The sequence below is a fragment of the Aotus nancymaae genome, unplaced genomic scaffold (assembly GCF_030222135.1).
Source record: "Aotus nancymaae isolate 86718 unplaced genomic scaffold, 86718_ANA_hifiasm-v0.15.2.pri h1tg000016l, whole genome shotgun sequence".
Lineage (NCBI taxonomy): Eukaryota > Metazoa > Chordata > Mammalia > Primates > Aotidae > Aotus > Aotus nancymaae.
The window spans coordinates 37,942,074-38,012,564 of NW_026988428.1; the positions used below are offsets into that span (position 1 = coordinate 37,942,074).

A 70,491-nucleotide genomic window follows, 5' to 3' on the forward strand; every position below is an offset into this window, starting at 1 on the left:
AGGCTCCTTAGGCAAGCAGACCTGCAGTCAAGCCCCAACTCTGATTAGCTGTGAGACCTTCGGCAAGTTATTTAATTTCTCAACCTGACTTTCCTCATCTGTAAAATGGGGTTAATGATATTCATCTCATAGCATTATTGAGAGAATTACATGAGATCATACACCAATAAAGCATTTACTGGTGCCTTGTCCATAGTAAGTGCTCACTAAATTTTAGTCTTGTTATTACAATTATTTCATAAAATAAATAAAGGGAGGGTTTCACAGCGGGCCCTGAATCTAGAGGCTAAGCGCCCTGAATCCAAGCAGTACAACTGACAGGAAAGTGCTATTGCCAGAGAGGGACGGCAACAGAAGGGGAGGAAGGCAGGAGGTGAAGCCTGGCCCGGGAGGCAGACGGGGTCAGTACGAAGAAGGAGAGCCAGGAATGCAAGAGCAAGGCAGAAGCAGGAAGGAAGAGAAAGATGGGGAACTTACAACGAGAAAGAGAGTAAAGGGGATGGCACAGAGAGGAGGAGAAGGGAGACGTGGGGGTAGGGACAGAGGGGAACCCACTGGGGCAGAAATGGATGGCAGAGAAGGGGAACACACGAGGGAGCCAGGGATGGGGGAAACACGTGTATAAACAAGCAGAGCCTCGGAGCACAAGTCAGGCAAGTGGAAGGGGAAGGCGGGAGTCCGGGTGGCTGCAGGGAGTACTGAGGGGCAAAGGAAACAGGGGCCCTGGCCAGGAGAGAAAAAAGAAGGAAAGAGACCAGAGCACGGGCTGAGAGACAAAGGAGGGAGAGCCCTGTCTGGAAAAACAACGAGCCAGAGCCGGCACAGCTCGTTATGCAAACATGATTCCAGGCGCGCTCCGCTGCCCCCTCCCCAGCTTTCATTTTCAGCTTGGCTTCCCCCGGCCTCCCTCCTGCGCCCCTCCTGCCAGCCTCTACTTTCTCTCCACCGTGCCTGAGGGCACACAAGCCAGCGGGGAGGGTGAGGGCTTGGATTCTGTTCACCAGGGGGTGAGGAGGGGAGGAAGAAACTGTCCCCAAAGCAGAACAGAACCCAGGGGTCCACACCTCCTTCTGGCAGCTCCCCCTTCATCCACATGGAGACAGGACAGTGGCTGAAAGAAGTGCAAGAGTGGAATAATAATAGTAGCAGTGAAAACATTAGCATTTTGCAGGCTGCAAAGTGTTTTATAAGCCCCAGTCTCATCACAACCCTTGTAAGGAGGCAGTATTTACTCTATTATCATCAAACAATTATATGATGCTTACTACCTGCTAAGCATGTCACATGTATTAACTGTCTTAGTCATGACAACAACCCTATTATCCCCGTTTTACAGATGACAAGCTGAGGCCTAGAACGGTAAGTACCTTCCACCCCATGCCCCTCGCTCTGTGCTCCTCTGATCTCTCCTCCTGTCTTCCCTTGTCAAGCTTTCTATTGTCTCATCTTCTCATGTCCTCCCTCAATTCCCCTTCCAATCTTGCTGCCTCACTAAACTTCAAGCTGGCTTTCTGCTCACTCTCAAGGCAACCCCTCCAACCACCAACAGGACCTGGTGTGATTGCACATGATCAGCAGCCCCTTCATTTTGGGGCCAGTTGTTAGCAACTCCCCAAAAAATCATACAGCATCTGAAGTGAAATATGACAATGTCTTTGGAGCTGCTGTTTTCACCCATGTTCTTTCCAAAAAGGTCTGAAATGACCTACCATATAAGACACAGATCACCAGGTGCAGTGGCCCATGCCTGTAATTCCAACATTTTGGGAGGCCAAAGCAAGAGGATGGCTTCAGTTTGGGAGTTCCAGACCAGCCTGGGGAGGTAGTGAGACACCATCTTTACAAAAAATTTAAAAATTAGCCAGGCATGCTGGCACGGGCCTGTAGTCACAGCTACTGGGAGGGCTAAGGTGGGAAGACCCCTTGAACCCAGGAGTTTGAGGCTGCAGTGAGCTATGATCATGCCACTATAGTCTAGCCTGTGCAACAGAGTGAGACACTGTCTCTAAATAAATAAGTAAAATTAAAAAGACACAGATATAACAGAACCATCAAAATACTCATGAAAGAACAAGAACGGATAAAGCAGTGAGGATTTTAAAATGTCCTGGGAAAAGAAACCTAAGAATGGACACTTACTGCAAAGGAGCCCAAAACTTGGCCCTCAGCTTCCTAGATGAAACCAGGTAGTAGCTAAAAAGCCTCCTTACCTACCACCAGAAATAAACAGAGCACCTACTATGTGTCATGCATCAAAGACGTGATCAACAACACTGAGGACCTGGAATTTTCTTTTTCTTTTTTTTTTTTTTTTTGTGGGGAGTATGAAGTCTCGCTTTGTCGCCCAGGCTGAAGTGCAGTGGCGTGATCTCGGCTCACTGCAAACTCCAGTTCCAGGTTCAAGTGATTCTCCTCCCTCAGCCTCTCGTGTAGCTGGGACAACAGGCGTACCCCACTACACCCGGCTAATTTTCGTATCTTTAGTAGATACGGGGTTTCACCACATTAGTCAGGCTGGTCTCGAACTCCTTACCTTAGGTGATCCACTCACCTCAGCCTCCCAAAGTGTTGGGATTACAGGTGTGAGCTACCATTTCCGGCCAGGACCTGGAATTTTTTATTCACTCTACAAGTTTGAGATATTGACCGAAATGTACTGGCACATTTGCCACAGAAAATGTGAAAGGATTCTGGGCTAAAAGAGCTTAAGAGCAGTGAGGAATATAAAAGTTGGGGCCCAGCCCAGCACGGTGGCTCACGCCTATAATCTTAGCCCTTTGGGAGGCCAAGGTGGGCGGATCATGAGGTCAGGAGTTCGAGACCAGCCTGATGAACATGGTAAAACCCCGTCTCTACTAAAAATAAAAAAATTAGCTGGACATGGTGCCACATGCCTGTAATCCCAGCTACTCGGAAGGTTAAGGCAGGAGAATTGCTTGAACCTGGGAGGCGAAGGTTGCGGTGAGCCTGGATCACGCCATTGCACTCCAGCCTGGGTGACAGAGCAAGACTCCATCTCAAAAATGAATAAATAAATAAATAAATAAATAAATAAATAAATGTCAGAGAGCATGGGACCTAGGGAGAAGAAGGGCCCACACAAAGTTGTCCCAATGCTAGACCCCCTCCCAGAACTGAGAAAGTGAGTCTGAGGTGTGATAGCTCTTCCCCCAAGCCCTTTCAGCCCCTTTCCATTCCCAAATTGCTATTTGGGACCAAGTCCCTGCCAGCCAGTTGGTGGCATGTGGTGCTATGAGGGCTGCTCCTGGCTTCTCCTGCTTGTTAGCACATCGGCATGGGGATCATCAGGCACTATAATAAATCAAATGAAAATAATCTCCCACACTCTCGCACAGAAACAAAATCCGCCCTCTCTGTTGGCACAATTTCTGGCCTGCAGGAGGAATGAGTACAAGAGAGTGACCTCAGGCACAGGGGACAGGAGACACACAGGGAGGAAAGAGATGGATCCTGACCAGGGAAAACCCCAAACTGGGAGGAGCAAGCCAGGCTCCTCCCACAAATAATCACAAAATGCTGCCCCTTCCCAGCAGCCAGCAAAAAATAGTCCCCACCCTTACATGCCTGTGTGTGAAATGCATAGGTATTAAACTTAAGTTAGTTCTTAGGAAGGCTGACACCCAGTCTGGCAAGTGCTGGAGGTCTCTAAACAGGAAAAGCCTCGAGGCATCTGGCATTGGCAATAGGCCCTGGGGCCCCCACTCAAGGTCAGGAGACACTGGCATTGGCCGGAGGGTGAGGGGGTTGAGTGGGTGGTGGAAATCAGACTGAAGCACATTCCTGGGCAGGTAGGTCCCAGTGTTTACCAGCATGGACAAGTGATAATGTTACCTGCTCACTCACCATGAAAAATGACCTCCTGACAGGTGCAGTGGCTCACACCTGTAATCTCAACATTTTGGGAGGCTGAGGCCGGCGGATCACAAGGTCAGGAGTTCGAGACCAGCCTGGCCAATATGGTGAAACTCTGTCTCTATTAAAAATACAAAAATTATCCGAATGTGGTGGTGTGCACCTGTAGTCTCAGCTACTCAGGAGGCTGAGGCAGAAGAATCGCTTGAACCTGGGAGGCGGAGGTTGCAGTGAGCCCAGATCGAACCACTGCACTCCAGCCTGAGTGTGACAACAGCGAGACTCCTCAAAAAAAAAAAAAGAAAAAGAAAAAAGAAAAATGACCTCCTTATTTCCCCCTTCCTCTCCCTTGCCTGAGGCATAGTTTGTTATCAGAGGCTTCTAGGCAAAAACAAAACAAAATAAAAACCCTGGAGTTAGAGCAGAAGCTCATAAAATTTTCCACACAACAAAATTACTCTAGCTCTTTCCCAGAGGGAAAACAAAAAACAAACGGAAAAACCTCATTGTAGCTCCCTGGCAACCCAGGGGCCATTCTTTCACTTTCGAAGCCTGACCAAGCCTCCAGTGAATACAGACAGACCACAAGAAGGGTCCCACCCCATAAGCAGGTAAACCAGAAGATGGTAAACCCTTCCCCAGAAGCACCTCTCCCAGATACATGTATCTCCTCATGGAACGCCCAGTCTTGGTGCCCAAATGCATTCAGAACAAACGGCATTCACACTGAAGTACTGATTCCTCAAACTGGCATGCAAAGCCCTCCTTCAGGCAGAACCACACTGAGCTCCTACAGCTTTTCCCTCTCCGTCCCTCCCCCTCTCACCAGCTACTGGTACCTTTATAGTTCAAGGAATATGCCCTGAACCATCCTGCTTCCGGCTCACTTTGCCTGTAATGACCTCTCTGCCACTTTCCAAGGCCCCCATGTGCTCATCAAAGCTCTCTCCATCCTCCTCCAAAGCCAGATTTAATCCCAACTTCTTTTACTCACGCAAGCTGTCTGCCTCCACTAGACAGGCCTCCTGTTCACCTGTGTGCTGGGAGGTGGTCTGGATCATGTTCATGGAATTGAATGAAAACTCCAAATCTGTTCTCTGCCACGAGTTAGCGGATATCTCCAGAGCCTCGCTTCCCCAAGTCAGGGGTGGGACTCTGAGGGAGATGCTGCTGTGAGCGATGCTGCAGGTGCTTCTAGGCTTCCTGAGACCACTGAGCTGGGTACCACTAAGGGGCTTTGAGGGCCTTTAAACTAGTGACCTTGGACCTCCTCTCTTTCTTTGGTTCCTCTCTCCCTATCTCTCAGTCTCCCTCAATCTTCATCATTCTCTTTTTCAGATTTAGGCTGAGGACACCATCTGCCTGACAGACCCCTCCTCTTGGAGTCTTGTTCCTCAAAATGTGACCTAAGAACCAGCAGCATCAGCATCCCTGGAAGCGTGCTGGCAATGTACTCTCCAGCCTCAACTCAGACCTATTCAATCCAACTCTCTGGTTTAACAAGGTCCCCAGGTGATTTTTATACAAATTAAATTTGAAAGCAATAATCTAAAGAACCAAAAATGCCAGACCAAGGGAAACTGAATGCCTAAGACATTCATTCATTCATTTACCCATTCAATAAATACTTAATAAGCACCTACTGGGTGCAAAGAGTTGTGCTAGGCATTGGGGATATAATAGTGAACGACTCAGATTAGGTGCTCAGGCTGCAGAGGATGAGATGAATGTTCCCCACCTGGCCTGTTTCAGCCCAGCTCCCAGGGTGGGAGGGAGGCTTGAGCAGGGGTACATTTGACTGAAGAACCTCTCCAGACCCTGAAGCTGATGAGGGATGCTTGCCCTCCCCAGTCCAAAACAAGAGAATCAGTCAGTGAGAGAGAGAAGGGAAGGAACAGTGAGAACAAGGAAGAATGCTGAACAAAAAGAACAGGGAAGATGGAAATGAGAAAAAGTGAGTCTAAGACAGTCCCTGCAAATACCCACTGGCCATTTCAGAAGCAAATTCAACCATGCTCAGCTCACCAACTCCCTCTAGGCTAGCATACGGCCTCTACCCTAACTCCCGGTCAGATTGCCTCCCATGACATGGGAGCACCCTCCACCCCAGGGTCTGAGAGGGGAGCAGACAGGTCACATGTGGGGGAGATGACCAAAAGGCAGGGAGACTGGTTTAAAGGACATGGGAATAGCAAGAAACACACAGAGCCAGGGTGACAGCACTGAGGGCTTTGGGGGAACATGACTGCTATGTGGAGAATGGACTGTGGGGACATGCAGGGAAGACCACTTAGGGAGCTGTAGTGGTCAGCAGCAGTGGCAAGATAAACAGTGCCTGGCTAGGACTGTACAAGTGGAGAGTGTGAGATGCTGTGTGGTCAGAGTTAGGATATATTTGGATGATAAGGTCAAGATAATTTGCATATGAATCAGGGATGTGGGAGAGAGGAAAAGAGGATACTGACAGGTTTGGGGCCTGAGCTACTTGGTGAATTAGGGCAATAAAAGGTGATCTGTCTATCAGCCTTGGGTCAGGCTTAAAAAAAAAAAGTCATCTGGGGAGGGGTTCTGGAAGAATGAGTCAGGGTAAGGAAAAACCTAGGGCATAGAATGGGAAAGAGAGTCCATGTGGGAAGTCATAAGAAAGGAAAGCAGAGATAGAGGGAAATGATGAGGAAATCATTCAAGGATTCTTAGTTCAAGTGTTTTGAGGGCAAAAGTTGCATCTTCTGTTTCCGCTGGGCACCTTAGAGTCCTCCACTGCTATTCTGCATGCACTGAGTATAATCAGGTACTCAGGAAAATCAGGTACTGGAACATCTGTGGCTTGTTGAGAAGTGATTCAAAAGGCAGGATGGGCTGGTATAAACAGCACTGAGCTGTGTTTAGGAGCCCTGGCCACCTAATGGCAGAGGGACTTAGAGAAGCTCACTGTTGGGCCGGGCACGGTGGCTCATGCCTGTAATCCCAGCACTTTGGGAGGCTAAGCCAGGAGAATCGCTTGAACCCTGGAGAGTGAGGTTGCAGTGAGCCAAGATTGCATCATTGGACTTCAGCCTGGGCAAGAAGAGCAAAACTCCGTCTCAAAAAAAAAAGAGAGAGAGAGAGAAGCTCACTGTTTCCCAGTTTCCCTAGTGGCAAAGCAGTAAAGGTGAACTAAGAGTTTCAGGTCCCATCTAGCCTCAGTTCTCTTTCCCTGGTTCTAGGACCATAATGCTGAGCTTCCAGAGACCCTGCAGGTTCTTAAGTAAGTGTGGCATGAGGTGGTCAGTCCGGCTGCTGTGTGGCGTTTGGAGGGGAATGAAGCAGTGGCCCAGACAGTGGACTGGGACTATCTAGATATGGGCCAATGAGGGCCTGGCCACCAGGGCAGCTGAGAATGAAAAGAATGATCAAGCCAAGAGCCCCCACACCTCTTCCCTAAGTCCTCCTACCTGAGATGTCTCAGCATTTTTTTTTTTTTTGGTACCTCCACAACTTGTTTTTGTTTCTTTTTACTTGTTTTTCTTTTTTTGAGAAAAGGTCTCACTCTGTCACTTAGGCTGGCATGCAGTGGCACAATCATGGCTCACTGCAGCCTCAACCTCCCAGGCACAAGCGGTCCTCCCATCTCGGCCTCCTGAGTAGAGTAGCTGGGACGACAGGTGCAGGCCACCACACCCAGCTAACTTTTTATTTTTTGTAATGACAGGTGTCTCACTATATTGCCCAGGCTGGTCTTGAAGTCCTGGGCTCAAGTGATCCTCCCACTTCAGCCTCCTAAAGTGCTGGGATTATAGGCGGGAGCCACTGCACCTGGCCCCTTTTGTGTCTTAATCCTATGACAGATGAATGTACCTCTACAACTTCTAAATATTGCAGTGCCTGGACTCTGTCACTGGATGCCCTTCACTTTTCTTTTCGCTTTTTGAGACAGAGTGTCACTCTGTCACCCATGCTGGGGTGCAGTGTCGTGATCTTGGCTCACTGCTGCAACCTCTGCCTCCCGGGTTCAAACATTTCTCCCTGCCTCAGCCTCCCAATTAGCTGGGATCACAGGCCCCCGCCACCAGGTCTGGCTAATTTTTGTATTTTTTTAGTAGAGACAGGGTTTTACCAGGTTGGCCAGGATGGTCTTAAACTCCTGACCTCAGGTGATCCACTCACCTTGGCCTCCCAAAGTGCTGGGATTACAGGCGTGAGCCACCGTGCCCAGCCACCTTCACTTTCTATCTGCATTCACTCTTTAGGGGATCTCATCCAGTGTCACTGATTACTCCCAAATTTCTATCTCCAGCCTGGACTTCACCTTTAAACTATAGACTTGTGCTGGGCGCAGTGGCTCATGCCTGTAATCCCAACACTTTGGGAGGCTGAGGCGGGCGGATCACAAGGTCAGGAGATGGAGACCATCTTCCCAACATGGTGAAACCCTGTCTCTACTAAAAATACAAAAATTAGTCGGGTGTGGTGGTGCATGCCTGTAATCCAAGCTACTCGGGAGGCTGAGGCAGGAGAATCACTTGAACTCAGGAGGCAAAGGTTCCAGTGAGCCAAGATCGCACCACTGCACTCCAGCCTGGCAACAGGGTGAGACTCCATCTCAAAAACAAACCCTATAGACTTGTGTATCTATTTACCGACTAGCCCCCTCTACTTGGATGCTTAACAGGCATCTAACATTTCCACAATTAATACTGCTGCCAAAGCCAGCTCCTCCTGTGGTATTCTCCCATATCGGTTAATGGCAAATCCATTGCTCTGGCCACTGGGCCAAAAAGTCCTGGTCTTCTCTACTCCTCTTTCTTTCGTACCCTCTCTCTAACCCATCAGCAAATCCCTTGGCTCTCCCTGCAAAATCTATCCAAACTTTGGCCACTCCTCACCACCTCCGCTGCCATCTCCCTGGTCCAGGCCCTCAACCCCCTCTTACCTGACACTGCAATCAGCTCCTGACTGGTCTCCCTGCTTCTGCCCTTGTTTTCTCCATCTGTTCTCAATACAGCAGCAAGAATTTTCTGTAGAAAGACAGGAGAGATCATGTCACTCCCTTGCTTGAAACCCTGCAGTGACTTCCCACATTACTCGGATTGTGAGCTTTAGTAACTTATTAGTCTCCAGTGATGTGGCTCCCCATCACCTCTTAGATCTCATCACTTATTCTCTTCCCTGATTTCTTCGGCACCAGCCATATCGGCCTCATTGCTGTTCTTCCAACACACCAGACATGCTCACATAAGGGCCTTTGCCCTTGCTGTTCTCTTAGCTGGGAAACTCTTCCCCAGAAATCTGCATGGCATTTAGCATCTGCTACACGGCAGCTCCATATGTTGGGGCGCCTGAGCACGGATAAGAAAGGGAGTGAGCTGAAGAGGAAACAATGCAGTCAGGTCCTGCACAAGAAACAAATTGCCCGCCTTGTTTCCTCTGTCTTCCTCAGGCACCTGGCTTCAGGAGCGCAGGAGGGTCTCCTGCCGGGGGGACTTGCCCCACTCCAGTTCTTAATAAAATGCCCGTCTCCATCCTAACCTCAAAAGAGCCTGAAGCCCTGAAGGAATCACATATCTCTGGTGCTCCTGCAAACCTCCCAAAAAGGAACCCCCGCGCTCCCCACCCTGAATGTAGCGGTCCTCTCTGCTCTGCTCCTAAAGGATGTAGGGAAGAATGGGTCTCTTCCAGTCATCCATTCACCATATATAATTTATTTCTCCTGTCTCCCGCTGGGCCTGGGCCCAGCCAGGGTAAGCCCACCATCCTCTCCCCACACTTCTTCTTCTTCTTTTTTTTTTCTTTTTGAGATGGAGTCTCACTCTTGTTGCCCAGGCTGGAGTGCAATGGCACGATCTCAGCTCACTGCAACCTCCGCCTCCTGGGTTCAAGCAATTCTCCTGCCTCAGTCTCCTGAGTAGCTAGGATTACAGGCTTATGCCACCACCCCTGGCTAATTTTTGTATTTTTAGTAGAGATGGGGTTTCACCATGTTGGCCAGGCTGGTCTCGAACTCCTGACCTCAGGTGATCGGCCTGCCTCGGCCTCCCAAAGTGCTGGGATTACAGGCCTGAGCCACGGGGCTCAGCCTTCCCACTCTTCTTAACCTACGCTTCCCTTTCTTTCCTCCCCGGCCCTTTCTCACTGTTCCCAGTCTGCAGGCCTTCCCTTCAGGCACACAGGTGGAGGGAAGCTGAAGACTGAGCAGGGAGCCTGGTGGGGTGAGGTCTCTGAGTAACGAGTAACGGGGAGAAGGCAAGGCGGCTTGAAGGGAAGGGTTTTGGGGGTAGGATGCAGAAGGCCAGAGACAAGGAGACCGGAGCAGACAGCCAGAAGCTGTGATGACACCGTGATCCAGAGAGAAGTGGAGGCCGCATCCGCCAGAACAAGGGGTCAAAGTCAGAGACGGAAACAGCATCAAGAAAAGCAAAAGCTGACAGATGGCAGGAGCCACAGACAGGCAGCGCAAGGGAGAGGCGGACACCCAGAAAGAGACGCGGGAGCAGCCGGAGAGGGAGGGAGGCCGAGGTGCAGGCACCCCAAGAGATGGAGAGACAGAGACCAGAGCGAGAGACACGCACGCGGACAGACCAGAAGGCTGCAGGGAGGGCGAGGGAGAAAAAAGTGTCGAGGCAGGGAGTGGCGGGAAGCGGCCGGGAGCGGGGCGGGCGCAGCAGAGCGGGCGCGGCGCCGGGAGCGGGCTCGTAAAAGCCGCGTCGAGCGGGGAAATTGCCGCCAGAATCGCTGAGCTCCACAAAACGCCGCCCGCGCGGCCCGCCGCCGAGCCCGCTCCAATCTCCAGCCTCATCGCCGCGCGTGCTGGTTATGCATTTAAATGTTATTTAATTGGATTGCGGAGGAGCTGGGGGCCAGAGCGGCCCCCTGCCCCCGCCCCGCACGCTCCGCACGCCCGGGCTGCTCGCCTCCTCTGCAAATCTGTTTTCCAAGTCACAGATTGCAGCACGCCCCCTCCCAACACGCTCCCCCCACCCAGACGGCTCCCCTTCGAGTCTGGGCTCCTTCTTCTGTTCCCCCGCCCAAACAGAGCCAGAGGACACTCAGAAAGACACCACAAGCCCCCGAAGATGCCCCAAACACAGAGGTTCCACAAAAATACCACACACAAAGACAAGAGCAGCAAAAATGGGTCACACTCAATTACGCAAGTGTCCATCTGGAAGACCGAAAACTGCAGAGACAAAATAGATCCCATGGATCACAGGAGGACACAAATGCATGTAAAACGCTGGACTTCCACTCCAAGGAAACACACTACCCTACTTCTTAAAACGGTACTTGCAAAGCGACACTATCAAACACAGGAACAAACTGGTGCTAACTCAGTGATTCACAGATCTTCCTTAAAGCCAGGTAAGGAGGGAAACACACATCCATACTCATATTTAGAGCAAAGCCATCACACCCCAACCACTCAACCGCGTGGCCTTCCGGGGTTCCAGGTAAGAAGCAAAACACACATTCACACTCACGTTCAGAGCAAAGCCATCACACCCCAACCACTCAACCGCATGGCCTTCCAGGGTTGAAGGCAAACCCCTTCCTTCAAAGACATTTTGTTCTTCTCCCAGGCCACAGAAGAAAGTATCATCACATGAGGTTCTGAGAGGCAACTATCATCAGTCAGCAGGTTTCTAAAAACTGAACAAAGGCCGGGCATGGTGGCTTATGCCTGTAATCCCAGCCCTTTGGGAGGCCGAGGCAGGTGGATCACAAAGTCAGAAGTTCAAGATCAGCCTGGCCAAGATGGCAAAACCCCGTCTCTACTAAAAATACAAAAAATTAGCCGGGCATGGTGGCACCGGCCTGTAATCCCAGCTACTTGGGAGGCTGAGGCAGAGAATTGCTTGAACCCAGGAGGCGGAGGTTGCAGTGAACCCAGATTACACCACTGCACTCCAGCCTGAGTGACAGAGCGAGACTCCGTCTCAGAAAAAAAAAAACCCAGCCAAAATGTCAGCGGGTAGACTGGAGAGTAAACACCAGAAAGGCCTTCTGAAGAAAACAAAGTGTGAGATCCCCAGAGGAGAGGCTGGGCATTTGTGTGAGGTTGGGCTTCTCTCAATCAACTGTAACAGGAAACCCTTTTTTGCTGCCTGAATGAGGTGTTAGGACCATCCAGGTAGATGGAAGGACAGAATGGCCAGCAAGGACACGTCCTCCACACACTCCTAACCAGCAGACAGGAAATTGCTGGTCTAAAATGATCAGGGTCAAGCTGCTTCAATTAACGAAAATGGAAATGGCAACCTGGCTTGGCACAGGCCACCATGGAGGACTGTTCTGGGCTCTCAGCCATCCCTGCTGCAAGCCAGGACCAGAGACAGACATCAGGCTGAGGGTCCTTGAATGAGATGTAGGGGCAGAAGAATGGACAAGAAGATACACAGGAAAATTCCTTTGCAGTTGTTTTGTTCGTTCTGTTTTGTACTTGAGAGAGTGAGGGCCAAAACAAGGAGCGAGAGAAAAAGAGAAAGTTTCCCCAAATACATTATAATTCAACCTTGACTGGTAAGCGTAGGCTCAAGCCAGCCTGGCATTAAGGTCTCTGAAGAAGAAAGCAATTCATCTTCCCCCGAAGTAATTTATTTCTATATCACCTGATGGTCATAGCTGGGAAGTTTATCCATGTGTCTAACCTCAATGTCTTATGCTCTAGTTGAAGTTCTTTACTTCTTTAGGACACTAGGGAAGAAGAGGAAACAGCTGCCCTATATCCTCCTAAATAAGAATATTTAGAGTTGGCCGGGCGCGGTGGCTCACGCCTGTAATCCCAGCACTTTGGGAGGCCGAGGCGGGTGGATCACGAGGTCAAGAGATCAAGACCATCCTGGTCAACATGGTGAAACCCCGTCTCTACTAAAAATACAAAAAATTAGCTGGACATGGTGGCGCGTGCCTGTAATCCCAGCTACTCAGGAGGCTGAGGCAGGAGAATTGCCTGAACCCAGGAGGCGGAGGTTGCGGTGAGCCGAGATCGCGCCATTGCACTCCAGCCTGGGTAACAAGAGCAAAACTCCGTCTCAAAGAAAAAAAAAAGAATATTTAGAGTCAAGACTTAGTCTGATGGCTGGGTGTGGTGGCTCACACCTGTAATCCCAGCACTTTGGGAGGCCGAGGCGGGCAGATCACCTAAGATTGGGAGTTCCAGACCAGCCTGACCAACATGGAGAAACCCCCTCTCTACTAAAAACACAAAATTAGCCGGGTGTGGTGGCACATGCCTGTAATTCCACCCACTCGGGAGGCTGAGGCAGGAGAATTGCTTGAACCTGGGAGGCGGAGGTTGCCGTGAGCCAGGATCGTGCCATTGCACTCCAGCCTGGGCAACAAGAGTGAAACTCCATCTCAAAAAAAAAAAAAAAAGACTTAGTCTGGGCTAGGCTTCAATCTCTATTCCCTTCTTCCATTCCATCACTAGCTTCTCTACCCCAGCTGTGGCCAGGCTGCACTTCCAGTCTTTTTTGACCTGCTACCTGGACATTTCCTGCCACCATCTGCTGCAGTTTTCCATCCCCGAAGTTAACAGATGTGTTCTGAAAGGAAGCTCCATTTCTCATCTTCCATAGGGCCACCCCCAACCCTTGGACCCTTGGCTCTTGCCTAATTCCTGGCCTCTGAGCCCCTCCCCTCATCCTGTTTCCTAGCCCCTTGCAGTTGAGGCTGAGAAATTCTTGGACATATCAGACATAGTGATCCCCTTTTTCAAATATCCACTCCATAGAGATGGTAAGATTTAGCAAGCAATGAGATAAGAAATTTCTAATCACCGCCCTCTCTCACAGGCACACACACCTCCTCCCCAGACTCTGAGGGCTAATCGCTTCCTCTTTCAGTGTGCCCAGAGTGCTGTGTTTATAACTTGTTCACAACATGCTTTCAGCTTGATTTATACTATAATTATATGCCTGTATCTCCCAGCACTAGACAGTGAACAACGTGAGGGCAAAGAATCATCTAATTCACCTCTGTCACTCCCTACAGTGCCTAGCACAAGGAATGACACACACACGGCAGACATCAATAAACGTTTATTGAATTGAAAAAGGAAAGTGAGACCATGCAGTGGCCAAATTCAAGACCCAATCCTCCTTTAAGCCTTCCTGTTTCAGTAAGGAAAGGGAAAAAAAGCAATAAAAGGCCGGGGCCGGGCACGGTGGCTCATGCCTGTAATCTCAGCACTTTGGGAGGCCAAGGTAGGCGGATCACCTGAGGTCGGGAGTTTAAGACCAGCCTGACCAACATGGAGAAACCCCAGCTCTACTAAAAATACAAAATTAACCGGGCATGGTGGCTCATGCCTGTAATCCCAGCACTTTAGGGAGGCTAAGGGGGGAGGATCGATTGAGTCCAGGAGATAGAGTCCAGGAGATAGAAACCAGCCTGGGCAACATGGTGAAACCCTGTCTCTACAAAAAATTAGCCAGGTGTGATGGTGTGTGCCTGTAGTTCCAGCTACTCAGGAGGCTGAGGTGGGAGGATCACCTGAGCCCAGGGAAGTCAAGGCTTCAGTGAGCCATGATCGTGCCACTGCACTCCAGCCTGGGAAACAGAAGACCCTATCTTTTTTTAAAAAAAAAAAGGTGGGGGGTAAGAAAATTCTCTTTCTTCACCAACGCAATCCACCCCTCAGAATCTCTGAGGCATCCTCACCCCAAGCACAGCCTTGGTCTCTACCAAGTTGAGTTCGTGTGTTTTGGAGTGGGACCTCCATCATTACTCTGAATCAGAACTTGGAATCACCGTCACTAGGCAAAAACAACAAACTCTAGAGAAACTAGTATTTCTGGATGGCACACGGGTGGCTCTCCCAGACCAGATTCATGCATTACTTCCATGTCTGCTCTGAATACCTACTTTGTGCCAGGTGTGGGATTACATACTGGGGAAAGAAAAAGGAGACCCTGGCCTTGCCTTCAAGACACTCAGGGCAATCCTGCCTTAACCTTGGCTGCAGGGCTCCATATTGGTAGCATGGAGAGATTCTGCTGAAGACATAGCAGGATGCCCCTCGCACCTCACAAATCAAAATATCTTGAAGTGTAGCTGAGACACTTGTGCTTGTTTAAACCTCCACAGGTTAATTCTGATTCATAGGCAGGGCTGTAAGCCACTGATCTCTAGATCAGTGCTGCCCAACAGAACATTCTGAGATAATGGAAGTATTCAATTTCTGTCATTCAATCGGTAGTCACTAGCCACGTGTGGCTATTGAGCACTTGAAATGTGAAGTGAGGAACTGAATTTTTTTTCCTTAATTTTAATTACTTTGCACTAAAACACCACATATGGCTAGTGGCTACTGCATTGGTCTACAAAACTCTAGAGGACACCAAAGTATTTCAGTTTGGCTTTAGAATAATTCTCACAATGCTGTTTTGTAGCAGCTAAAATCTCCATTCTCTTACACTCAGAAAAAAAAAATCAATGGCCAGGCGCAGCGGCTCACGCCTGTAATCCCAGCATTTTGGGAGGCCAAGGTGGGCAGATCACGAGGTTAGGAGATCGAGACCATCCTGGCCAACATGGTGAAACCCCGTCTCTAATAAAAATACAAAAATTAGCTGGGTGTGGTGGCAAGCACCTGTAATCCCAGCTACTTGGGAGGCTGAAGCAGGAGAATCACTTGAACCTGGGAGTTGGAGGTTGCAGTGAGCCGAGATCATGCCACTACACTACAGCCTAGCAACAGAGCAAGACTCTGTATTTAAAAAAATAATAATAAACTTCCTTTCCCTAAGAACACTCTCATTTGCACTGAAGAAACTGCTCTAGAATGAACTGAGGGGTAAGGGCCAGTCTGGTGAGACTAAGTCTGATCAGCTACTTAAGCCCCTAGACCAGCTTCCAATCCTCCAGACTGGAAAAAACGTACTCCTAAGTACCCTATTTTGATTGCAGTTGACGTCGGTTGGGGATAAAAACAGCAGTGACATGACTTTGTGTGCCTGTTATAGACTGAATTATGCACCCCCCTCCAAATTTGTTGAAGTCCCAGTATGACTAGGGCCTTTAAAGAGGCACTTAAGGTTAAATCAGGTAATCAGAGGCTGGGCGCGGTGGCTCATGACTGTAATCTCAGTACTTTGGGAGGCTGAGGCAGGTGGATCACAAGGTAAGGAGTTCAAGACCAGCCTGGCCAACATAGTAAAACCCTGTCTCTACTAAAAATACAAATAAATTAGTTGGATGTGGTGGCAGGCGCCTATAATCCCAGCTACTTGGGAGGCTGAGGCAAGGAGAATCCCTTGAACCCAGGAGGCTGAGGTTGCAGTAAGCCAAGATTGTGCCACTCTACTCCAGCTCAGGTGACAGTGCAAGACTCCATCTCAAAAAAAAAAAATCCGGTAATAAGGGTGGGGCCCTAATCCAGTATGGCTGGTGTCCTTCTAAGAAGAGAGACACCAGAGAGGTGCATGCTCAGAAAAGGCTATGGGAGGACACAGCAAGAAGGCAGCTATCTGCAAGCTAAGGAGAGGCCTCAGGAAAGATCAAATGGTCTTGATCCTGGACTTATGGGCTCCAGAACTGTAAAAAAAGAAATTTCTGTTGTATTCAGCCACCCAGTCTGTGGTAGTTTTGTTATGGCCGCCCTAGCAGCCTAATATAGTGCCCTCAGGAAGGCCCAGGAGCTTAATCAGTCTCTCTGACAAGATGCACCCCAGGAACTGAGAGCAAAAGCCCCACTAGGACCCAGACTCAGCAGCCACTCTGCCATACGCAGACCTTCAAGTCATCCTGGTCACTACTGTTCAGGTGTCCCTGTGTACTCCCCAATCCTATCCCACTATCTCATCACCTAGAGACCACAACTCTAGGCTTTCACCCAGACCTGCCATGCCCCTAGATGTCCTCCCTATAGACTCATCCACTCTCGTCCCCTCCCTTTCCCCACTGCACCCACGCTGCCTCCTACATGGTTTGCTCCTTCATCTCCTTCTATGGGTTTTCACCTATTGTTGAGTAGTTTCAGTGTGTGTGTTCTGTGCATCTCACTTCCCCCACTACACTTTAAATTCCCTTTTTTCTTTCTTTTTTTTTTTTTCTTTTTAAAGATGGGGTTTCACCATGATGGCCAGGCTGGTCTTGAACTGACCTCAGGTGATCCACCCACCTCAGCCTCCCAAAGTGCTAGGATTACAGGCATGAGCCACTGCGTCCGGCTACACTTTAAATCCTCAAAGATTATTCTAGCATTCAAGGCCCTTCACAAGCTAGGTTCAATCTACCTCTTCATCTTTTTCTCCCACCTGGGCCGAGCTACTTGTGTGTTGGTTAATATTGAGTATCAACTTGATTAAATTAAATGATGCAAAGTTATTATTTCTGGGTGTTTCCAGAAAAGATGAACATTTGAGTCAGTAGACTGGGAGAGAAAGACCCACCTGCAGGAAGACCCACCCACAATGTGGATGGGCACCATCCAATCGGCTGCTAGGGCGGCTAGAAAAGGCAGGCAGAAAAAGGTGGAAGCAGCTGACTTGCTGAGTCTTCCAGCCCTTATCTTTCTCCCGTGCTGGATGCTTCCTGTCCACCACGCTTCAGCTTTTGGACTCTTGGACTTACACCAGTAGTTTGCCAGGGGCTCTCGGGCCTTAGGACACAGAGAGAAGGCTGCACCGTCGGCTTCCCTACTTTTGAGGATTTGGGACTCGGACTAAGCCACTACTGGCTTCCTTGCTCCTCAGCCTGCAGAGGGCCTATCATGGGACTTCACCCTGTGATCATGTGAGTCAATTCTCCTTAGTAAACCCCCTTTCATATATACATGTATCCTATTAGTTCTGTCTCTCTAGACCCTGATACAACTTGTCACTCCTTGAACATAACAATGCTGTTCTCTAAGCTACCCAAAACTCTCCCAGTCTTAAGGCCACCTGAAATGCCACCTCCTCCAGAGAGCTTTCCTTGACTACCTCAGCTAAATATATAATGAAATGATGGCTTCTATCTCTGTGCAGGTATTCTGCAGTGCCTAATCCAGTGCTCTGCAACATGGGGCACTCACTATGCAGCACTGACAGCAAAAGGGGAAGACATCTACGGCCTGTGAAGGTTCAAAACAGTAATGCAATTCTGATGCTAACTACAGGGAGTTAGTGCATACCCCACGGGTTTAAGGCCATAGTCCCTAGCAATACTGCCCTCACTTCAGATGTCAGTTGCAAGCTCAAGGATCCCTAAACCACCTGCACTTCTGACCAGCTGGCTATAAATTCAAGAGTTCCCACAAGCCCCACCCCCCACCGCTAGGCCCCGAGGTTGGAGAATTTGCTAGAATGGCTCACAGAATTCAGGAAAACTCTATACTATGATTAAATTTCTATTACAAAAGATGCAAATCAGAACCAGCCAAAGGAAAACAAATATATGGTGTGGTCCAGGAGTGTCCCACACACAGACGTGTGCCCTCTGCTCAGAGAAACAGGACACCCCTGCACATTCCTCAGCACATTCATGTGGTCACTAGCCAGGAAGCTGACCAATACCTCAGTGTCAGAAGTTTTTATGAGGGTTTTACCATAGGCATAGTTGATTAAAATCATGGGCATGTGGCTGAACTCAGTCTCTAGCCCCTCTCCCCTCCCTGGGGATCAAGCTGATATCATCCAGCTTAGAGTCCCAGCCCTGTAACTATATGGTTGGTCATTCTGGCATGGTCAGCCTCCATCCTCAGTCAAATCTTCCCATAAACTTGGGTGCAGTCTGAGATCAAATTTCAATATAAAATAAGACGTGGCCTAAGGTCAAATCTCAGGTGCAGTTTCAGGGACCCTCCACAAAAACCAAAGATACTCCTATCACTTGGGAAATTCCAAGGATTAAGAGTCCCCTTCGGAACTGAAGACAAAGGCCAAATTCTTTACTATACAATGAAGTAGGAGAAGATTTATACTAAAAATCTTACTAATTTTGGAAGCTGGAAATAACCTGTGTCCCAGGAGACAGGAAGTAGACCATGTGCCCTCATGAAGGTGGTCTCAGGACCTGCTCTGCTCCCAACTTGGTTCACTTTCCCAAGCCTTACCAAAGGGGCACGCAATCAACCATTCAGCACATAAAAAATGAATTGGATACCAGGTTCCCATCTGCCCCGTCACCTGTTTCTCACAGCACCCAGAGTATCATATAAGACCCCTAACACAGACCCTGCAGGTTTGGCAAGGCAGTTAAGAGATCTACTACATCCGGCCAGGCACCAGCACTTTGGGAGCCAAGGCAGGTGGATCACTTGAAGTCAGGAGTTTGAGACCAGCCTGGTCAACGTGGTGAAACCCTATCTTTACTAAAAATACAAAAATTAGCCAGGCGTGGTGGCACATGCCTATAACCTCAGCTACTTGGGAGGCTGAGGCAGGAGAATCGCTTGAACTCGGAAGGCAGATGTTGCAGTGAGCTGAGATCACACAACTGCACTGTAGCCTGGGCAACAGAATGAGACTCCATCTCAGGAAAAAAGAAAAAGAAAAAGAAAAGAGAGAGATAGAGATCTACTACATCCTTCCCCCAGCTAGCTAAGCGAACCCTTTGCCAACAATGAAGAGGTAAGACGGAGGAAATCTAAACAACTACCTTCCACCTCTAGCATCCAAGGTGGGAAAAAAGTAATAAGACAAAAGTCTTTAGGAGCTTTTAATGCTTAGAGTGAAAAAAAACACAGGCTAGGTTTTTGAGTCATTGATCCATCTCTGACAAGGTGAGAATTTTCCCCACACCCTGGCCACAGGTAGAAGCTCAGACTCTCCCCTAGCAAGGTATCCAGAATGGAGAGGGGCTACCATTGTAGTGCAGTGCAGTGAATCCCCAACCCAGAGGCAAGAAAGAAGAGTATTGTAATAAGCACCCACAAGCTAGGCCCATGCAAGGCACCTTCAAGTGTTATCTCAATTAATCCTCACACCAACCCCAAAAGGTAGGCATCCCCATTTTACAGATGAGGAGCCTGAGGCATGGAGAGGTTTCTCAATTTGTCCATCAAAAAGTTCACAAGTCTCAAAGCTGGGATGAAAATCCAGGTCTTCTGACTTTCACTCTGCCACACCGGATTTTTCCTCTGATCCAGCTGCAGCCTCCCATAAGAAGTTCACTCTTAATTTCATGTCTCATGCTTTGTCTTGGTCCCTGTGAGGAAAGGGGTCAACCGAAGCCAGCTGTTCTATAAGGATGGGTAGGTATCCTGGCAAGATATTTCCTCTGAAATAGTAAATGTGACCTTAAAAATTACTGTCTAGGGCACTCTCAGCTGAATAGTCTCCCAAGGAAACAATGAGGTAGAGCAGTCTGCAAGTGCAAACATACACCTTCTGTAGATTCTCTACAAAGTGGGGTCCCATGAAAGAGACAATGTTCAAAGGTAAAGAAAGCAGGAATCAGCTGGGCGCAGTGGCTCACGCCTGTAATCCCAGCACTTTGGGAGGCCAAGGCGGGTGGATCACAAGGTTAGAAGTTCAAGACCAGCCTGGCGAAGATGGTGAAACCCCATCTCTACTAAAAATACAAAAATTAGCAGGGCATGGTGGTGGGCACCTGTAATCCCAACTACTCGGGAGGCTGAAGCAGGAGAATCGCTTGAACCCGGGAGGCAGAGGTTGCAGTGAGCCAAGATCGAGCCACTGCACTCCAGCCTGGGTGACAGAGCAAAACTCTGTCAAAAAAAGAAAGCAGGAATCAGGAGGGCAAATCGGAGTAGTATCAAAACTGCCACGGCAGGTTGGAAGACAGTTCAACATATCAAAGAATACGTTTCCCAGCGACCAGGGAGCACAGGAGGACCTTTTGCTCCAGTCCAGGAGATGTGTTGTCATCTGTTTGCCCAAGAATGACTTCGAGGTCTTGAATGTGTCCCATGCCAGGCCCCAGGGGCACTCATTTCGACAGCAGTGGCAGCAGCCCCAACTCATTCAGTCTTTCCTTGGCCACTGCCTCCCAGCCCTTGTTGGCCTGTGGGTTACGGGGAGAGGGATGCAGGAGCCCTTCCACCTGGACCTCTGGCGTCAGGCCTGCCAGAGCCCGTCGTGCCCGCTGCTCTGCGAGTCGCCCAACTCCCACCACCAGCCGCACCCCCAGCAGCTGCACCTGCCGGCAGAGGGCTGCATCACAGATCCCAAGAAGCTGTTCTCGCTGCTTGGCAGGCAGCTCAGCAGGGGTGAGATTGCGCCCACTGGGAGCCAGGAAAAGCAGAGGGCATAGATTGTGGACAAAGCAGTGATGGAAGAAGATGTCAGGCTGTCCACAGAGGTTCTGGAAAAAGCTCCAGAATCGGGCACCACTCACTTCTGACTGTGGGCACTCCAGTCCCAGCACTGGTCGCTTAGGGTGCTCTTGGGGAGGGGTCAGCACAGTCCCCGCAATGCCCAACCAGTCCCGGACCATGCTCACTTCCCCAAAGGGCACCTGTGAGGAAGGAAAGACACATGAAGGGCTTCAAACTGGAGACCTGATGCCTGGGCTCTGGACCAACTGACTTCTTTATACCTTCCATGAGGATCCAGCCTGCACCTCCAACCCCCACCTTCACCCAAAGGCCTGAGACAAGGATTCTTGACCCTATGGTTTGAGCCTGTTTTTCCATCTTTTTCCAGTTTTTCTTTGTGGACTATGGTCCAGAAGAATCTGTTTGCATCTACCCCAACTAGCCTTTGGAATCAAGTACAGGGAGTACTTTCAGATAGCTAGCCCTAGGTTTGATGGTTAGTACTGGGGACAGACAGATGGTCTGAGACAAAAAGGCAGCCAGGGTTAAAGGAGGCACAAGGACAGGCTGACCACTGCTCTCTGGGTGCCCTCCCAGCCCCAAGCCTCAGGCCGTCATTTCCATCGATCATCATCGATCACCTTTCATCACCCAGCTGGAGTCAATAAAAGCGATTGAGCCTCCTGCCCTGAAGCCTCTTCCCCTCCCCCACCTGCCAAGCACCCCCACTGAGGGGCAGTCACTCATCCTGAGCTCTGAAAGGAAAGCAGGCAGGCACTGAAGCCTGGCTCCATTTTGAACCTCACCTTAGCTAAGAAACAGAACCCAGGTTCCCAGAATGCCCTGCGTCTCTTACATACCCACCCCTGTCAACCAGTCTCTTCTGAGGACCCCGCAGTCCTAGTCCCTCTTCTGACCCCAACCACACTTCAGGGGCAGGGGAGATCCGATAAAGTAGGGATGGGCTGGCAGAAGGAAGGGCTCTCAGAGGCAATTAGTGGATAGCTTATAGGGAAAACAAAACTACCATTAATGTGCTTGGTTAATTATAGGCAGAGACACTGGGAGAGGGCCTGAGACCACAGGAGCCAGTATGTGTGTTGAGAAAGAATGGGGCGGGGGGACCAATACGTGTCTACACCCATGCACATGCTCCTTCTCCACAGCATACCCAGCCAAGCAGCCACCTAGAGCCTCCCACTCCACCCACTGGGGAAGCCAAACCCTTTACCCCAGTCTGGGCCATGCCAAAAGGTCCAGGGTTCATGCCTAGGAAGAGCACTTCCTTGGGGCCCCGGCAGTAGCGAGTCACATAGTTGCGATGCGGCTCCCATGCATACTCCACAGGATTGTAGATGATGCCCACAGGCTCCGAAAACTGCAGTTGACTCAGTTCAGCATTGAGCCGAAGCTCCTCCTCCAGGAAGCTCTCAGCCAAGCTTCCAGGGCTGGGCTGGGGCTCCATCAGGGCACCTATAGGCTCATGGGTGGACCCCAGCAGGAAAGCGTGGGGCATATGGCCATGCCACTGTCACCTGGGAAAAGAGATGGACAGAGGCCTCATCATCCCTCAGCCACAGAGTGGGAGGAGGGATCCATGCTGGCCAGGGCCCCCACTACCATTTCCTAGGCTCAGAAAGGACCCTAAGAGACCACGTCAGTCATCTACCAACCACCAAGTAGGACTAAGCACACCTCAATTCTTGGTAATGAAGGGCCCTTTCCCTCCCCACTTCCAATATACTTCCTCTTCATATGGCACCTGGTGAGGATAAGCCACAGCCACCAAACATCTCCCACGCCAAACCAAGTCTACTTTCCATCAGGCATAGGTCTGAGTCACTAGTTCCTGGACTGTGCCAAGTACATAGTAGGTTTCCTTTTCTTTTTTTTTTAGATGGAGTTTCGCTCTTGTTGCCCAGACTGGAGTGCCGTGGTGCCATCTCAGCTCACCACAATCTCCACTTCCCAGGTTCAAACGATTCTCCTGCCTCAGCCTCCTGAGTAGCTGGGATTGCAGGCATGTGCCACCACGCTAGTTTTGTATTTTTTAATAGAGATGGGGTTTCTCCATGTTGGTCAGGCTAGTCTCAAACTCCCAACCTCAAGTGATCCGCCCTCCTTGGCCTCCCAAAGTGCTGGGATTACAGGCATGAGCCACCGTGCCCAGCCACTGTAGGTTTTCAGTAAACATTTACTGGTGGCATCCTTTCAGCACTTTTAATGTCTCCTAAAAAAGAAAAGCCCAGCCAGAATGGACTGTGTCCTGGAAAGCACGGTGCTGAAGAATGAAATGTAAGTGCACAGTCACAGCCCAGAGACCTGGGAAGGCTAATTACAATAGCTTCCAGGTGGTGAGCGACTACTCTGCGCCAGGTACACCTCATTGATCCTCACAACAACCCCATGAGGTGGGTATTACTGCTCCCATGTTATAAGTGAGGACACTGAGGCTTAGCAAGATTAAGCAACTTGTCCAAGGTCTTGCAGTTAGTAAATAATAAAGCTGGGATTTGATTGAACCATCTCTCTGGCTCAAGGCTATGCTTTAACCACCCACACCATCTTCCCTTAAATGGTTTGATCAGTCACCCTGCTAATTCCACAACCCCCTAACCCCAGCCTAGCTTCTTTTCCACACTCAGGAATAGTGAGGAGGATGATTACAGACTCTTAATAGAATCTTACAAGCTACACACATGGCCAGAGCCTCAGGTTTCCTCTTTCAAATACAAAGAATAATAATAGCCACTTAATAATGTTGACATAAGGATGGAATGAGATGTTTAGGTGAAGGGAGAAAAGGAAGAAATGGGAGAGGAAGAAGAAAGGCAAGAGAGAAGGGAGGTGGGAGAAAGGAGAGGGGAGGGAATGGTTGGGGAGGGAGAGGAACATGACAGCAAGCTTTGTAAACTTCAAAGGCCATCCCTTCACTCCACTCCCATTCGAACCCAGTGTTCCAACCTGACCATTCTACTCACATTTTCAAAATGCCTTTCCTACCTCAACTCCCAAAACTTTGCACATACCGTTTCTACAATCCAACCAAATACACTCCTCAAGTCAACTAGGACATCATCCAACAGTCATCTAGTCAACCAGGACTGTGATCCCCCACCTGTCCCCACATCCAAATCACTCCCATCTTTCAAAATGCAGCTCAAACTATCCCTTTGATAAAGTCTTCCCTCCTCAGAACACTACAGCATTTGCCATAGTGTCCCAAGCCCACACCCAACACATGTAGGTCTGGTGTGATGCCTGGGAATCTGTATTTTAAACAAGCTTCCCAGGGTGATTGTGATGGTTGGTGAAGGCTGAGAACCACTGTGTGTCACCATAGTTAGCGTCGTCTTGATGAATTCATTTCGCCTCCCCAGCTAAACTTGGGCAGATCAAGAGCCAGGCTCTGATCAATCTCCCTCCATAAGCCCAAGGTCTTGGCCCTTATTAGGTAGGTACACAACAAACACCTGCTCAGCAATGTCCATTTCTTTTTCACTTTTGTTTAAAAGTACCTTCTGGGCCAGGCACAGTGGCTCATGCCTATAATCCCAGCACTTTGGGAGGCCGAGGCAGAAGAACTGCTTGAGGCCAGGAGTTCAAGACCAGCCTGGCTGACATAGTGAGACCCCATCTCTAAAATATAAAGATAAAAAAACCACCTTTTACCAAAAGGTGGTAAAAGAGCCACTTCTGATGGATCCCTCTACACTTCTATTTCCTGAGTTCACTAAAAGCTCAGCTGCCTACTTTGCACTCTGCTTGTTTTCCAGGCTCTGGTGTGGCCATCACATCTGGGTCTCCCATGTGACTAGTACCACTGTCATTCCTTCCTCTCAACTTCCTGCCTGGGTCAGGAGTGACCTCTTCCCCCAGATGAGAACTGAAGGTTGACACAACAGCTTGATCAACCTATTTTTCTCACCCTAGCCTCGGGGAAGTGGGAGAGAAAAAAATCAGAGGCCAAACTTAGGAAGTCCTTCCCTAACTGATCTCAGTAGTCTTAACTGATCTGTCCAGGTGGCTACCCAGGACAAACTGGGCTCACACAAAAGCTGAGAAAGGAGCTGTGGAGAACACCAGTGTTTCAGGGGACCTTGCTTTGCATCTCCCATGCAGCACCAACATTGGCAGATTGGCTGTTCCAACTCTAGAATCTCAAGAGAAGTCTTGAGCCTACCTTTGGCATTTACAGACCTGTGTTGGAGACAGCAAGGCCAGGGGTACACAAAAGAGTGACAAAACCTTATTTTCATTGTCCCATAATTTCAAAGTCTGATCTCATAGCAAGAGCCACAGGCTAGAAGTCAACTGACTTGAATTCCACTCTTATTTCATCTCTAAGAAGATTCTCTTGGGCAACTCATTTAACTCTCTCCTCTATGAAAATCACATATTCCATCCAACCTACCACCAGCTGTTAACTCATTTATTTTTTTCAATACTTATGAATCTCTTACATGACAGGCACTGCAGCAGTCTCTTGGTGAGGAAGAAATCCAAAATGACTAAAATGTAGACCAGGCTTTCGTAAGCTCATAAACTGCTGTGAGAGGGCAGATAAACTAACTATAATACAGTGTGATGTGAGCTTTAATACAACACTAGGAGAACCCAAAGGAGGAACATATCAGTTCTACCCAAAGTCGCCCCAAGAGCCAGAGGCTTAAGAAATGTAGATATTGCCGGGCGCAGTGGCTCACGCCTGTAATCCCAGCACTTTGGGAGGCCGAGGCGGGCGGATCACTTGAGGTCAGGAGTTCAAGACCAGCCTGGCCAACTTGGTGAAACCCTGTCTCTACTAAAAATACAAAAATTTTCCGGGCCTGGTGGCGCGCGCCTGTAATCCCAGCTACTCGGGAGGCTGAGACAAGAGAATCGCTGAACTCGGGGGGTGGGGAAACCCGGGAACCGAGATCGCACCATTGCAATCCAGCCCGGGCGACAGAACGAGACTCCATCTCAAAAATAAATAAATAATAATAATAATAAAGCATAAACTCAAAAAGACCATTTCATCTGGTTCCGAAGGGGCCGACGACTACTAAGGCACCATACAAAATCTCCACCGGCGCCCGCTGTCACCAGCCAACTGGAAAGCCTCGATCCTGCAGACCTCCCACGCAGTTTCATAGGCTGGGCTCTCCCTGCACTGAGTCTAACCCCACACGGAGAGAAGGACCCCAAAACCCAGACATTCTGACTACTCTCTCGGCTCAGTCTCGACCACCCTGGGAGCCCAGAACCTGCCCCCACAAACCCAGGTTCCCAGCCTCCTACTTCCTCACCTGGTCGAGCTCCCCATCCTGTTTCCGGTTCCTTTCCCCCTAACCCAACCCCGGCGCTAAGGACAGTGGGAGTTGTAGTCTACATTGTTTAGGGAAGGAGATTGGCGTACCCGCAGCCACTTCCGCCGGAAATGCTCAAATCCCGGAAGGCGCCCTAAGTTAGCCCTAAATATCGCTGGGAATTGTAGTTTATTCTTTCCATCAGAGTTAAATCAAGAAGTCTTGAGAAGTGAGAGGCCAGAGTCTATAAGGACCTGGAAAATCCTGGGGTCTATTCCTAAAGGGCATCGCCCTTCCAAAAGTTCATTCATATTTTTCCCAAAGAGATTGCAAATCAGGAAGTTTCAACCTTCCCCAATCCCTCACCCACCTGAGTGTGTTAACAATAGCTAAAGACCATTTGGAGGCCCCCTGCTGCCCTGGTTATAAGAGACCTCTCCTTTGCAGCCCGCCATTACTGTATATAGAACATCCACGAAGGCATTTCTGCTAGCTCCTAACAACTCTTTAGCAAGGAGCATCCCCCATTACTGTCCAAGCCCATCTCCAGAGCGTCACTGTTTTGACTTCTTCCTCTGCCTTGCTATCTGCCCAGCCCTATAACCTCAGTATTAGAGTTTTCCCGAGAAACAGAACAGGATATATATCTATCAACATGAGGAGATTTATTGCAAAAATTGGCTCACAGGATTGCGGAGGCCTAGAAGTCTCACAGTCTCCTGCTCTGCTGTCTATAAACTGGAGAACCAGGAAGACAAGTGGTATAATTCAGGCAAGTCCAAAGCAGGGGAGGGGGCTCACTGCTAAGTCCCAGAGCCTGAAGGACCAAGAACCAGGAACTCCAATAATGTCCAAAGGCAGGTATGTCTCAGCTCACAAAGAAAGAGAATTTGCCTTCCTCCACTCTTTTGTTCTATTGGGACCCCAAGGGGTTGGATGGTGCACACCCACATTGATGAGGGTGATCTTCTTAACTCAGTCTACCAATTCAAATGTGAATCTCTTCCAGAAACACTCTCACAGACATATCCAGAAATAATGTTTTACCAACTATCTGGGTGTCCCTTAGCCCACTCAAATAGACACATGAAGTTAGCCACCACTCATCCTTCCAAATCTTCTTCCTCAAATAGTTTGTCCAGGAACCCTTCCCTGATCAATCCTAATCCCATGGTTGCACCTAACAGTCCATTTCCCCCAACTCCCAGATCCCAATATCTATGTCCAAAGCTGTCCTATTCCTAGTTTTGTTCTTGTCTATCTGGATCTGGTTCTGTGTTCTGACTCTAAAACTTTCATTAGACTGGGAACCCCCCAAGGCTAGTTATCTTCTATATTCCTCCCACCCCACCTGAGCACAGCCAAAGCTCTAATCACAGAAGCAAGGTCTCCCTGTCAGTGGTAGAGAAGGAGACCTGTAAACCCCAGAACAGGAAGAAGTGAGAGAACAAGGATGCAACCCCCTTCCCAGGAGTTCTCTGATCTCCTATCAACAAAAACTTAATGGGTGCAGTAGGAGCTTCAGGGAGCTGTGAGCAGTGACCTTCTGACATCAAGAGTGAGAAACTACCCTGACCCTTGCAAGACTTTGGAAATGGAATTAATCATCTACCTCATGAAGCCCATAATTTCCTGAGCTTTAATTTTTACCAGATCCTCTCCCTCTCTGTGTCTCTCTCTGCCTAATTTGCCCCTCTCTGCTTATGTAAATTTATCTCTATCTCTAGTCTCTTGTGTAGCTTTCTCTCTGTATCTGCGAGTCTCTGTCTCCCTCTGTGTACATCTCCCTGTTTCTGCTTCTTGCCCTAGAATGACTGGAATAAGAGGATCTGGGCTTCTAGAACAAGTTCCCCCATCTCTGTGTATTATGCGTTTCTGTGTTTCTGATCAAAAATAAGGTGGGGTGAACTCATTGTGGTTTCATCTCAGTGCTTAAAAATTCTAGGATCTCCACCATCCCTTGGACAACCCTCCTGCCCACCTCCAACCCCTCTGTCACTTGCCTGCCCAGCACTTCTAGTTCTAGTTTTCCATTTTGGCAGCCCCTCCACATTCAAAGTTGGCTTCTGGAAGAACAGTAATGAGTGAAATGAGTAACAGGCAAGCAGAGATCCCCCAGGACCTCCACCTCCCTACCCCTGATTTCATCTTCCTAGAAGATGAAATTATTTCATTCTTAATTAAATAACTGTTTCTGTCCCTATAAGCCCATCCATCCTAGGGAACCCAGAGATAGAAAGTCCAGATATAAGGAGAAACTGAGGCTTAGGCAGCCACAGTGAGTCCCTACAGCTGATGCCAGAGGGGCGTAGGGCCTTCTCTGTCTGTAGTCCGTGCTATTCCTCCCCACCCAGAGAGTCACTCCCAGGAAAGATGGAGGTGAGGAGCTCTCCAGAATCAGGGGTGCTTAGAAACAGAGACTCTGAGTCTTTCAAGAGATAGAGCCCAAGAGATGGAACATGGGCTTGGGTGCAGCCCTCCCACCCAGTCTCATCCACCTCTTAGTCTTCTTGTCTTCTGGGAAGTCGTCGAGAGGCTGCTGACTGTGATTTATGGGTAGAGCCTTGTAGGGCAGGAACAGAAGTTGACCCAGGTTATGGCCTGGGTAAGAACCTAGAGAATTGAGTCACCTGGCCTGGGGCAGGGGCCCCGGCTACCCACCAGCCAGCTCCTCTGCCCTGAGCCCAGGTGGGAAGGGGTTAACCTGCTCACTTGTTTTCCTTTGGTTTCCTTGGGATGCTGGAGCTGTGTTGGGCCATGAGCGCCATCTATCGGCCTCTTCAGGTCCTAGCTCTGACTCTCAGCTCACTTGGGCTTCTAGGCAGATCTTTCAGCCTTCCCCTTGCCTCCACACTTGTCACAGGGAAGGGCTGTCTAGCTGCAGGGCCTCCCACTGCAGAAAACAAAGGTCGGGAATTGGAGAGGGTGAGGGCCATGTTTCCCCTCTTCTAGATACCAAATGTCATGCTGCTCAGCTCCCACTCACTGCCTCTGGCCTGGGGAGCCCCAAAGGGGTTTCTGGTGTTTAACTTTCAGTGTAGCCACCTTCCCCACTTCCACTGTACTGGGCCCTGTCTCGGTTAGCCCAACAAACATGAAAAGAGCACAGGAGAGTAAAGGCAGCAGAGCAGAGGCCTCAGGACTGTGAGCTCTGGAATTAGACTGCTGGATTTGAATCCAAGCTCAGCCACTTACTAGTGGTGACCTTAGGCATGCTATTTAATTTCTCTGTGCCTCAGTTATCTCAGCTGTAAAATGGGATCATCATTGTAATCTGTATCTTCTTTTTTTTTTTTTTTATAGAGACAAGATTTTGCCATGTTGGCCAGGCTGATCTCGAACTCCTGACCTCAGGTGATCGACCCATCTCAACCCCCAAAAGTGCTATGATTACAGGCGTGAGCCGCCGCACCCGGCCTGTAATCTGTATTTTCTTTTGTGATAATTAAGTGACTTAATTACTTAAGGTGCTTAATACAGACTTTGGGCTCCACAAAAGGTAGTTGTTGCTGTTGAGGTTTTGGCCATGGCCAGGGTCTCAGGCAGATGCTAGTCTGAGTACTCAAGATCCAGGCCATGAAGCCACATCAGACACACAGGCATGGGGGACAAGACTGGGGAGCTCACCCTGTAGATTTCCACAAAGACAGTGACCTGCATGCAAGGTTAGGTTTGGGGATTGGAAGTTCAGGATTGCAAGGAAAGTAATTCTTCAGGTCTCCAAGGTCAGCAGGAGATGGAATAAGGAGGTCACTGAAAGAGCCTGAAGTAAAGATGTAGGAAGGAAATGCATTAAGGAAGAAGCATTAACAGGCCCTTTAAAGTGCCCTGATTTGGGGAAGGGGAATGGGCTCCTTGATGTGTGAGTTAAGCAAGAGCATCTGCATCCCAAGGACAAGTCCTTGGCACAGGCACAAAAGTCTCAAGACAATCAGATTCCCCAAGCCTCCCCATCCCATCTGTGGGGACTTAACACTCCACCTCTTTTCCTCAGCCTGGCAAGGAAGGGGACTCACGAGTAAAGAAAGCTATCTGCGATCTCACTCTGGAGTGCAGTGGCGTGATCATGGCTCACTGCACTCTCGACCTCCCCAGGCTCAAGCAATCCTCCCCACTCAGCCTCTCCAGTAGCTGGGACTACAGGTGCGCACCACCACACCCAGCTAGTTTTTAAAGTTTTTTGTAGAGACAAGATCTCACTGTGTTGTTCAGGCTGGTCTGGAACTGCTGGGCTCAAGTGATCGTCCCACCTCGGCCTCCCAAAATGTTGGGATGACAGATGTGAGCCACTGCATCTGTCTGATTGGTTTCTCAACAGGTTCAGCCATCTCTCTGTCTCTGTATCTTCTGTATCTCTGCCTTTATCTACCTTACAGGGAAATGAGATTATTCTCCAAGGGGTGAGAATAAGGTGACAAAGTGACACCCTCTCAGTTAAGACAGAAATGCAGAGCCATTGGGGTCCCTGGCTCAGCCTCGCCACCCTGCCACCCACACCTTGGCCCCAAGGCAGCACAACCTAGCCTTATGGATTATGCCCACTTAACTGGAAGCAGATGACAGCATCTAGGTCTCCTCAACTCTGGTGTCCTCCATCTCCTGGGGCCTGGACACCTGGGTCCCCAAGAGAAGAGCAGGAGTAGGCTGGATGGGCTGATTTGCATCACTTACTTGGGAAGCAATTATCGGAGGAGCTGTCAGCTCAGTGCAGCTCTCTCCTCGCTAATCGGATTTCACCAGAGCCCGGGGCTGGGGGGGGCTGAGTAATTTGGCTTGATGCAGTGGTGGGAGATGTCGGGGCCAGGAGGCCGGACAATCTGTCTGAGTGGTGTTAGAGTTGTCCAGAGCAATTATCCTGAGGGACCACACAGACATCAGACAGACAGACAGCCAAGGGAACAGGTCAGATCCCTAAGTCCTTTAGCAGGAAGGATGGAAGTGAAACTTGGAGAACCGGAGGAGCATCTCTCACAAGTTGAGTCAAATTAAGCAACTGGAAAGAGGAGTCTGGGAGTGGCCATGGAGCCAAGTGGGAGGAGGACCCAAGAATCCCAGCTTCCAGGCTACTCAACACCTAGCCCCAGCCCTGCCTTGCCCTGCATTCCCAGGGAACCAGTCACAGAGCAGGAACTTCAACCTAGGGTGATTCTTCTGAGCCCTGCTCCTCCCACTGCAATGCTCCCAAAAGACACTTTCCTTGCCCCTGGCTCTGGCTCTGTCGCTTGCCTTCTCTTGCCCCTGCAGCCCTCTTGAACCTCTCCTTTCCTTCCCACCCATACTGCCCCTCTCATCTCTCTGCTGACCCCTCTCCCTGTCTCTGTCCTCCACTCTACACCTTTCAGAATAGTGATTAGGGTAATAACAACAATAACTAACCGTCCACACCAGAAACCACCCTGAGTGCTTTATGTGGAGTATTTCCTTTCATCCTCACTTTGAGAGACATACCTTTTTTTTTTTTTTTTTTTTGAGTTGGAGTTTTGCTCTGTTGCCCAGGCTGGGGTGTGGTGGTGCAATCTCGGCTCACTGCAACCTCTGCCTCCTGGGTTCAAGCAATTCTCCGGCCTCAGCCTCCTGAGTAGCTGGGATTACAGGAACCCACCACTGCACCCTGCTAATTTTTGTATTTTTAGAACAGATGGGTTTCACTCTGTTGGCCAGGCTGGTCTTGAAATCCTGATGTCAGGTGATACACCTGCCTTGGCCTCCCAAAGTGCTGGGATTACAGGTGTGAGCTCCCACGCCCAGCCGAACATACTTTTATAGTCCCATTCTAGTGATGAGGACACTGCCACTGACAGCTTCCTGAAGAGACAGACCACACCTGATTTTTACATCCCAAGCTACAAGAATAGCCCCGGCACAGGGTTGGTGTACAATAAACATTGATTGAATCAATGATTGACTGAATGATTGGCCCTTTTTCCTGCTCCCAGCTGGCCTCCAGTCAACTTCCACATCCCTGCCTGGCCTTCCAGCCCTCTCAAGTTCTGCTTACCACCTCACCATTGCAGCCTGACCTCCCTCACATGTCCCCACACACCCCACATTCCAGCACAGCAGAAAGCTTGGCTTATCCTCTCCTGCCTTTGTTCAATGGCCCCTGTTGTCCCTTGGCCTGGAACATTCTTCTCACCCTATCTCTGCCATTGAATATATTCTACCCACTTCCCAAGGCCCAAGTCAAATGCCACCTCCCTTGGAAGCATTTCCTCATTGTCCCTTTGCTTGTACCTCCCTGGCGACTCTGGTCACCAACTATTAAGTGGTTCATTTATTGCTAAAATACCTTATGGCCCTACTAGCCTGTGTGTCCTGGGAGGTCAACACTCAGGCTTCTCTCTTGTGAACACAGGCCTGCTGCCTATTAGGTGCTCAATAATTACCTGTGGAAAATGCAAATATCTGCTCCCTAATTTTGTTTTATCTCATTCAAGGATTTTTTTTTTCCCTTTGGACAGAGTTTCCCTCTTACTGCCCGGGCTGGAGTGCAATGGTGTGATCTTGGCTCACTGCAGCCTCCCTCCCAGATTCAAGCGATTTTCCTATCTCAGCCTCCCAAGTAGCTGGGATTACAGGCTCCTGCCACCACCCCCACCTAATTTAGTATTTTAATAGAGACAGGGTTTCACCATGTTGGTCAGGCTGGTCTCAAACTCCTTGACCTCAGGTGATCCGTCTGCCTAGACCTCCCAAAGTGCTGGGATTACAGGTGTGAGCCACTGCACCTGGCCTTTTTTTGTGTTGTTTTTTTTCCGAGACAGAGTTTTGCTCTTGTTGCCCAGGCTGGAATGCAATGGCACAATCTCAGCTCACTGCAACCTCCCCCTCCCGGATTCAAGCGATTCTCCTGCCTCAGCCTCTGGAGTAACTGGGATTACAGGCACCTACCACCACACCCGGCTACTTTTGTATTTTTAGCAGAGTTTAGGGGTTTCTGTATGTTGTTCAGGCTGGTCTCGAACTCGTGACCTCAGATGATCTACCCGCCTAGGCCTCCCAAAGTGCTGAGATTACAGGCGTAAGCCACTGCATCCAGTCTTTTTTTTTTTTTTTTTTTTTTTGAAACGGAGTTTTGCTCTTGTTACCCAGGCTGGAGTGCAATGGCGCGATCTCGGCTCACCGCAACCTCCGCCTCCTGGGTTCAGGCAATTCTCCTGCCTCAGCCTCCTGAGTAGCTGGGATTACAGGCACGCGCCACCATGCCCAGCTAATTTTTTGTATTTTTAGTAGAGACGGGGTTTCACCATGTTGACCAGGATGGTCTCGATCTCTTGACCTCGTGATCCACCCGCCTCGGCCTCCCAAAGTGCTGGGATTACAGGCGTGAGCCACCGCGCCCGGCCCTTTTTTATTATTATTATAATTTGAGTACATGTGCAGAACGTGCAGGTTTTTTACATAAGTATACACGTGCCATGTTGGTTTGCTGTGCCCATCAACCATCATCTACATTAGGTATTTCTCCTAATGCTATTTCTCCTCTAGCCCCCCACCCCCGACAGGCTTCAATGTGTGATGTTCCCTTCCCTGTGTCCATGTGTTCTCATTGTTCAACTCCAACTTTTTTTTTTTTTTTTGAGACAAAGTCTAACTCTGTTGCCCTGGCTGGAGGGCAGTGGCACAATCTTAGCTCACTGCAACCTTCACCTCCCAAACTCAAGCAATCCTCCCACCTCAACCTCCCAAGTAGCTGGAACTATAGATGTGCACCACCACATTCAGCTAATTTTTACATTTTTTTGTAGAGATGGGGTCTCACTCTATTGCCTGGACTGGTCTTGAATTCCTGAGCTCAAGTGATCCTCCCACCTCAGCTTCCCAAAGTGCTGGGATTACAGGTGTGAGCCACCACACCCCATTCCAGGATGCTCTTATAGTAGTTTGAAAGGAGCACTGAACTTTCAAGGAAATTTGGAGCTGGAGGTCTGGTACTTGCCAGCAAGTACTTACCAGCTTAGGAAGCTGATGACCTCTGTGAACCTTGGGGTAATCATTTTCTATCCTCACCTGGAAGAGAGGATGACAATTCCTACTTCACAGAACACATGACGCATTCTTGTCTTATCTGCTGTATCAGATAAGCTATGGGGATGTCTGTTCTCTCCACCTCTCTACCTTAAGGTTGAGCCTCTGCCTCTTTGACCCCCATTAATTCAGGTATGTAGCCCAGGAGTCCTACCACTCAGCTTCCTCACTGTCACTCAAGCATGTCGATTTTCCCTTTTCCAGGAAGTCCAGGGGACCAGCTCACCTTGGCCCCACCACTCCTTAACAAGTGAGATTTGAGTTCTCCCTCTGAAAATATGAATAATAAAGAAACAAGGCGCTGGGCCCAGAACTGAATGCAAATGGGCCCCAATGCTCAATCCAAGAAAGAGAATGCTTGAGCTGTGGACCCAGAGAAATCCTATGCTCGTTTGCATGTCATTTGCATTATATTTACATGTGATCAATTTCATGTTCAAATGCACAATCCTCCCTCCCCAGTTTTCCTCCCCTAGAGTCCTGTCTGCCTGCCCCCATCATTCCCCACAGCCCCTGACCCTCCTCTCCTAGCCCCTGCTGCAACCCTCCTCATCCTTCTTTCTTCCTGCCAGGGTCCTCAGCCCCCGGCTTCCCACCTCTACAGGCAAGGACCCACTTGCCCAACACCCAGAATGGTGTCCTGGGGTCTCACCCCTTGGTTCAGGAGGGACATCCCTGCCTGCCCCCTCCCACCCTGAGCCGAGCAGGCGCAGCAGACAGCAAGCGCGCCTCTCAGCAAATCCCAGCCCCATTCAGCCTGGTGATTAATGGCGCTGCCCTCCCCATGAACCTGCCTTTAATACTGAGGAAGTTATGAAACCGCTATACATCAGCAGCTCCGGCCCCACTGCCCCCGCCCGCCTCCTCCTCCCCTCTAGCCCCCACCCTCCAGCTCCCTCTTCAAAATCTCATTTGGGCTCCTGCCTCCTGGGCCCACCCCTCCTCTGGCCTCTGCTGGGGAGAGGAGGGTGTCTGTCCCTGCTGCCATCCCTGCTAAGGACCACATCTCATTTTCCCTTCCTCTCTCCCCCCTGCTCCGCCCTCTCTCCCTCTCCCCCCCACGGCTGCATCTCCGGACCCATTTAGAATTGCTGACATTTTATCTGCATTACATACATCACTCCGTCCCCAGCAGCCATCTCTCACGGATTGTAGGGGGTGGGGGGCGAGGGCGGGGTGGTCCTCAGCTTGGGAAGGTGACGGGAAACAGGCTGGAGGTGCGGAGACAGCACTTCCTCCACACCCTTTTTCCCTCAGGTCCCAATCCCCAGCCACCTGAGCGGCTGTGCAGGTGGGAGCCTGGGGTGGGGGGTGGCACGGGTTGTGCCATCCTTGCAAGTCACTACTACCTTGCAACATCAAAAGCATTTTTCTCAGACCACACAAACTAAGGAGGGTCATGTTGCGGATCTTCTGCCATGGGACTCCTCCTCAGGGGGTTATGAAAGGGATTGTTTAACCTCTTAGTGGGCCTGCTCTAATATTTTCCACACCACCCTCCTAGGAAGTCCCTGTGAATATCTAACCACTGTGCTCCATGCTGCAGTCGTGATTGTCTTCTTGCTTTGTCCTTTGAAGGTTGAAGAGCAATATTGTTCCTCAAATGCGTTAAACCCTTTGTTAGGATGTTGAGCAACCATAAATATAGTCACTCTTCTTATGAGCCTGAGGCTCATAAACGTGACAGGAGGAAGAAGGTGGGGTCACCTTAGAGAGGAGGAAATTGAGACCCAAAATCAGGAGAAGGAAAAGAGGGAACCCGTCCAAGACCAGGAGGCAAGGACACAGGGGCCCCACGATCCCAGTGGCCAGTTTGCTCTCCAGAGAGAGAGTGGACAGGCAGAGGGCAGTGACAGCCAGAGAGGTCTGGACCGACAGACAGACAGCAGAGGGGAAAGAAAGGGGGAACCAGGAGGGAGACAGGCAAACAAAGAGACAAACAAACAAAGAGCTAGACAGACAAAGGGACCGTCAGCCAGGGACAGGCAGACAGGCGAGAGAACGCTGACAGAGTCCCGGGCTGCACACATGGGAAGGGCTCTCTCCGTCTGTCTCTGTCACTCAGGGTCTCTGCTGGAATGTGTCTCTCGGGGTCTCTGGGGCACTTTTTGCTCGCTTGGTTTGCGTCTCCCCACTTCCCTGGATATCTCTGTTTTTCTCGGGCTTCTCAACACACTGTCCCTTACCCTCTGGTGTCCCCTGTCTCTGACCCCATCCCAGTGACTCCCTCTGTCTCAGGTCATGCTCTTCACTGTCCCTGTCAGAGAAATTCAGACGCTTCCTGCAGGCTTTGGGAAGCTTCCACATGAACCGAGCAAGTTCTCCAGGGATGAACTGGAGGATCGAGGGCTCCAGCAGGAGAGGCGTGGGGGAAGAATCGCTCTTGGGCCTGGAGAAGGGAAAGAGCTGATGGTGCTGTGTCCCCAAAATCTTGTAGGCTTAGCCAGTAAGGCAAGAGGAGCCCGGGCAGGGAAGGTGAAGGGTGCAGGACCCTCTGTCCTGTGGCTCAGACCCCCACAAAACAGCCTTCAGACGGCAGCACGGGAGGGTGTGATTCACCTGCTGTTTGTATCTCATTTGCATGTTTCTGATTCCCAGTCATCCCCGCAGACCCTATGTCTCCAGTTCCAGGCTCCCAATTCAGTCTGATCCCAAGAGGTGCAGGGGGCAGGGAGCAGATCCTGTGCTGATACCCCTGACTCTCACGCACCTCCTGACAGCACAAGGCATGTCCTCTCCTCTCCTGCCTTAGAGCCAGCTGGGCACGAGTGCTCCACACATGCCCTGTACCGTCCTGTCTCCGGCCCTGTCCGCATGGCCCCCACCGGTCTTCCCCACTCCTCTCAATTTCACTCAATATTAGCCATCTTTTAAAGCCAGATACCAAATCCTCCACTTCCATGAAGACTTCCCTGGTCACACAAACCCCAAGTGATCACAAACCTATACAGCTCTCAAGGCTGAAAGGCACCTGAAGAAGCCCGGTCTGTCTGACCCATCTTCAGGAGATAAGGCTTCACCATCCCCGTTTTATAGGTGAGGCAAGCCAGGATCAGTTACTGTAGGTTTTCCAGAGCAGAATAGCCAGCAAGTAGGGAGGAGATGAGGGTCCAGGGCACACTTCTCCACATCCCCAGCTCCCACCACTCCTCATCATTCATTTAGCAGGGAGCACTGCCCTGTTCTGGACCCATCTCACATGGCTGGTGAGCTGACCATTGGGCATCATTGCTCCCATTCTGGATTGGGATTTCAGCCTCCCGCAAGCTCCCTGGCAGTTCCCTAATTCTCCTCGCCCTTTCTTAGCAACATGTCTTTGCCTATGGTGGTCCCTCTGACAGGAATGCCTTTCTCTCCACCCACTCCTGCAGCTGGCAAACTCCAGCTCATCCCTCAAAACCCGTCTCAACTATCACCTCCTCTGTGAAACCTTTCCTGATATCCTTCCTCAGATCCCAGTACCATATTTATTTTTATTTATTTATTTATTCTGAGACGGAGTATCACTCTGTCACCCAGGCTGGAGTGCAGTGGCACGATCTCGGCTCACTGCAACCTCTGCCTCCCGGGTTCAGGCAATTCCTCTGCCTCAGCAGGCGAATCAGACTACAGGTGTATGCCACCATGCCAAGCTAATTTTTTGTATTTTTAGTAGAGACAGAGTTTTACCATATTGACCAGGCTGGTCTCGAACTCCTGACCTCGTGATCTGCCTGCCTCAGCCTCCCAAAGTGCTGGAATTACAGGCATGAGCCGCTGTGCCCAGCCCCCAGCATCATATTTAAACGTCTGAGGCAGCACTTGTCACGCTGCTGCTGACAGCCCAGCCTCCCTCCCTGGCCACAAGTCCTTCAAGGGCAGGGACCACCATGTGCTGTTCAGCTCTCTCCCCAGGATACACACAAATACAGGCACACATTTAATTGAACCGGATTTTATTACCACCTTCCTTCCCATCCCAGGCCCACAGAACAGAAGCATCAGCCTAGTGGGGAGGCCAGAAAGAAAGACTGAGAAGAAAACGCCTCTGGAGATGATGTGGGAACAGCAGGGAGGGGCGTTACTTAATGCCTCAGATCATCTCTTTCACCCAACTTAATGCTTAGTGAAGGAAGGAAGGAAGGGAGGGAGGGAGGGAGGGAGGGAGAGAGGGAAGTAAAGTAACAGAGGAAATAGAAAATAAAGCTGAAGGGGAAAGGGGGAGAAAGAAGGATGGGAGAACCAAAAAACAAAAAAAAGGAAGAAAGCAGGTGGGTGCAGAGTAGAAAGAAGAGCCAGAGAACGACCTTGTGAGAAGAGGGAGGGGAGGAACCGGGAGGAGCCAGGGAGAGGTGGAGGCCAAACCTTTGACTCTGGAGCACGTCCAGCAGAGATCTGGCCTTGGCCTTAGTATTGTTCCTGCCTCCTCATTCCAATCTGGGAAATGGACACATCTCCCTTCTCCAGCAACAAAGGAGGCTGGGCAAGGAGCACCTGCTGTACTGTGCCCGCCAAGGCCCTTTCACATCCGCCATCTCCTGAAGCTCACCACAGCCCTGGGAAGCAGGAGTTCTTATTCTACCCTGCCCTTCAGATGCAGGGACTGAGACAGAGCAGTCCACCATGCAGCTCCATGAGGTAGGGTCTGACTCCAAAGGCCTGCTCTTCCCTCAACCCCAGGGTCCCCTCAGCTTTGAAGACAGCCAGGAAAGAGACAGATGACATTTCACGTCCCATTTGGAAAGTCAAGGTGCAGAAAATGGAGGGGACCAGACACCCTCACACCCTGCACAGGGTCATCTCCTGCGGCAGGAAGTGCCCCACCTACATGACTCAGTCTTTGCCCAGGAGGTTGATGATAACCCGAGAATCTGAAGCCCTCACAGGGGCTCCAAAAGCCCATTGAAGCAGATGCAGAAAACTGTTCCATCGTGTCATCCTTCCCTCTGCCGGGGTTCGCCAGCCAAGGGAGGGAGTGGTTCAGGGAGTTTCTTGTCCACCCCTTTGAGAGACCCCACGCAGATCTCCTCCCCATCCCAGAAGCCCGAGGAGCCAGCAATATCCGTGGTTCCCTGAGGTTCGGAGACACAAAGCAAACCACTGTACCTCGGCCCCACTACCCACTCCAGGGATGTATAGCTGCAGGTGTGGAGCACAGAGGACTTTTCCCAGAGCCTCACCCCGGATGAATGAACAGGCAACTTTCCTTTGTTCACCTCCCTCAGATACCCAAACCCAGCAGCCCATGGCCTTCTCTGTCAGGAAGTCCTTCCTGAAGTCTAACTTACATCTTTCCTGATGCTGCTGTCTATCCAGCCCTTAGCAGTAACAGGAGAGCAGTCTGAGCGCTAATGCTCAGGGAATGGGGATGAGAACAAGTACTTCCCTTCCAGCATGGGGTAGGGGAGTGGTAATGCAAAGAAAGAAGAGTGGCTCACTCAGCCCCATCTCTTCCTGCCAGTAGCAATAGAAATGGAGCGTAGACCACTGGAAGGACTTCCTAGCCAAGAGAAGGGAGGTACTTCTGGAATAGGATTAGAAAGTGCAAAGGCTGAGCCCTTTCTGGTAGCCTCCCAGCCTGGCAGAGACCCTTCAGTGGCAGCTTCAGGAGGATAACCAGCACTTCCAGAAAAGCTCAGGGTGCTGGGATTGCTGGGAATCCTTGCAGCTCCAGCAAAAAGAAAAACCTGGTCCCGGAGCCCCCTTGTGGCCACATGGAGGCAGGACAGGCAGTTCCGCCTCCCACCACCACACCCGTGGTCAGAGCTGGGGCCCAGGGTTGCTGATGCAGAGGACAGGCAACCCAGGGGCCCACCTTCTGTGAGAGACCCAATAGGCAGCTCCAGCCCCAAGGGCACCTGGTCAGGAGGGAGCAGGGCCCAGAAGGAGCACTGGAAGAGAAGACAGGCTAGCCCCATTCAGTTCCTAACCTGCCACTCTCCAGCTAGTGACCCTGGGCACACCTCCCCGCAGAGCCTTGGTGACCTCATTCACTAAAAGGAAGAAAAGACCAGGCGGGCGCGGTGGCTCATGTCTGTAATCCCAGCACTTTGGGAGGCTGAGGCAGGTGGATCACCAGGTCAGGAGATTGAGACCATCCTGGCTAACTTGGTGAAACTCTGTCTGTACTAAAATTACAAAAAAATTAGCTGGGTGTGATGGCAGGCACCTGTATTCCCAGCTGCTCAGGAGGCTGAGGCAAGAGAATTGCTTGAACCTGGGAGGAGGAGGTTGCCGTGAGCCAAGATCGCACCACTGCACTCCAGCCTGGGAGACAGAGCGAGATTCCATCTCAAAAAAAAAAAAAAAAAAAAGGAAGAAAAACTTCCCTTGACCCACCATTACCTTAAAGGAGTGTGGAGAGAACCAAGTGCAATGATAATGTTCTGTACGTGAACTTGAACCATTTTTAAAACTTCTTCAGGTCAGGCGTGGTGGCTCACACCTGTAATTCCAGCACTTTAGGAGGCTGAGGTGGGAAGATCACTTGAGGTCAGGAGTTTGAGACCAGGCTGGCCAACATGGTGAAACCCCGTCTCTACTAAAAATACAAAAATTAGTCTGGCGCGGTGGCACACGCCTGTAATCTCAGCTACTTGGGAGGTTGAGGCAGGAGAGTTGCTTCAACCCAGGAGGCAGAGGTTGCAGTGAGCCGAGACTGTGCCACTACACTCCAGCTTGGGCAATAGAGCAAGACTCCATCTCAAAAACAAACAAACTCTTCTTCAAATATGTGGGGAAAGTTGGGCACAGTGACTCTCACCTATAATCTCTGCACTTTGGGAGACTGAAGCCAGAAGATCACTAGAGGCCAGGAGTTTAAGACAAGCCTGGGCAACAGATCAAGACCTCCATCTCTACAAAAAATCAGAAATTAGCCAGGCATGATGGCAAACACATGTCTGTAGTTCCAGCTACTTGGGAGGTTGAGGCCTAAGGATCACTTGAAACCAGAAGTTTGAGGCTACAATGAGCCATGATTATACCACTGCACTCCAGCCTGGGCGGCAGAGTGAGACCTCATCTTAAAAAAAAATAAAGTCTAGGCACCATGGCTAACGTCTGTAATCCCCACACTTTGGGAGGCCAGGGTGGGAAGATCACTTGAGCCTCAGAGTTCAAGACCAGCTTGGGCAACAAGGTGAAACCTCATCTCCACCAAAAAAAAAAATAAAAAAAAAATAATAATAATAATAATAAGCTAGGCATGGTGGGTGCACCTGTGGTCCCAGCTACATGGGAGGCCAAGGTAGGAGGATCACTTGAGTCTAGGTTGAGGCTGCCGTGAGTCATAATCAAGCCACTGCACTCCAGTCTGATTGACAGAGCAAGACTATATGTCTCAAAAAATTAAATTAAAATAAAAACAAAGATGTGGCGAGGGGTCGGTAGCTGACCCAGTACAGGGTAATTCTGGACCTGCCATGGAGGGTGCAGCTGGGACAGATGGGTTCTGCCCATCTCTAAACCCACCACTCCAGAGCTCCCGGTGGGAGGCAGACCAGGAGCCCTTAGAAAGAAGAGCCAAAATGTCCCCAACACAGCCCTTCCATCCTCCACCAGTGCCTACTTTCAGAAAGGTAGGCCTGGTTGGTAAGGGCCCATTTAGCCAAATGGTGGGCAGCAGAGCTGGCCTGGGGCCCCAGGGTGCTCAGTGTAACCTCAGGGAAGCCTCAGGTGTCAGTGTTCCCACTTCATAGGGTCAGTGACTCTCTCAGGCTTGTGCACTCACAATTCATCACACCTAGCAGCTGACCCCAGAGCCAGAGGCAGGACAGAGACCAGACGGGACTTCTGGAGCTCTGGGGCATGGACTGAGGCAAAGGCACCCAGAGACCCCCAGGCATGCCTTCACCCCATGCACAGCCACAGGCACAGCTGGCTGCACAGATGTGCACGGCTCATCCTCAGATCTCCCGCACACAGACCCGGCTCCCCTCAGACCCTCCAAGAGTCCCATCCTGAGAAGATGAGAGATAGCTAGAGTGGGTGAGGGCCCAGGACAGGGACAATGGGTAAGGCCAGGGTGGGAGGGTGCCCCAGTCCATCCTTCAGCATCAGTGGGACCCCGAGTAGCCCATGACCTCTGACTCCCTGGCAGCATTCATGAAGAGGTCAGGGGATGGGCACCAAGTCACTCTAGCAGGGGTTTGGGGGCATATGAAAAGGGGGGACTGGGGATTAGAAGAAGGTTGTAAGCCTGGAGAGAGATCAGCCTTTCCCCTTGGATCCACACCCTTTTTTTTTTTTTTTTTTTTTTTGAGATGGGAGTTTCGCTTTTGTTGCCCAGGCTGGAGTGCAATGGTGTGATCTCGGCTCACTGCAACCTCTGCCTCCCGGGTTCAAGAGATTATCCTGCCTCAGCCTCCCAAGTATCTGGGATTACAGGCATTTGCCACCATGCCTGGCTAATTTTATATTTTTAGTAGAGATAGAACTTCTCCATGTTGGTCAGGCTAGTCTTGAACTCCTGACCTCAGGTGATCCGCCTGCCTCAGCCTACCAAAGTGCTGGGATTACAGGCATGAGCCACCGCACCCGGCTGGATCCACACCCTTATTCAGAACTACTCTCTTTGGCTATTTGGAAGTTTTTTCAGACATCTAGCCTCAATCTTTCCTGCTGGGATTGGAGAGGATTTCTCTCTGGGAATTAATTACTCTAGCATTTTACCTCTGTTGTAAACCAAATAAAGAATTCTGAAATCCTGAAGAGGAAGGAAGGGCAAAAACTGTTGATGGATGAGAAGGAGGGAACAGGAGGCCAGGGGAGCCAGGAACAACAATGACAGTCAGAGGTGATGTCTGTGGCCCTCTCTACCCCCATTCATGCGGTGAGACCAGGGAATATGGACTCTCCTTGGAGAAAAAACTTGGCAGATGACAGGGAGGACTTCTCAGAAAAGAGTTGATGAGGCCGGGTGTGGTGGCTCACGCCTGTAATCCCAGCACTTTAGGAGGCCAAAGCAGTGGCTCATGAGGTCAGGAGATCAAAACCATCCTGGTTAATATGGTGAAACCCGTCTCTATGAAAACTACAAAACAATTAGCCAGACATGGTGGCATGTGCCTATAGTCCTAGCTACTTAGGAGGCTAAGGAATGAGAATCGCTTAAACCCAGGAGGCAGAGGTTGCAGTGAGCCAAGATCCCGCCACTGCACTCCAGCCTGGGCAACAGAGCAAGATTCTGTCAAAAAAGAAAAAAAAACAGTTGATGAGCAGCTTCTCTGGAGATTAGAGGAAGAGATAGGTAAGAAGGAAGGAGATGGAAAAAGAAAGTGTCTTGTCTGTCAAAAGAAGAGAAACCAATGCAGAGAAAGTGGAGCAAAAAGCTATAGACCTGCAGTGGTGGGGACCTAAGATTTAAAAAGCTCAGGATTGGCCGGGCGCGGTGGCTTGTGACTGTAATCCCAGCACTTTGGGAGGCTGAGGAGGGTGGATCACCTGAGGTCAGGAGTTCAAGATCAGCCTGGCCAACATGGGGAAACCCTGTCTCTACCAAAAATACAAAAATTAGCCGGGCATGGTGGCGCATGCCTGTAATCTCAGCTACTCGGGAGGCTGAGGTAGGAGAATCGCTTCAACCTGGGAGGCAGAGATTGCAGTGAGCTGAGATCAAGCCATTGCACTCCAGGCTAGGCGACAAGCATGAAACTCCGTCTCAAATAAATAAACAAACAAATAAAAAATTTAAAAATTAACTAAATAAAAAGCTCAGGGTTGTTCCACTTACCTTTCAGGGCTTCAGTTTCCTTCCCACGATTCAACATGGTGAAACCTCGCCTCTACTAAAACTACAAAAATTAGCTGGGCATGGTGCGGGATGCCTGTAATCCCAGCTACTCAGGAGGCTGAGGCAGAGGTTGCAGTTAGCCGAGATCGTGCCACTGCACTCCAGCCTGGGTGACAGAGCGAGACTCCATCTCAAAAAAATAAAAAGTAAAAAATAATAATAAGCACCTGTCTGGGTGTAAATGAATGCCACTCAGTGCCTGGTAAAAACTAAGCACAGTGGCTTTCCCCAAACTGCAGCCTGGCAGAGCAGGAAGGGCCCTGAGTGCCCCCTTAGCCTTCAAGAGGGGTTGCAGGAGGTCCTCCAGCCTTCTGCCTCTACTACCCATCACCTGGCTGCCCAGAAGAATCAAGCAGGGCATAGGGGAACAAATGCTAGGTCCTGACCCCAGGTCCTCAGAGCACTTCGATCAGAATTGTAATTACAGATCAGGAAACAGAATTGTAATGCCCCTGGGTGCTTCTAAGTCATCTTCCCAGAACTCTTGGCTTAGCCTCGTGCTGTCAAAGTAGAGAAATGAGGCCAGGAGAGGCAGAGAGAGCAACCTGCCCAGCTCACCATCCAAGGACCAGACGCCCCATGTGCAGAAGGGGTTAGTTAGAGAGGGCAGGGAGGTATCTCACTCCTGCTCCATGCTGCCTCAGCTCCTGACTCCAGGAAAGGTCTCTCTGCTGCTGGGACCTCCCTCACACCCTCTGGCCCATGTAGAGAGCTCTCCTCCTTCAGTTACCAAGACCTGAGTTGCGCTCAAGCTCTGATGGCTGATGGTCATCAGACTACCTCACACATGGGCAATGCTCAGTAGGTATATGTGGGATGAATAACTATCAGGCCTCCACCCAGGGGGTAGAAAAAGGCCAGGAAGAGAGCTGCTGGCTCCTGCTTTCACCAGTCTGCGTCCTGCAGGGAGCTGAGAGCTGGGATACCTTCATTCCCAGTTTTCCTCAGCCACCTGAGTCCCCCCACCTGGAGCCAGGTGAGCCGCGGGACCCAGCTCTGCGCGCTGGCTCTGTGGTGTCGTTACCCTGGAAAGCCACTTGATGTGCAGCTCATTCTCCAGGTAAATGTGAGGCCAGCAGACCTCGCAGGAGGACAAGCAGTGTCAGTGGCATGAAAAGATCAAGGGTTGTGAACTCTCCACCGCACTCCCAGCTGAAGCAGGAGAGAGATGGATCTGAATGCAGGGGGAAGGTTCTAGAGACCCCGACCCAGTCCGGCTCCTGCAGGAGGTCCATCCCCACAGCCTGGATGAGACCCACTTTCCTGCTCTAGGACCTCTCAGACAGGGAGGTCCCCTCTGTCAGCCTCTGGGCATTGTCTGTCCTAAAGGTCTCCTGCTGCAGAAAGCCAGGCACAGGTCATAGGAAGGTCGGATTGAGCTGGAGAAAGGGAGAGTGGAGCCGGCCATGCAAATTGCTCAATGACCATTCAAAGTCACACCTGTGATTCTGAGTCCTGAGGGGCTGGGAACAGAGTCAACCAGAGAACAGAGATGAGATGCAATGCCAGGGCTGGGAGAGTAGAGACAGCAGGAAGCAGAGGAGGTAGGGAAGAAGGAGGGAGAACCCAGACAAACAGGATGAGGCCAGTGAAAGGAGTGCAGCCTGCCCCTATGTGCCTCAATTTCCCCTTTGAAGCTATTGCCCACGACAATGGTTTGTCATCCAGCCTCTCATGGGAGCCCCCAGGCCTCCCACTTCCCAGCATCTGCACCTCCCTGTGGATACCTGGAGCACCCAAGGAGGAGTGCAGACCCTGACTGGGAGTCAGCAATCTGGGTTCCAGTTCTATACCTACTAATGAGCTTTGTGACTTTGAAAAAGGACCCACTCCCACCAGGGCCTTGGTTTTTCCATCTGTTAGAAATTGGGAGCACACTTCAAAGTCTTTAAAATCACGTCCGCCCCTCTACTCTAAGAGAACGTAATGCCAAGTGCTTGGAGATGGTCCAAAGTTGTTGGCGAGGGAACAGAGGGGATGGAACGAGGCTAAACTGAGAATCTGGGCTCCTGGGATCCTCTTGTTTTGCAGATGGGGACACCAAAGTCCAGAGAAAGCTCATTGTATGAGGACCAGAAGAAGCTATCCACTTGTAGTGCTCAAAGCACAATCCGGGCACCAGCAGCATCAGCACCTCCTGGAGGAGCTTACAGAAATGCAGTGTCTCCAGTGGCTCACGCCTGTAATCCCAGCACTTTGGGAGGCTGAGGCGGGTGGATCACAAGGTCAGGAGTTCAAGACCAGTCTGGCCAAGATGGTGAAACCCCGTCTCTACTAAAAATGCAAAAATTAGCTGGTCGTGGTGGTGCGTGCCTGTAATCCCAGCTCCTTGGGAGGCTGAGGCAGGAGAAGCACTTGATCACCCAGGAGGTGGGGGTTGCAGTGAGCTGAGATCACACCACTGCACTACAGCCTGAGTGGCAAGAGTGAGACTCCATCTCAAAAAAAACAAAAGATAGATAGAAAAAAAGAAATGCAGCATCTCAGGCCCTGCCCCAGACCTACTGAGTCAGAATCTGCATTTTGACAAATCCCAAGGTGATGTAAAGTTTGAGAACACCAGACCAGTGGATGATTAAGTGCATGGGTTTAACATAGAGCCCCTGCCCAGAGCTCAGATGGAAGCCTGGTCCTTCTGCTTACAAACTGAGCTTCTGTTCATTCATCTGCAAAGGGGAGATCAAACATATGCCACAGGGTTATTGTGAGCAGCCAAGATCAAATGAGAAGTGCTGGGTGCGTGCTGAGCATTCCACAAGCAGCCAGAGGGGGTTACTGGGGCTGTAGCTAGAACCATTGCTTAGGATCCATCCTGCTTAGTACTTGTCGCTGGGTTGGGAGAACCTGGTTGCCTGCTGGCTGTGCAGTATTGGGCAAGGCCCTCAACCTTTCTGTGCCTCAATTTCCTCATGTGTAGAATGAGAATAGCCAGAGTGCCTCCCTGGAAAGATTGATGTGGGATTTTTTTTTTTTTTTTTTTTGAGACGGAGTTTCACTCTTGTTACCCAGGCTGGAGTGCAATGGCGTGATCTCGGCTCACCGCAACCTCCGCCTCCTGGGTTCAGGCAATTCTCCTGCCTCAGCCTCCTGAGTAACTGGGATTACAGGCATGCGCCACCATGCCCAGCTAATTTTTTGTATTTTTAGTAGAGACAGGGTTTCACCTTGTTGACCAGGATGGTCTCGATCTCTTGACCTCGTGATCCACCCGCCTCGGCCTCCCAAAGTGCTGGGATTACAGGCGTGAGCCACCGCGCCCGGCTGATGTGGGATTAAGTAATGAAATGATCTGATGTGTGGCAATGGTCCTCTACAAAGGTTGGCCACGATAGTCATCACAGCAGCTTTCACTGTCCTTACAAGAGCCCCGACCTCCAGACACCTAGATTCTAGGGAGAGAGGTGAATATCCTTCATTCAGCTTGTCAGTTGGGCCATGAGGAAGAGGCTGGTGCAGAGAAAGGGAAGCCAGAGAAGGGGTGGACAAGACCTCTTCCGGGAGTTAGCCCCGGCGGTGGGGGTGGGGAAAGCAGGTCTGGGTTTCTGTAAGGCACAGCTGACACACCTACTTCTCACCAACCCCCAGATGCACACCAGTAAGCGTGGTGCAGGAAGCATCTGAAAGCTCGGCCACAAGCTCACCATGCAAGCCTGAACAAGCATGTTGCCCTCCCTGGGCCTCGGCCTCCCCAGCGGAAGACAAGAGGATCAGCCCATTAGATAATCTCTGAGTCCTTTTGGGCCACAGGACGCTGATTTGGTGGTTCTGGTACATTCTAAAACACACAACTGACCCTGAACATGTCACAACATGGATAATAAGGCAAGACACCCCTTCCCACCTCATCCTCACATACTGAGGCACAGGGGCAGAAGCGAGGCACCTGGAAATTAACCTAGCCTTGCCACAGACACACAACCACTGGGCCCTCCCCGTCGCCCTCCTCGGCCCTCAGCAGGGCCAGGTGAGCACACACCCCTTCCAGGAGGTCACAGTCCGGGCATCTGCTGCCCTCTGCTGGTCAGAGAAGGGATGGCAGCCTGGTCTGCAGAGCTAGACTTGGGGGTCTGGCCTGGTGGGAGGTGGGATGTCCAGCATTCATCTTGTCCTTAGAGTCTCGAGGCCACCCACCACCTCCTGGACCCAAGTGAAGGCTGTGAGACGGAATAAGTAGAGAAAAAGCCCACTGGCTGACCCAGATCCCTCTGCAGGGAAGAGAAACCAGAATAAACAGACACTGATATTTATTACATTAACAGACGATTCGGCCGTATTTAATATGAGGCAGGCACTGTCCTAAATGCTTTACGGATCTTACCTCATCTAGCCTCTGAGATAGGTGCCAGCATTATTCCCCATTTTACAGATGGGGGAAATGAGGCAGAGGAGTCCCAAAGTCACACAGCCAACAGATTCAAGTGGGTGCCACGCCACCTCCCAGAGAGGAAGGGGTCGAGAGAGACCAAGTAGAGGTGGAGACACCTAGATACAGCTACGGAAACATGACAGAAGTCTCTAGAAGAGAGGAGGAGATGGGGGGAGAAGTGGGAGTGGAGGGGGCAGTGGGGGAAGGAGAAACGAGAGGGCAGCAGGATGGCTGGGAAGAGGGAGGGAAGGGAGGTGGGCTCCCTTTTGACCCCAGGCCCCAAAGATGCTATCAGGCCAGACCCACCGGAAAATCCTTCCTGGATCCCTCTACATTCCAGCTCTGCTGGGCTGGTTTTACAGCCTTATGGTGCAGCCGGACACTGTTTATGGCAGCCCCATTCTCTGGCCCTTGTCTCCAGGCCCCAAAGGCATCTGGCCAGGCTGGGGGAGGCTTGTGGAGGCAGGGGTCCCCCCGCCCAGCTTCCCAGCCACTCCTTTGAACCCTGCTGGGTGCCGGAAGGAAGGGGCTTTGTGGGCGCCACCAGGGCCCCTTCCAGGCTCCTCACATCGAGCCTGGGAGGGAGGGAGCTGACTCCCCCAGGCATGGGCCACCTCGCAAGGACCACTGAATCCCACCTCTGCCAGTTCCTGGCTGTGTGATCTTAAGCACATGATTTAGCATAATTTGACCTTCCTCAGCCTCGGTTTACCCTTCTGTAAAATGGACATAATAGTTCCTCGTGGTTATTTTGAGAATTTAACTTTTGTTTTGTTTTGTTTTAATTTTAACTTTATTTATAAAGATGGGGTTTCACCATGATGGCCAGGCTGATTTTGAATTCCTGACCTCAGGTGATCCACCTACCTCGGCCTCCCAAAGTGCTAGGGTTACAGGCATGAGCCACCATGCCCAGCCTGTTTTGTTTTTTAAGACAGGGTCTTGCTCTGTCACCCAGGCTGGAGTGCAGTGACTCGATCTCGGCTCACTGCAACCTCCGCCGCCTGGGTTCAAGGGATTCTCCTGTCTCAGCCTCCTGAGTAGCTAGGATTATGGCGCACACCACCACGCCGGCTAATTTTTGTATTTTTAGTAGAGACAGAGTTTCACCATGTTGGCCAGGCTGGTCTCGAACGCCTGACCTCGTGATCCACCCGCCTCAGCCTTCGAAACTGCTGGGATTATAGGCATGAGCCACCTCGTCTGGCCAAAAATTTGACATATTATATATAAAGTGTCTGCCTCAAATTGTAGCTGGTATTATTAGCTATTACAGAGTTTGTAAATAAGGCAAAGAACTAGAGATTCCCACCCCCACTTAATGATCCTAGAAATTTTTCGCTAATCCTGCTCCCAAGGCAGTCCCTAGGCTACAAGTGTCCTCTGTCCCACCACTCAATAGGGTGACCCCACCCCAGACCCGTCGACCTCCCACCCTTCTGCCTGGGTTTGTGTGTGTTGCCCTCTGCTGGCAATGGAAAGAACTGCACACACTTCTCCCCTCAGTAGCCTGGAAAGCTGAGGCTTTGTGGGGAGTGGAGAAGAGGTACCACTGTGAAATCCATAAAAGAACCATAGACAATAGGCCCCAGAGAGGTTTTGGAGTAAGAGTCAGGAACTAGAGTACCTTTGTCTTGTTGTTGTTGCTGTTTTGGAGGCGTAGTCTCACTCTGTCGCCAGCCTGGAGTGCAGTGGCAGGATCTCGGCTCACTACAACCTCTGCCTCCCGGGTTCAAGCAATTCTCCTGCTTCAGCCTCCGAGTAGCTGGGGTTACAGGAGCGCGCTGCCATGCCAGGCTTATTTTTGTATTTTTAGTAGAGACGGGGTTTCGCCATGTTGGCCAGCCTAGTCTCGAATCCTGACCTCAAGTGATCTGCCAGCCTTGGCCTCCCAAAGTGCTGGGATTACAGGTGTGAGCCGCCGCACCTGGCCATGGAGTGCCTGTGCTCTAAGGAAAGGGTGAATGGAAGAGGAGAGATGAAGGCTCTAGGAGGGCTTGGCAGGGATCACGGCAGGGTTAGCTCAGGGGAAAGGAGCAAGAGAAAATAGAAGACACCTCCTTTCCAGAGGTGTCCTAGACTGAGAAGTAATGGGCAGGGGGAGGACATGGAGATGCAGGAATATCTGTGAGCCTCCGAGAGACATACGGGAAGGAGACCCACCAGGGATGGGAGGAAGATGCCCCTCACAGGCGCTGAGGGCGAGAAGAGGTTAATTGAGTGTCTGCAGGCAAGATAAGGCCGGGGCAGAGCTGGAGCTAGCTCCCTGGTGTGTCTTCTAGATAACGCTCAGAACCTGGCTGAAGATGAACAACTCCCAGGGAGACTTTGGAGGGAAAAGCAAGAAACCTGGGCCTCCTCCCCTCCCGCTCCACCCTCCCTACTCCCTGATCCCTTACAGAGGGAGGTGGAGGTCTGAGGAGGGTAAGAGCTTGTGAGTGTGGCTGCGCCCCCTGCTAAGGTGCTGAGAATCCACAGCTCTTTCCATCCTCCGCTCCTCCCTCCCCAATGCCCATCAGGTGCTCACTCAGAGGTGGTGCCGGGCGATTTCATAAGAAGGTAAGTCCATCTCAAGGGACTTTGTATGCTAGCCCTTTCCTCAGAGCCATTGGCAACAAGTCCCTGAGCGACGCCAAGGGCTGCAGGGCTCTGGTCTCCTCTTTGAGCACCCACGGACCCTCCATGAGGTCTGCTTTCCTCCCTCCACTCATTTTCCCACCAACCGCTCCCTCCCCACACCACCACCCTCCCCAACTACCAAGAATTCCAAACAAGACACTGGGTTCCAGGCCCCATGTTTATCTCACTGCAGGCTGTGTCATGTCAGGAGCTGGCCCTGAGTCTGACCCCCTGCCCTGCCCCCAGAGCTCTGCTGAGAGGACACACTGAACAGGGATGCCCAGTGGACAGGCCCTCCAAGGACTGGGGCCTGAGGAGCATGGAGGTTCCATATTCTCACAGCAGCCTGGGCCCCAGACAGGTGGGACTGGGCATGAGAGGGCCTCTTCCTTGGCCAATTTCTGAAAGTGCTTCTCAGGACCCTGGAACCACCTCCAGTTCCTTCCTCTTCCTAGTATCTTTCTATTTCTCCAGCCTCAACTTGACTGGTCATTTGATATAAGACCCAGGAGATGGGGCTTCCCGGCCACCCCTCAGCCCCCTCCTTAGCCCAACCGTCTCCTGAGCTGCAGGACCCAGGTTCTCAAATCCAGCCCTTCCCCTTCCCCTCCAGTGGGGTCTTGGGGAGGAGCCTGCAAAGGGGCACCAAGAGGAGGCATAAACAAACGGTGCATGGAGAGGAACTGGAGATCCAAAAGTAAAACTGACCTCGAGCAGGTCATAAACAAAGCAGGACCCACTGTAAATAAAGGGTGAAATTTACCATAAACAGAAAGTAAAAGGGGCTATGAGCAGAGGGCCTGGGGCGAGAAAGCATGATCACTGGCCCCTCCCCAAGTGAGCAGTGGAAGGAAGGGGATCTGGGAGCACCTGGCCCAGGGAAAAGGAGGCCTGGGGAAAGGGCACCGTGAGAGACAAGAGCTGACTGCTATCCAAAAGGATACCACATAGGTTATGAGCTGATGGGATCTCTAAACAGCAGGGGGCATGGCGGTGAGACCTGCGGAATGATTTCCGGGTGTCAAGGGCAAGTGTGTCCTGCCATCACTTCACCATCTCTTTCTATCCTCACATCTCCCCTCCTTCCAACCCTACAGGGCAGCAGACAGAGTCTCGGGGAATAGTCCAAGGAGAAAGATTCTGAAGCTGGAGCCCACTCCAAATCTCAGGAGAGAGAAGGTCCTGAGTGGGACGGGGAGTGTGGAAAAGAAGGCCCAGAAGGAAATACCACCCATCCCAGGAAGACAAAAACATGAAGTTTTAGAACTGGCAGGCTCCGAATTCAAAGGTAAACAGCCCATTCTATCTTTCTTCTTCTTCCTTCTCTCCTTCCTTCTTCTCCTTTCCTGTCTCACCTTGCACTTCCCCTGTCTCTGTTCTCAGCCTCCTCTATTTTTCCTTGCTTCTGGTGGCATCTATACCTCCCAGAACATCAGATTCAAAGGCAAAATTGTTAGTGACTCCCAGCATTGCTCTCATATCAAATGACCAGGCAAATTGAGGCTGTTGAGACATCTGGCACATTTAGGAATTGCTTGTGTCTCAGTCTCACTCTGGTACACACACTCACACTCACACTCAGACACTAACTCACACACAGTCACACACTCAGACACTAACTCACATACACTCACACACTCACATACACACATTCACATACACTCACACGCACACACACTCACACTCACACTCAGACACTCACACACACAGTCACACACTCTCACACACTCACACACTCAGACGCTAACTCATACACTCACATACACACATTCACATACACTCACACGCACGCACACACACATTCTCACACACAGTCACACACAGTCACACACTCACACACACTCATATGCACGAGTGCAAGCTCTCTTCACTCTCATCTCCATGTACATGCCCCCGCCTCCATGTCCTCCATCCTTCTGAACTCTGGAAGTCGAGAGGGGAGGGATGACATTGGTGTCTGCCTTTGCAAAAGGATCCAGGTAGCTCCCATTCTGTTCCGAATCTCTAAGCATGGGTGTGACCGTGAGGGGAGAGATGGAGCCCACAATTCCTCTCAAATCTTCCTAGGACCAAGAGAAGGTCCACACATTGCCAGACCTGAAAACCATGACTTGCTCCACCACTGTCGTCCCCACTTTCCCACCACCACATAATTACTATTCATAGTGCACAACTGGGTGATGAATGACCTGATTAATAATTACTTAGGCTAATAAAATAATTAATTAATTTGGCAAGTCATTATTTATCTGTTCATCTTCAGCCTGAAACTCTACAACTAGGAGTTTGGGAATCTCCCCTCCAGGCTCTTTCAGAAATATGATCATTAACGTGGGCTGGGAATAGGTGGGGGCTGAACTTCTCCATCCTGAGACCCTTCCAGAAACCTTGAGGGCTTTCTGAGAATATAGATTGGAAAAAATGAGACAAAATCACCAGGCAACCTCAAGCCCAGGAAAAGAGCTGACCAGGGAAGCCAGGGACCTTGGGGTGGAGGAGCATAACACGGAGCTTGAGGGGATGCATCTGAGCTCCCAGGTTTGGAGAATTCTTGGATGTATTCTCTCCAGCAAATGATTGATGACACCATTTTCAACAAATGATCTTTATCTCACCTCTTGTCTCCCAAATTTATGATTTTGCCCCCAAGCCCCAGGCTAGACAAGCGTAGACTAGGTAAATTCTGGAGTAGGGAGGCTGACTTGGGGGTGGGGTTCAAGAATCAGTGAGGAATCTTCGGGACTCTGCAGAGGGGAGAAGCCTCCCCTAGCATTGGTTTCTGAGCTCTTAAGAAATAAACCTCTGGATCGGACTTAAATGTTGGTCCCCAGAACCCAGAGGGGCTGGAGTACCTGTCCCCTAGCAGGGTAGGGAGCAAACAGCAAGGAGAAAGAGGGGATGGCTGATTTCCTGGGAAGTGAGGAGAGAAGCAGAGGCTCACCCCAGGAGTGAGGGAATGAGATAACTGGCTCGCCCAGTCAGTTTTTGAACAGGCAGAGGCATCTCTGCCATGTTCTAGGCCCAGGGGCAGACATAAGACACCACCTTTCCCAGTCTGGGGCTGAGATGCCAGTGGGTCCTTGGCTGAGCAGCCCTAGACTGGATTCTCAGTATGTACCAGGATGGACAGAATCAGACTCGGACCTAGAGATGCTCAAGTTCTAGTGGGGGAAACAGATTTGTGAATAGATAAAGCCCCAGGATAAATGCCATAAAAAAAGAGGTGGGTACAACGTCATGGGAGCACAGAAACATACTTCCTGGGGGTGTCAGAGAAAAGAATTCCCAGCCAGGGGACATTTGAACTAGGCCTTGAGGAATGAGTAGAAATTTACCAAATGAAGACCAAAATCCAAGATGTGATTAGATGGGCACAGTGGCACGCGTCTGTAGTCCCAGCTACGGGGAAGGTCATCTAATCACATCCTGGATGTTGGTCTTCATTTGGTAAATTTCTGAATTTAAAGGTATTTCTGGATATAAAGATATCTTAAGCGTGACGCTGCTGAGGATTCTTCTCCTCACCCTTCCCCGTCCAGCCTGAGTGTGGAGCTGGGCAGGAAACCTGGTACTTGGATTCACCTTCTGAAGGATGTAGAGGAGCTCCCTTGTCCACAGGGAGTTGAAGGGTGGAGGAGGTAGAGCCAGTTCTGGCTGGGGGTTCGGTCGTCCAGGATGCTTGAGGCTTCAGCAGGACAGGCGTGGCCAAGAGACGCCGAATAAGCAGAAGCCCGCCCATTTGGTGGCCACAGAGGACAGGCAGCGCGGCAGTGTCCCTGTTGGCCAGCAGAGGGCGCAACAGGAGGCGGGCCGCACCCAAAGAGGGCTGTAGCGCTGTGCCCGCGCCAGCCTGGGCGCCCTCTGCCGGGCAGCCCGACTCAGGACTCCCACAGCGGGGTCTCCGGTCCCGTGTTTCTGCGCCAGGGTCCCAGGCCCACTGGGCTGCACCCAGAATCCTCCAGGGAACTGGGATCCCACCCTGGAGAATGTAATGCTGCGTCTAGGATAGCCAGTTCTGGAGACCACCCGTCGCAGTCTTGGGTTTCCTCTCTGGCATCTGACAGCTAGCTCTCCAGCTTTTGCTTGATTGCCTCCGGAGACGCGAACCTAGCGTCTCCAAGAGACTCAACCTATGTGAATGCGGGTGTACCCACCCCTGTGCACATGGGTGTCTGCCTGGCTTGGACTCCCACAGCCTATATTTGCATAAAACAAAATGCTTTCCCTTTCGTTACTTCAGGCACACAGTCCTTTCAGTAGCCTAAGAAGGTCAGGCACGGTGGCTCACGCCTGTAATCCCAGCACTTTGGGATCCGGAGGTGAGCAGATCACCTGAGGTCAGGAGTTCGAGACCAGCTTGGCCAATATGGTGAAACCCCGTCTCTACTAAAAATAAAAAAAAAATAGCCAGGCGTGGTGGCAGACGCCTGTAATCCCAGCTACTTGAGAGGCTGAGGAAGGAGGATCACTTGAACCCGGGAGGCAGAGGTTGCAGTGAGCCGAGATCACACCACTGCACTCCAGTCTGGGTGACAGTGACAGTCTCAAAGAAAAAAAAAAAAAAAGCTTTGGGTGGAGGCCTGGATTTAAATCTTTCAGTATCCCAGCCACGCGACCTTGGTGTGAAACCCCATGTCCTGATCTGTAAAACTGGTATCACTTCTTAGACTTCTTTTTTTGACAGAGTTTTGGTCAGGCTGCTCTCGAACTCCTGACCTTGTGATCCGCCCGTCTCGGCCTCCCAAAGTGCTGGGATTGCAGGCGTGAGCCACTGAGCCGGGCCCAAAGCTTTATCTGGTGTCCTTACTATGTGCTATTCAAGATGTGGTTCCTGCTCACCCAGGTCACCCAGAGAAAGTAGAGGAGCCATAGCATTTCCGGCCAGGCTGGCGAGAGCAGGGCAAGCTTCCCAGAGGAGGCTTTTCTAGGGTTGCAGGGAGGACATTTCTGGAGCGGCCCTAAATGCGCCAAAGCTAGGGGATGGGACTGGCGAGTTGCCACAGGAGCCCGTGTGAGGGTTTTCGAGGAGGTCTGCACCACCTGGGTGCGGCCCGAGGCTACGATTCATCCAAACACACTTCGCCCCATCCGGCTGGGAAAGGACTTCCTGCAAGCCCTGGGTGGGGGCAGGTGGCGGGGCCACCCAGGTGTCCGTCTAAGTGGGCATTGAGAGTGAGAGCACCTGGTCAGGAACCTCGCACCTCTCCGGCCCTGCAGCCACTTCCGTGGGGGAAGGGCAGCCAACTTCACCTAAGCTTCCACCCACTGCGTCTAACCGTAACTGTATCTCCCTCCCCCATCACCCCTGATGGGTTCCCATTATAACCGGTTTCAGGTAACTCACCTTCCACCGCCCCGGGAACGACGTCATCACCCTTTCACCCTCTGTCCCCAAGTCTAACTCCAACGGGGAAGTCCTTCCTGGTGTCTGACCGCCATTCCTCCTGCTGCAGCTTCAGCTAAACCTAACAAATTATGTCCCACAGGAGAAAGAGGTTGCCTTAACTTCCCTTCCTGAGCTAAACTATCCAAATCTCCAGCCCCTTTTCCACGCTCACATCCCATTTTCCCATCCTAACAAGGCTTCCCTTTAGGGGTCTGGATCTTCCATTTATCCCGCCTTCTGACATCAGAGCAATCCAGGACTGCTTCCTGATTGGCAAACCCCTCCCTTCTAATTGCCCCTGTCAATTCAGGACTTCCCCCGCTGCATCAATAAGTAAGTCCCACAGATGGCCTCAGTTTCCCTGGTAGGGAGTTGAGCCGCCTCTTGCTTTGGGAGGAGGGGTGTCCTGCTCACCTCACCCAAGTCATCTCGTCCCTCCCCACGCCTGATCAGGACACCGCCACATTGTCATTCAGCGGAAAAGCATTTATTGGGCGCCTACTATATTTCAGGCCCGAATTCTCTCTTGGCTCACAGCCCTCCGGTTGCTCCATAGGCTTGGCGGAAGAAGCAGGAGATCTCGAAATGCCAATCTCGTCTGGAGCGTGGGGGTAAGAAAGCTGAAGTCGTCTGCGACTGAGTGAAGTCACAGAGGAAGGGCGGGGAGGTGGGACGCCTGCAGGTCTGGGCACTCGGGGACCGTAGAGAGGAAGCCTAGCTAGGCGCCTCAGCCTCCCAGCCCTCAAACCTAACGCCGGATTTCCCATTCTTAGCGCAAGGAAGACCCCTCGTGGCCATTGGGAGAAGAGTCGGCGAGGGAAAAAAAAAAAAAAAAAAAGCCAGAGCCAGGAGATGACAACCCCCACCCCCCGCGCAGACTCCCTTCCAGTTCTTGCCTAGGATGGGGACTTAGTCCTTGGTCCTGGGGAGGAGGGGGATGGGAGTTGATGCCCAGACCCCACTCCCACACCCTCAGAACCCAACATTTGGGACTTTGGGAATAGAGTCTGCTCACTAAACCACCCGGAAAAATCAAACACAAACAATAGCAAGTGTGACTGTGGTTAGACTTCTGGAGGGACTTCTCAAGAAGCGGATGGGAGGCAGGAGGACGGGTCACAAGGCAGAGATGAAAGAAGTCAGGTCTTCCGATCCACCCCTTCCCTGGCTCTGGGGATGGGGAATTCTGAGACCGGGGCGGGTGTGGGATCATCTACCCCACCATGCGGCTCTTTTCCGCTCGCAGTGAAGGAAGGACGCTCAGATCACAGGGGCTTAGGTATTCTGGAAGCCAGGACCCTTCCCCCTGCAAGCATCTTACGTAGGGTGGGGCTGAGGGCGCGGGGGCACAAGGTCATTGGGGACATGAAGGGAACCCACGTTTGTCCCGATGGTCACGGTCCTGAGGCGGGACGGTCAGGGCGGGGAAGATGTACTTCCTCCCCCAACATCCTCTCCTGCACCGCGTCTGAACTCCTCTGGGAGCGGAAGGGTAGTAACAAAGCTGCGCCCCTTCCCCCATCCTTTTACTCCGCTCGCAACCTAGCCCAGGCCGGGAGGCGCGGATTTGCATATATTTGCATACCCAGCTGCGCACAGCTGCATTCGGTTTTGGGCCATAAATTCGTGGCGGGCGGCTCCAGGCGAGCAGGCCCCACGCGGGGCCGGCGTTCTCCCTGCGCGCCTCCGCCGCGGCTGTTCACGCCCTGGGTGCCAGCGCGTTCTCACGCCTCCCTGACTAACCGCGGGAGCAGTCCTGCCCCGACCCGCCTCCCGGGCTCGCGCCACCTTCTGGGCATGTCTGTCTCGCATTGGGCGCAGGCCAAGCCTGCAACCCCAGATTCTGGTTTCTCCATTCTCTTGGACTCGACTTGGTCAATATCTCCTGAATGTGCTCATCTTTTCCTGACGCCTTGGCCCAGGGGCTTCTGGTGGAATTTTCCTCTCGGGACTGATGCATGACCTCCTAGGTGGTAGTCCTGCCTCCGGGGTTACCTTGCTAAAAAAAAACTGGTCTAATGGGGGTCAACAGCTGAAAACTCTGGACTCCCAGGCTTGCAGAATAAAACTTATATTGTTCACCCTTGCCAAAGAAAGCCCCTCACATTCTGTCAGCATCCCCCTTCTCTCGCCTTATCTTGTGCATCATGGCCAGACTCAGGCACACAACCACCAGCGCTTCAGTGTCACAAAACTGCAAGGGTCCCCAAGCTCCTCATGAGCTCTCTCACTCTGCCTGGACTTACTTGCACCTTCCTTCCACCTGGACTTCTCTTCTGCCCTCTTATCTGCTTGACAGACACGTTCTTTGAAAATCAGTGCTCAGATGTTCTTTCCTTTGGAAAGACCTCCCCCGATTCCCCTCACGGGCCTGTGGCAATTGATAAAGACATCTATTAGCACTTACTGAAAAACATTTGGTCAGTTGCACTTAACCAAATTGTGAGCTCCCTCACTTAAGATACAGAACAGGTCTGTTCTTTGCTGTATCCTACTTATGGGCACAAAGTCTGAAGCCCAGGAGATACTCAAATACTGAATAAATGAGCAAGACCTTGATTATTTCAGGCACACATAGATACCCAGGGCTCTGCTGGTCCCTAGCAGCCTTTATCTGGATGGCATCTGTGAGCCCATGGGGAGACTCTCCTCTTGATACTTTTTGGGTCCTTACGCATCTTGCCCAAGACTGAAAGGGGTGAGAAACTAGGGGGATTATGAGTGGAGAGCTGATGCCGTGGAAGAGCACTGGACTCCAAGCCAAGAGGCACGGCATGACCTTGAAGTAACCCCCCTCAAAGGCTGTTTCCTCACTGTAAAATGGGAATAGTAGTGACTACTGAAATAATACATAAAATGCATACTACATGTTTTGAGATTCCAGACAGACGACATGAGTTTCTATCTCACTTCCTCACTCCACAGGAAGGAGGGCACCTGCACTAACAGTCCAGGCCAAGAAGCTTAAGGAATTTCACCAGTATGCACTCTGCAAGAAGGTATGAGGCAGCAAGAATTCATCCTGTAGGATGGGGTTCATATCGGTTGATCAGCTCAGCATGGTCCTCAGTGCTATTCCCACAGTGGCTACCAGGGGGCAGCACAAACCCCCCAAATCACCTCAGGCTGCCTAAAGGGGCTAGAAGCAAGGACGTTTCTGTACTTAAATACTGAGTATTGAGCCCTAGTCTGAACATCCCTCCCCTGTCTCCAGCATCTTCTCCCAAACAGATCTTGATGTGCAAACCACCCCTCCCCCAGTGCTTCCTATCTTCTGTGGTTTTGTGTTCCATTGGCCAATTCATAACAAACGTCCAGCAGGGCACAGTGGCTCATGCCTGTAATTCCAGCACTTTGGGAGGCCAAGGCAGGTGGATCGCTTGAGGTCAGGCGTTTGAGATCAGCCTGTCCAACATGGTGAAACCCTGTCTCTACTAAAAATACAAACATTAATTGGGCATAGTTGTACACATCTGTAATCCCAGCTACTGGGGAGGCTGAGGCAGGAGAATCACTTGAACCCAGGAGGCAGAGGTTGCAGTGAGGCAAGATTGCACCACTGCATTCCAGCCTGGGCAACAGAGCGAGACTCAATCTCAACACACACACACACACACACACACACACACACACACACACACGTCCAGGCCTCCTAACTGTCCAGCCTGCTCTTAATTGTGGTCAATTATGCCCTAAGTGGGCATCCCAGGATTGGGAGGGGCACAGCCAAAGCTGCTGAGAACAGAACACAGACAGGGGTTCTCAGGAAGACAGACCTGGGTTCTAGGCCTAGGGACAACTGTGACGTCTTGGGCTGGTCAGAGCCTTCTCCTGGGCTCCATCTCCTCTCAGAGTTGTGAGATATACACGCATTCATTGCATGGAAAGCTCCACTTTGCTCTCTGCTTGTTTGATCCAATGTTGTTCCCTCTTGCTCCACCCAGGTTTCACCCTGTCCCTGCTCAGGCCAGAGACTCCCTCATGCTAGCCCTATTTCCAGTCTCTTCTTAAATCCTTGAACTATGACAAAGATCAATCACCCTTAACTCTAACTCCCCTTGCCTACATGCACCAAGTCCTACCACACCAAGAGATCCAGAGTAGATCCCGCTTCAAATCAGTCATGAGTGTGCCCAACACTGAGGGAACTGATATTAATATAAGGCTCCCACTCCCACCATGCATCTTTTCTGAGTGAAACAACCGAAAACTCAATTACCTTATAGGAGGCTAGTGTGTGGGTGACATCCAAGACGCTGAGCACCTTTGGAATCCCCAGCCTTCTCACTTCCTATCCCACAGACAGGAGGGCTTGGTGAATTTCCCTGCTGAGACTCTTATCTCACCTTTCCTTCACACTGTGCTGCCCAGGAGATGCCTGGACACACACAGGTGGCTCCTCCTCACATAGCGCCTTTTCTGTCACTGCTTCCCATACCTGCCTTTGTACTGCCTTTTCTTTTCCTCTCCTTTTATGCACCCACCCTTTCTACTTACATTTTCTTTTCATTTATTTATTTATTTTTATTTTATTATTACTTTTTTAAAGACAGGGTTTCACCACGTTGGTCAGGCTGGTCTTGAACTCCTGACCACAGGTGATCCACCTGCCTTGGCCTCCAAAGTGCTTGGATTACAGGCATGAGCCACCACGCCCGGCTCTACTTACATTTTCTCTCCCCATTTTCCTCTGGGGCTTGGTTTCTTCCCATCCTTCTCACCCTCTAGAAATCCTGTCCTCTCATCCAAAAACTGGGATGAGAACAAGAGCTGAGTTATAGAGGTGTAACTACCACCACGAGCAACAGCTCTCCATCACCTCTCTCCAATTCCTCCCTCTGTCATCTGCACTTCCCCTCCCAGGCCTGAGGCACCACGAGGGCATAAGTGATTTACGAACCACCTTTTGGAGATTCCAAACTCAGAAACCAAAAACTTCTGGTGCTTCAAGGAGCATATTGTGCAATCTTACTGCTGCAATCAGACTCACTGATAAGGATATCTAGACTAAGACAGTCCCATGGAAAAGCAGGAAGGCAGAAGGGAAGACTGTGGAGCTGGGGCTGGGGCTGGGACTGGCCAGAAAGTCTGGGCAGTAAGGTCTTACTAACCATTATTAGTGTTTTTGGTGAGTTTCACACTGTTGATAATGATGGAGACAGGTCCAAGTGGGAAGTGAGAGGGCTGTGGATTCCATGGTGTCTCTCTAAATGTCACATCATGTCTGTCTTTTTTGGTGGAGCAGGAGGGCAGACGGACACCCAGTCTGGAGTGCAGTGGTGTGATCTGGGCTCACTACAGCCTCGACCTTTTGAGCTCAAGTGATCCTCTCGCCTCATTCTCCCAAGTAGCTAGGACTATAGGTATGCACCACCACGACTGGCTAATTTTTAAATTTTTTGTAAAGATGTCTTGCTATGTTGCCCAGACTGGTCTCAAACTCCTGGCCTCAAGCAGTCTTCCCACCCAGCCTCCCAAATTGCTGAGATGACAGGCAGGAGCCACCATACCTGGCCTCATGTCATTTTTTACATAATTTTTACTTTCTTGTTCACTGTTCATCCTTCCGAAAGTCTAGAATGACCATTTCCCAGCACAAACTATGTCTTAGACTATGAGCTCCGGAAGGTGGGATGACATATAACTGCATCAGAAGCTCTTGGCATACTATCCTCTGGGAACAGATGTTTAATAAAGGTTTTGTTTTTGGTTGCTGATGAGATGGTGTGGTCAATGGAGTGTATAATAGTGGCCATGAAGGGAATGGGACCATGACCAAGTTAATGGTGATAACAGGAAGGGTACTGATCAGTGGTGACAAAGACAGCATTGGTGAAAATGAAGCAAGTAGGCACCATGACTTGACCATTGAGTCATCCTACAAATATTTCATAAGCATCTTCTATGTGCTACACACTGAGCCAGGAATTGGAGATCCAGAGATGAAGAAGAAATGGACTCTGTCCACAGGAATTCACAGTTTATTTTCTAATACAGATGAGGCATAAGAGGTTGTGAAGGCACCAAAGAGGGAATGAGTAATTTTGCTTGGAGGAACCCATGAAGGCATCAGGGAGGAAAAAGCCAAAATATGCAGAGTGGACTGTGGGGGGCAGAGGCATTGAAATCCAAGAGACCAGCTTGTTGGGGCTTGGAGCATAGTTCTGTGAAATGCTGGGAGGGATAAGAATAGAAGTGGAGGAAAATGCAGTAAAGGCAGGCCTGGGGCAGACTTTGAAGGGTCTGCATTTGAGGAGTTTCCAGGATTCTCAGGAGGTGGATAGAGAAAGAACAGCAATACAGTCGAGGCCCAGAGATGCCGGTTGGGGTTTCATAAGTCCATAAGTAATGGTTGAAATAATGAAAGTAGCCAGGCGCAGTGGCGCGTGCCTGTAGTCCCAGCTACTCGGGAGGCTGAGGTGGGAGGATCACTCGAGCCCAGGAGTTCTGGGCTGTAGTGCGCTATGCCAATCAGGTGTCCGCACTAAGTTCGGCATCAATATGGTGACCTTCCGGGAGTGGGGGACAACCAGGTTGCCTAAGGAGGGGTGAACTGGCCCAGGTCGGAAATGGAGCAGGTCAAAACTCCCGTGCTGATCAGTAGTGGGATCGCGCCTGTGAATAGCCACTGCACTCCAGCCTGGGCAACATAGCGAGACCCTGTCTCTAAAAAAAAAAAAAAGGAAGAAATAATGAAAGTATATAAGCTATTCTAGAAGAAGGAAACAAAGTGGGATGAGAACGGGATACTGGAACCACCTTTTTTTTTTTTGAGACGGAGTTTCGCTCTTGTTACCCAGGCTGGAGTGCAATGGCGCGATCTCGGCTCACCGCAACCTCCGCCTCCTGGGTTCAGGCAATTCTCCTGCCTCAGCCTCCTGAGTAGCTGGGATTACAGGCACGCGCCACCATGCCCAGCTAATTTTTTTGTATTAGTAGAGACGGGGTTTCACCACGTTGACCAGGATGGTCTCGATCTCTTGACCTCGTGATCCACCCGCCTCGGCCTCCCAAAGTGCTGGGATTACAGGCTTGAGCCACCGCGCCCGGCGGAACCACCATTTCAAAGGTGTGAGACTAACATGAAGTGGTTAGGGGGCCCTCCAGACCATGGATCCTGGTAGAATCCATACACAGTACATTGATTTTTTTTTTTTTTGAGAGAGAGAGAGGGTCTCACTCTGTTCCCCAAATTAGAGTGCAGTGGTATGACCAATGCTTAGTACAGTGGTACCCAAACCTCCTGCGTTCAAGCGATTCTCCCACCTCAGCCCGCTGAGTAGCTGGGACTACAGGCATGTGCCACTATATTCGGGTAAATTTTGTGTTCTTTGTAGAGACGGGGTCTCGCTCTGTTACCCAGGCTGGTCTCAAACTCCTGGGCTCAAATGATCCTCCTGCCTCAGCCTCCCAAAGCGTTGGGATTACAGGCATGAGGCACTGTGCCCGACCCAGAACTGTTTTTTTATGTTAAGTGAAAATAAATACAAAATGGGGATGGGTACGGTGGCTCCTGCCTGTGATCCCAACACTTTGGCCCAGGCAGGAGGATCTCTTGAGCTCAGGAGTTCCAGGCCAGCCTGGGCAACACAGGGAGGCCCCATCTCTTTGGGGGAAGAAAAAAAAAAAGCCAGGCCTGGTGGCTCAAGTCTGTAATCTCAGCACTTTGAGAGGCCGAGGCAGGTGATCATGAGGTCAGGAGTTCGAGACCAGCCTGACCAACATGGTGAAACCCTGTCTCTACTTAAAAAAAAACACAAAAATTAGCCGGCAATGGTGGAGCACACCTGTAATCCCAGCTACTTGGGAGGCTGAGGCAGGAGAATCACCTGAACTAGGGAGGAGGAGGTTGCAGTGAGTTGAGATCACACCACTGCACTCTACCCTGGGCAACAGAGCGAGACTCTGGACCAAAAAAAAAAAAAAAGCAGGTCATGGTGGTACGTGGTCTGTAGTCCCAGCTACTTGGGAGGGAGAGGGAGGCTTAGCCCAGGGTGTGGAAAGATCGCTCAAGTCTGGGAGGTTGAGGCTGCAATGAGTTGTGATCATGCCACTGCACTCCAGCCTGAGAGACAGAGACCCTCTCTCAGAAAATAATAATACAAAATGGTACACACACTATGTAAAATTGGGATTTTGTTTCATATGGACAAAAATCTGGTCAAGCACACAAATGTAAAAGCATGTTATAGTAACATGATAGGATTATAGTTTTTCCAGTGTTCGTTTTATGAAGTTTTTTGCTATGATTACAATAAAAAGATAAAACACTTTGTGAAAAATAAAATCATTATCCCATATTTGAACGGAGTCCCTTTGGGAAACTGATACCCAGAGAGGGGAATTAATGTAGCCAATATTACTCAGCCTGTGAATAACAAAGCCAGACTTAAATTCTTACCTGCAGATTTTGCCCAGTGCCTGGGCCATTCCAAGCTGGTATATTGGTTGCTTCGGGAGTGATGCCAGTTGTGAGCTTGTTTCCCGGCTTCTCTCAGTCCATACATAACTGCTGCTCTCTTTGGGCCCTCAGACTTCCAAGCTGCTTGTTACTCTTTGAATAGCATGGGGTCTGTACAGCTATTCTGGTACAGGTCTAAAAGTAGCTTTTCATTTGCCTCCATTAATTTCTTCCTTTTGGCCCAGGGAAGTCCACAAAGCACCTTCCAAAGCCCCTTCCAAGCACCTTTCAATCATATTCATAAATGATTTGCGGATTATCTACTGCCTTGAATTATTTAGGCCATTACTTCCCCTCCATCAAAGTGACTCAACTTGGACTCAGTGAAATTTAATATATTCAAATGATGACAAAAATGTATTCAGAGAGTTATATTCAAACAAATGTAGCCTTCCAACTCATATACACACAGACCTGCCATTTCTTTGTGGAGTAAAGGGAGTTGTTTGTCCCGTCTCTTCTTTGAAGACGGCAACATTAATTCAATTGAGATCTCTAACGAGGATTGGGGTATCCTTACTTGCAGCTACCTGCACTGCCAACCCCTCAACTTCCCTCCTTTATACACACTCGCTTCTCATTCCCTTCCTGGGAACTCCCCATACTAGGTAAAAATTGAAGTCATTCAGGATGCAGAAAGAATCCAAATATTTTTCAGATTTTCAGGAAGTTGATACAGTCCAGAGCAAAAATTGTTCTAACTCAGAACTCATGAGAGTGGATGCTAAGTTGATTTATCACCCAGAGCTCTTCAGAAGTGAAGCTCCAGTCATCTGTTTGTCTGAGTGAAGAAGATGCTGCCTGGAGGCAGAGGACACACAGCCTCAGAGGGCCTCACTTGCCCCTTTCATGAGCTTCTACATTCGTAGCATCTGTGTTTTGGGGCATACATCTCCCCTGTACAACGTCTATTTTTCCAACTCCTTCATCTCCACTCTTTTTTTTTTTGGAGACAGGGTCTTGTTTTTGTCGCCCAGGCCGAGGGTAGTGGTGCCATCATAGCTCAGTGTACTCCCGAACTCCTGGACACAAGCGATCCTCTTGCCTCCACTTCCCAAAGTTCTGGGATTACAGGCTTGAGCCACCATCCCTGGCTATTCTTCTTCATTTTACTCCGCAGTCTCCTAGTTTTTCACAGGGATGACCTTGTGCCTCTCTCTCTTCCACTTCCTCTATCCACGCTTATAGGTTGGGTCTCCAACCACCCCTCTTCTCTGTTTTGAGTGAAAGAAATATGGGGAAACGCAAAGGGTGGGGATGAGAGATCCAAACTCTGAGTCCAGGCACTGTTCATCACCTCCCTCTACAGGCAGGCTGGGCCTGTCTTTTGCAGGGTTGGGCAGAGGGTGGTGGGGTTGGTGGGGAGAGGAATCGGGGAAATGGTTTCTACCTGCCCCATGATCCTTTAGGCTGATGAATGAGACAATAGGAGATCCCCAAAGAAAGTTCTCATTCCCATGCTAAATAAGGCAGCAAAAATTTCAGACAGAAATAAGGACCCAACTGGTTTAGTGAGACACTAGAGATCAGTAATTTCCAGTCTCGTTGCAACATCCAGATGCTCCAATCATGTCAAGGAGGGTTATAAAATTCTCAAAAGTGATTATCTTTAAATTTTTAACAGAAATATACCACACAGATAACTGTGTTCTCTCTCACAAATATGTAATCACACACACACACACAAAAGAATTGAAACTATTTTTCAAGGTAATGAATCCCTGGTTTTAGACATCATTACTGAGACAATCGGGAGTGCTGGGGATGGCGAGATGCTCCAGTCCTCAGGAAGAGAAAGACGGTAGTTCCCCCCTTCCCCACATTTCCAAAGGAAATGAGGAAAAACCATCTACACCTTTCTTTCTCTCTCAAACCTTTCTCTCAATCCCCCTTATTAGCTCTCTACTCTCTGAAACACGAAAATAAAAAATGGGAGCCAGGTGCAGTGGCTCACGCCTGTAATCCCAGCACTTTGGGAGGCTGAGGTGGGCGGATCACAAGGTCAGGACTTCGAGACCAGCCTGGTCAACATGGTGAGAACCCATCTCTACTAAAAATACAAAAATTAGCTGGGCCTGGTGGCATGTGCCTGTAATCCCAGCTGCTTGGGAGGCTGAGGCAGGAGAATCGCTTGAACCTAGAAGGCAGAGGTTGCAGTGAACCCATATGGCACCAGTGCACTCCAGCTGGGGGCGACAAGAGCGAGACTCCGTCTCAAAAAAACAGGGAGAGGAAAACGGGGAAAGAACTGAGAAGATGATAAAAAGGAAAATACAGTAACTAGAAAGGACAAGGAACCATGAAAAGGTCAGGGAGAGGAAAATTAAAAGGACAGAAAAAACACGGAGGGAGGAAGCATCCTGTGACCTGCTCTAGAAGCAAAACATGTGGCTGCACCACACCCTTGAGCAGCAGGGAGCCCCAGGCCTGCTTTCTCCTGGAAGCACTGTGGCAGCCTCATTCTCTCTGTCTCCAGCTCCATGTGCAGACAGGACTAGAAGGGTAAGGCAGGAACTAGAGCAAGGGGGGATGTGACAGACGACAGGCCCAGGTCTCTAGGAGCTGGGCTGTCCTGGCTCCTGCCAGGAATAGCTGAAACATACAGAAGCAGAGGATTTGAGTGTAGAGTGGAGTAGGGAGAAGCAAAGGGGAAACAGGCTGCATAAGCACGTGCTGCATGGTGTGGGAAACAGGCTGAAGGAATGGCCCATCCCATTCATTCCTACACAGCAAAGCAAGAGCCCTAGTTTACCTGCCCTCCTACCCTATCCCCATCTCCACCCCCTATTCCTACCCCTACCCTTGCTGCAGATGTAGAAGCAGAATTTCTTTCTTTTTTCTTTTCTTTTTTTTTTTTGAGATAGAGTTTCACTCTCGTTGCCCAGGCTGGAGGGCAATAGCGTGATCTCGGCTCACTGCAACCTCTGCCTCCCAGGTTCAAGCAATTCTCCTGCCTCAGCCTCCCGAGTAGCTAGGATTACAGGTATGCACCACCTCACCCAGCTAATTTTGTAAGAAGCAGAATTTCATAAGCTGCAGCAGCTGTGGTCAATACCTCAGCTCCCCACCAGCTCCCTTCTCCAGAAGACAGCAGCAGCATAAAGAGGAATGAAAAGGAAAGGGTACCGTAATAACCCTAAACCTTTTCATCTCAGCAGCCCCCAAATATATCAGCAAGCTCAGTTCTTAGCATCTCCTGCTCCCTCCTTGGCTCATAACCAAATGATCAAACAAGGCTTTGCTGAGAGGAGACATAAGGCTATTGAGCCAGCATCACCTCTCCCAGTGTGGGAGGGGGTATCACATTATACACATAAACAGAAGCACCTGTTTCCAGAGGCGGCATGGGGCAGAAAGAGCTCATAAAGAGTCCCAGATTGTTGTAAGAAAAATAATAATTTGATGGGGTTAAAATTAAATGTCCAAATTGAGGTTGCTTATGGAATTTAAAGGGGATGTTGAGAACATGAGGTGGAGAGACTAGGAAGAGAAGAAAAGAAGACAAAGAGAAAAATACACACAATATAGTAGACAAAGGGGAAAAACCATAAAAAATACAGCCTTACAAATAACGGCAGAAGCTAAGAGAGAGGAGGAAGCCAGCACCTGGAAAGCAAGATGTTACAGCTGGGGAGGGGGAGGGGAAAGCAGGAGAGCAGCAGGAAGAGGAAAAAAGGCCAAGGAGCCAAAGAGCCAAGAATCAGATCCTTCCCTTCATCTGTCTTCATCTTGTCTGTGACTTCAAGCAGGTGAGTTGTTGGGGTATTCTCACAGTGGCTACTGCCTCATCTTGGCCTGAACAACGGAACCCCACAATGCCTGTGTGGCATGCCCACACACACCATTTAGCCCCTAGCTTTCACTTTGTCTTCCTGTTCTCCAGCACACATGCACAGGTCACTCTCAAGGCTTGGGAAGCGCCTTAGTGTGTCCACAGGATAGAATGGGCTCTCACCCCCAGCTCACACTTAATTCCAAAGAGCAGAGGCAGAGAGCTGCTGACTCTAACAGAGCGATTTAGAACTGTGTGCTCAGGCCACGTGCTGTGGCTAACGCCTGTAATCCCAGCATTTTGGGAGGCCAAGGCGGGCCAATCGCTTGAGGTCAGGAATTCCAGACCAGCCTGGCCAACATGGTGAAACCCCATCTCTACTAAAAATTTAAAAATAAGGCCAGGCGCGGTGGCTCATGCCTGTAATCCCAGCACTTTGGGAGGCCAAGGCAGGCATAAAAATATAAAAATTAGCTAGGTGTGGTGACAGGCGCCTGTATTCCTAGCTACTCGGGAAGCTGAGGCAGGAGAATCAAGTGAACCTGGGAGGAGGAGGTTGCAGAGAGCAGAGATCGTGACATTGCACTCCAGACTGGGAGACAAGAGCAAGACTCCGTCTCAAAACAAAACATTAGCCAGGTGTGGTGGTGCGCGCCTATAGTCCCAGCTGCTCGGGAGGCGGAGGCAAGGAGAATCGCTTGAACCTGGGAGGCGGAGGTTGCAGTGAGTCCAGATCACACCACTGCGTTCCAGCCTGGGTCACAGAGCTAGACTCTTGTCTCGAAAAAAAACAAATACACACAAAAAAACAGAACTGTGTGCTCAGTGATCCAGTGAAGGGGATTCCCATACAGTGTCCATTTTCCCCAGGCTGCCAGTGCTGCATTGACTTCACAAGCTCTGATGCCCTTTATTTATTTATTTTTTTTTTGAGACAGAGTTTCACTCTTGTTACCCAGGCTGGAGTGCAATGGCTCAATCTCAGCTCACCGCAACCTCCACCTCCTGGGTTCAAGCAATTCTCCTGCCTTAGCCTCCCGAGTAGCTGGGAGACTACAGGCGTGCGCCACCATGCCCAGCTAATTTTTGTATTTTTAGTAGAGAGGGGGTTTCACCACGTTGACCAGGATGGTCTCGATCTCTTGACCTCGTGATCCACCCGCCTCGGCCTCCCAAAGTCCTGGGATTACAGGCGTGAGCCACCGCGCCCGGCTTTCTGATGCCCTTTAATGAAAACAAAAGGAGAGGCAAAACTGCCCAGTTCCTGACTTCTCCAGCACACCGAGGTAAGATTCCTGGGAGGAAAGTTATGAGCGATGATGCCATGCAGACACAGCCTCTCACTGAAGGGAAACAAAACCAAGACATAGTTGCTTAGGAAAAGGAGCATGGGTGTCAAAACCCAGGAGTTGTGCTTTCCAGTGGGCCTGAGACAGACAAAGTGACATGATGTTTAGAGAGCAAGAATGAGATGGAAAGGGAAGAGGCAAGCAGTCTCAGGCTTCCATGGTAGGAAATAAATAATGTCCAGAAGGGTTGGCTCTGAAGTGGACCAAATGGCTCTCCTGTCCCATGTTTATGAGGTCATGGACCATTAAGCCAGCCAACCTACAGATGTCTTCATAAGACTTTACGAGATTAGACTAGGGAGACCCTATAACTCAGCAAGAAAGGAAAACAAGAGGAGAGAATTGCAGATAAGAGACGGTAGAAACAAGTACTCAGCTCCAGAGGCGTCACATGT

The 70,491-nt window shown here is 50.5% G+C and overlaps 1 protein-coding gene and 2 long non-coding RNA genes across 8 annotated transcripts in view; 1 reads left to right on the plus strand and 2 right to left on the minus strand.

Moving 5' to 3' along the window:
- LOC135275390 (uncharacterized) overlaps window positions 1-5,511 on the plus strand; it is a 6,520-nt gene extending 1,009 nt beyond the window's left edge. The window contains exons 2-3 of the long non-coding RNA XR_010342987.1: window positions 1,337-1,359; window positions 5,212-5,511. This is a non-coding gene — a long non-coding RNA (uncharacterized LOC135275390). The remainder of the gene's footprint in view (window positions 1-1,336; window positions 1,360-5,211) is intronic.
- A 3,297-nt stretch (window positions 5,512-8,808) lies between these two features.
- On the minus strand, window positions 8,809-30,102 carry LOC110566996 (uncharacterized). Its single transcript, XR_001107151.3, has 3 exons — window positions 29,971-30,102; window positions 29,056-29,236; window positions 8,809-8,870 (listed from the first exon to the last, which is right to left on the minus strand). It is a non-coding gene; the product is annotated as an uncharacterized LOC110566996 (long non-coding RNA).
- SMUG1 (single-strand-selective monofunctional uracil-DNA glycosylase 1) lies at window positions 19,969-50,752 on the minus strand. 6 transcript variants are annotated; one of them, XM_012450359.2, is made up of 4 exons: window positions 50,137-50,752; window positions 34,297-34,353; window positions 22,284-22,587; window positions 19,969-21,252 (listed from the first exon to the last, which is right to left on the minus strand). In XM_012450359.2, exons 3-4 carry the CDS (start codon window positions 22,566-22,568, stop codon window positions 20,725-20,727), a joined length of 813 nt encoding a protein of 270 aa, XP_012305782.1. In that variant the 5' UTR covers window positions 22,569-22,587; window positions 34,297-34,353; window positions 50,137-50,752; the 3' UTR covers window positions 19,969-20,724. The 6 variants fall into 6 exon arrangements, with proteins under 6 accessions (XP_012305782.1, XP_012305783.1, XP_064233241.1 ...); XM_012450360.2 differs by lacking the exon at window positions 34,297-34,353 and having other exon boundaries at window positions 50,137-50,751; XM_064377171.1 differs by lacking the exons at window positions 34,297-34,353; window positions 50,137-50,752 and adding an exon at window positions 25,516-26,364.
- Window positions 50,753-70,491: the final 19,739 nt, after the last annotated feature.

Excerpts from the sequence above, each read along its gene's own strand:
- SMUG1 (XM_012450359.2), bottom strand. The coding sequence starts at position 22,568 with ATGCCCCACGCTTTCCTGCTGGGGTCCACCCATGAGCCTATAGGTGCC. Across the intron at positions 21,253-22,283 it reads TTGGCATGGCCCAGACTGGG|GTGCCCTTTGGGGAAGTGAG; the intron begins GTAAAGGGTTTG and ends CCTTCCTCACAG.